This window comes from Salvelinus alpinus, chromosome 1, assembly GCF_045679555.1.
Source record: "Salvelinus alpinus chromosome 1, SLU_Salpinus.1, whole genome shotgun sequence".
In the NCBI taxonomy this organism is placed as follows: domain Eukaryota; kingdom Metazoa; phylum Chordata; class Actinopteri; order Salmoniformes; family Salmonidae; genus Salvelinus; species Salvelinus alpinus.
The window spans coordinates 46,871,644-46,943,732 of record NC_092086.1 but is presented as its reverse complement, the minus strand read 5'-3'; the positions used below and the strand labels follow the sequence as shown (position 1 = coordinate 46,943,732).

The 72,089-nt window shown below is 42.3% G+C and overlaps 3 protein-coding genes and 1 pseudogene across 4 annotated transcripts; 1 reads left to right on the top strand and 3 right to left on the bottom strand.

The window, feature by feature from the left end:
* Window positions 1-16,253: 16,253 nt before the first annotated feature.
* Window positions 16,254-21,588, bottom strand: LOC139578055 (UNC93-like protein MFSD11). Its single transcript, XM_071405228.1, has 6 exons — window positions 21,528-21,588; window positions 21,298-21,363; window positions 21,089-21,214; window positions 20,812-20,986; window positions 20,543-20,678; window positions 16,254-17,107 (listed from the first exon to the last, which is right to left on the bottom strand). Exons 2-6 carry the CDS (start codon window positions 21,308-21,310, stop codon window positions 16,952-16,954), a joined length of 606 nt encoding a protein of 201 aa, XP_071261329.1. The 5' UTR covers window positions 21,311-21,363; window positions 21,528-21,588; the 3' UTR covers window positions 16,254-16,951.
* A 3,563-nt stretch (window positions 21,589-25,151) lies between these two features.
* Window positions 25,152-32,058, bottom strand: LOC139578039 (uncharacterized). 2 transcript variants are annotated; one of them, XM_071405200.1, is made up of 11 exons: window positions 32,040-32,058; window positions 31,094-31,134; window positions 30,787-30,884; window positions 30,548-30,674; window positions 30,280-30,446; window positions 30,000-30,151; window positions 29,767-29,911; window positions 29,578-29,671; window positions 29,380-29,458; window positions 28,898-28,974; window positions 25,152-28,756 (listed from the first exon to the last, which is right to left on the bottom strand). In XM_071405200.1, the coding sequence occupies exons 3-11, from the start codon at window positions 30,839-30,841 to the stop codon at window positions 27,637-27,639; spliced, it is 2,016 nt and encodes a 671-aa protein (XP_071261301.1). In that variant the 5' UTR covers window positions 30,842-30,884; window positions 31,094-31,134; window positions 32,040-32,058; the 3' UTR covers window positions 25,152-27,636. The 2 variants fall into 2 exon arrangements, with proteins under 2 accessions (XP_071261301.1, XP_071261293.1); XM_071405192.1 differs by lacking the exon at window positions 32,040-32,058 and adding an exon at window positions 31,298-31,426.
* Window positions 32,059-37,454: 5,396 nt separating this feature from the next.
* Window positions 37,455-43,198, bottom strand: LOC139578059 (lysine-specific demethylase 8-like; annotated as a pseudogene).
* LOC139578050 (non-structural maintenance of chromosomes element 1 homolog) lies at window positions 37,710-39,831 on the top strand. The gene is made up of 7 exons (XM_071405214.1): window positions 37,710-37,836; window positions 38,070-38,191; window positions 38,290-38,367; window positions 38,485-38,631; window positions 38,739-38,855; window positions 39,225-39,351; window positions 39,547-39,831. The coding sequence occupies exons 1-7, from the start codon at window positions 37,719-37,721 to the stop codon at window positions 39,660-39,662; spliced, it is 825 nt and encodes a 274-aa protein (XP_071261315.1). The 5' UTR covers window positions 37,710-37,718; the 3' UTR covers window positions 39,663-39,831.
* Window positions 43,199-72,089: the final 28,891 nt, after the last annotated feature.

The window sequence follows — 72,089 nt, the reverse complement described above, 5'->3', positions numbered from 1 at the left end:
GATCCCTTGTTAAATCCATTTCAATCAGTGAGACATGGATTGTGTATATGTGCCATTCAGAGGGTGAATGGGTAAGACAAAAGATAAGGTGTTCCTAATATTATGTACAATCAGTGTGAGTACATGAGTCTGCGTGTGTATGAGGTTTGTGTGTGTGAGTTACTTTGTCTATTACTACCGGAGAGCTACACACGCACCCTGAGCGAGCTAGCTAACATTACTGTTTGACAGCTAGAGATAACTATACTGAACACAAATATAAATGCAACATACAACAAATTCAAAGATTTTACTGATTTACCCTTCATATAAGGAAATCAGTCAGTTGAAATATATTCATTAGGCCCTAATCTAATGGATTTCACATGACTGGGAATAGACGTGCATCTGTTGCCCCGTGGATCAGAAAACCGGTCAGTATCTGGTGTGACCACCATTTACCTCATGCAGTGTGACACATCTTCGCATAGAGTTGATCAGGCTGTTGATTGTGGCCTGTGGAATGTTGTCCCACTCTTCAATGGCTGTGCGAAGTTGTTTGATATTGGCGGAACTGGAACACACTGTTGTAGATGTCGATCCAGAGCATCCAAAACATGCTCAAAGGGTGACATGTCTGGTGAGTATGCAGCCCATGGATGAACTGGGACATTTCCAGCTTCCAGGAACTGTGTACAGATCCTTGCGACATGGGGCCGTGCATTATCATGCTGAAACATGAGGCAATGGATGAATGGCACGACAATGGGCTTCAGGATCTCATCACTGTATCTCTGTGCATTCAAATTGCCATCGATAAAATGCAATTGTGTTTATTGTCAGTAGCTTATGCCTGCGCATACCATAAGCCACCGTGGCCACTCTGTTCACAACGTTGACAGCTCGCCCACACGATGCCGTACACGTGGTCTGCAGTTGTCAGGCCGGTTGGACGTACTGCCAAGTTCTCTAAAACGACATTGGAAGTGGCTTATGGTACAGAAATTAACATTACATTCTCTGGCAAAAGCTCAGATGGACATTCTGGCAGTCAGGATGCCAATTGCATGCTCCCTCAGAACTTGAGACATCTGTGGCATTGTGTTGTGACAAAACTACATATTTTAGAATAGTATTTTATTGTCCCCAGCACAAGGTGCACCTGTGTAATGATCATGCTGTTTAATCCGCTTCTTGATATGTCACACTTGTCAGTTGGATTGTCTTGGCAAAGGAGGAATGCTCACTAACAGGGATGTAAACACATTGTGCACAAAAATGTTTTGTAAGTATGGACAATTTCGGATCTTTTATTTCAGCTCATGAAACATGCCACCATTACTTTACATGTTGAATTTATATGTTTGTTCAGTATAAATTACTTAATATAAAACAGTACCAGTCAAAAGTTTGGACACATTCAAGGGATTCTCATTCAAGGGGTTTTCTTTATTTTTATTTTTTACTATTTTCGACATTGAAGAATAATAGTGAAGACATCAAAACTATGAAACAACACATGTCTAGTAACCGAAAAAGTGTTAAACAAATCAAAATATATATTTTATTTGAGATTCTTCAAGTAGCCACCATTTGCCTTGATGACAGCTTTGCACACTCTTGGCATTCTCTCAACCAGCTACATGAGGTAGTCATCTGGAATGCTTTTCAATGAACAGGTTTGCCTTGTTAAACATTCATTTGTGGAATTTCTTTCCTTCTTAATGCGTTTGAGCCAATCAGTTGTGTTGTGACAAGGTTTTTTGGTTACTACATGATTCCATATGTGTTATTTCATAGTTTTGATGTCTTCTCTATTATTCCACAATGTAGAAAATAGTAAAAATAAAGAAAAACCCTTGAATGAGTAGGTGTGTCCAAAATGTTGACTGGAACTGTGTATATATTTATCCCCAGTGGTGGAAAAAGTAGTCAAATGTCATACTTGAGTAAAAGTAAAGATACCTTAATAGAAAATGACTCAAGTAAAAGTGAAAGTCATCCAGTAAAATACTAGAGGAAAAGTCTAAAAGTGTTTGGTTTTAAATATACTCTATTATCAAAAGTACATGGAATTGCAAAAATATACTTAAGTATCAAAAGTAAAAGTATGAATAATTTCAAATTCCTTATATTATGCAAACCAGATGGCACAATTTGTGAATATTTTTTTATTTACGGATAGCCAGGGGCACACTCCAACACTCAGACATTAATTTACAAATGAAGCATTAGTGTTTAGGTAGTCCGCCAGATCAGAGGCAGTAGGGATGACCAGGGATGTTCTCTTGAAAAGTGCGGGAATTGGACCATTTTCCTGTCAAAATGTAATGACTACTTTTGGGTGTAAGGGGAAATGTATGGAGTAAAAAGTACATTATTTTCATTGGGAATATAGTGAAGTAAAAGTAATGAATTGCAAAGTAAAGTACAGATACTGCAAAAAACTAAGTAAGTAGTACTTTAAAGTACTTTACACCACTGTTTACCCCACACACCCCCTTGTCAAAAAATCGTTCTAAAATCTCTGACTGTAAGCTACAGAGCATTTTTATATTTGCGGGTTTGGGTCGGGTGCAGGCTTCAGACTTTCTCTTTATCACATTTAGTCAGGCAGTTGCAGGTGGGTTATTAGCAATTGCGGGTGAACAAACAGCTGACCTGTACATCACTAATCGCTTAAACGCGGAAACATTAGATTTTTACGCCCAGCGGAGAGTGGCCATAGGTAAATGCCAAAAGACGCAAGGAATAATAGCACCTTCTGGCAGCAGCAGGACTAGTGACATGTCAGAAGGCATCTTGATTCTTTATCTTGTCACCCCAACCAACAGCATCAGCATCTCTGAGTATTTAATGAGTATTAAAACTCTGAATATTTAGGCAATTTCACTGATGACTATATGATGTACAGTTGAAGTCGGAAGTTTACACACACTCTTAGGTTGGAGTCATTAAAACTCGTTTTTCAACTGCTCCACAAATTTCTTGTTAACAAATTATAGTTTCGGCAAGTCGGTTAGGAGGTGTACCTGTGGATGTATTTCAAGGCCTCCCTCAGCGCCTCTTTGCTTGATATCATGGGAAAATCAAAAGAAATCAGCCAAGACCTCAGAATAGAAATTGTCGACCTCCACAGGTCTGGGTCATCCTTGGGAGCATTTTCGAAACGCCTGAAGGTACCATGTTCATCTGTACAAACAATAGTACGCAAGTATAAACACCATAGGACCACGCAGCCGTCATACCGCTCAGGAAGGAGACGTGTTCTGTCTCCTAGAGATGAACGTACTTTGGTGCCGAAAAGTGCAAATCAATCCCAGAACAACAGCAAAGGACCTTGTGTAGAGGGTGGAGGAAACGGGCACAAAAGTATCTATATCCACAGTAAAACGAGTCCTTTATCGACATAACCTGAAAGGTCACTCAGCAAGGAAGAAGCCACTGCACCAAAACCGCCATAAAAAAGCCAGACTACTGTTTGCAAATGCAGATGGGGACAAAGATCGTACTTTTTGGAGAAAGTCCTCTGGTCTGATGAAACGAAAATAGACCTGTTTGGCCATAATGACCATCCTTTTGTTTGGAGGAAAAAGGGGGAGGTTTGCAAGCAAAGAACACCATCCCAACCGTGAAGCACGGGGGTGGCAGCATCACGTTGTGGGGGTGCTTTGCTACAGGAGGGACTGGTGCAAAATAGATGGCATCATGAGGTTGGAAAATTATGTGGATATATTGAAGCAACATCTCAAGACATCATCAGGAAGTTAAAGCTTGGTTTCAAATGGGTCTTCCACATGGACAATGACCCCAAGCATACTTCCAAAGTTGTGGCAAAATGGCTTAAGGACAACAAAGTCAAGGAATTGGAGTGGCTGTTATGCAGGTGAATGAGGACCCAAAAGCGACTTAATAGAAACAGAGTCTTTATTCCAGTCTTAAACAAAAACCGATACTCCTGGATATTATCATAGGTAAATCCAAAACAGGAAAACTGAAATCCTCTCGTCAGTAGAGAGGAACGACTGGAGACGCGGCCACAGACTGCAGGTCGCTTCGGGAAGGCACAGGCCGTAGCTGACATAGACACCTGCTCACACGCAGCATCTGAAGAAGGCAAAAACACGACAGGGCGGAACAAGGACACAGAACAGCAAACATCAAACAAGGATCCGACAAGGACAGAAGCGGAAAACAGAGGGAGAAATAGGGACTCTAATCAGAGGGCAAAATAGGGGACAGGTGTGAAAGAGTAAATGAGGTAGTTAGGAGAATGAGGAACAGCTGGGAGCAGGAACGGAACGATAGAGAGAGAGAGCGAGAGAGGGAGAGAGAGGGATAGAAAGAGGGAAAGAACCTAATAAGACCAGCAGAGGGAAACGAATAGAAGGGAAGCACAGAGACAAGACATGATAATCAATGACAAAACATGACAGTACCCCCCCACTCACCGAGCGCCTCCTGGCGCACTCGAGGAGGAACCCTGGCGGCAACGGAGGAAATCATCAATCAACGAACGGTCCAGCACGTCCCGAGATGGAACCCAACTCCTCTCCTCAGGACCGTAACCCTCCCAATCCACTAAGTACTGGTGACCACGTCCCCGAGAACGCATGTCCATGATCTTCCGTACCTTGTAAATAGGTGCGCCCTCGACAAGGACGGGGGGGGGGAAGGAAGACGAACGGGGGCGCGAAGAAAAGGTTTGACACAGGAGACATGGAAGACAGGGTGGACGCGACGAAGATGTCGCGGAAGAAGCAGTCGCACAGCGACAGGATTGACGACCTGAGAGACACGGAACGGACCAATGAACCGCGGAGTCAACTTGCGAGAAGCTGTCGTAAGGGGAAGGTTACGAGTGGAAAGCCACACTCTCTGACCGCGACAATACCTAGGACTCTTAATCCTACGTTTATTGGCGGCTCTCACAGTCTGCGCCCTGTAACGGCAAAGTGCAGACCTGACCCTCCTCCAGGTGCGCTCACAACGTTGGACAAAAGCCTGAGCGGAGGGAACGCTGGACTCGGCGAGCTGGGACGAGAACAGAGGAGGCTGGTACCCAAGACTACTCTGAAACGGAGATAGCCCGGTAGCAGACGAAGGAAGCGAGTTGTGAGCGTATTCTGCCCAGGGGAGCTGTTCTGCCCAAGACGCAGGGTTTCGAAAAGAAAGGCTGCGTAATATGCGACCAATCGACTGATTGGCCCTTTCTGCTTGACCGTTAGACTGGGGATGAAACCCGGAAGAGAGACTGACGGAAGCACCAATCAAACGACAGAACTCCCTCCAAAACTGTGACGTGAATTGCGGGCCTCTGTCTGAAACGGCGTCTAACGGGAGGCCATGAATTCTGAACACATTCTCAATGATGATTTGTGCCGTCTCCTTAGCGGAAGGAAGCTTAGCGAGGGGAATGAAATGTGCCGCCTTAGAGAACCTATCGACAACCGTAAGAATCACAGTCTTCCCCGCAGACGAAGGCAGACCGGTAATAAAGTCTAAGGCGATGTGAGACCATGGTCGAGAAGGAATGGGAAGCGGTCTGAGACGACCGGCAGGAGGAGAGTTACCTGACTTAGTCTGCGCGCAGTCCGAACAAGCAGCCACGAAACGGCGCGTGTCACGCTCCTGAGTAGGCCACCAAAACCGCTGGCGAATAGAAGCAAGCGTACCCCGAACGCCGGGGTGGCCAGCTAACTTGGCAGAGTGAGCCCACTGAAGAACAGCCAGACGAGTAGAGACAGGAACGAACAGAAGGTTACTAGGACAAGCGCGCGGCGACGCAGTGTGAGTGAGTGCTTGCTTTACCTGTCTCTCAATTCCCCAGACAGTCAACCCGACAACACGCCCTTCAGGGAGAATCCCCTCGGGGTCGGTAGAAGCCACAGAAGAACTAAAGAGACGGGATAAGGCATCAGGCTTGGTGTTCTTATTTCCCGGGCGATAAGAAATCACGAACTCGAAACGAGCGAAAAACAACGCCCAACGAGCTTGACGTGCATTAAGTCGTTTGGCAGAACGGATGTACTCAAGGTTCTTATGGTCAGTCCAAACGACAAAAGGAACGGTCGCCCCCTCCAACCACTGTCGCCATTCGCCTATGGCTAAGCGGATGGCGAGCAGTTCGCGGTTACCCACATCATAGTTGCGTTCCGATGGCGACAGGTGATGAGAAAAATAAGCGCAAGGATGGACCTTATCGTCAGAATGGAAGCGCTGGGACAGAATGGCTCCCACGCCCACCTCTGAAGCGTCAACCTCGACAATGAATTGTTTAGTGACGTCAGGAGTAACAAGGATAGGAGCGGATGTAAAACGCTTCTTGAGGAGATCAAAAGCTCCCTGGGCGGAACCGGACCACTTAAAGCACGTCTTGACAGAAGTCAGAGCTGTGAGAGGGGCAGCCACTTGACCGAAATTACGAATGAAACGCCGATAGAAATTAGCGAAACCGAGAAAGCGCTGCAACTCGACACGTGACTTAGGAACGGGCCAATCGCTGACAGCCTGGACCTTAGCGGGATCCATCTGAATGCCCTCAGCGGAAATAACAGAACCGAGAAATGTGACAGAGGAGACATGAAAGGCGCACTTCTCAGCCTTCTCGTAGAGACAATTCTCTAAAAGGCGCTGGAGTACACGTCGAACGTGCTGAACATGAATCTCGAGTGACGGTGAAAAAATCAGGATATCGTCAAGGTAAACGAAAACAAAGATGTTCAGCATGTCTCTCAGTACATCATTAACTAATGCCTGAAAGACAGCTGGAGCATTAGCGAGACCGAACGGCAGAACCCGGTATTCAAAATGTCCTAACGGAGTGTTAAACGCCGTTTTCCACTCGTCCCCCTCTCTGATGCGCACGAGATGGTAAGCGTTACGAAGGTCCAACTTAGTAAAGAACCTGGCTCCCTGCAGAATCTCGAAGGCTGACGACATAAGGGGAAGCGGATAACGATTCTTAACCGTTATGTCATTCAGCCCTCGATAATCCACGCAGGGGCGCAGAGTACCGTCCTTCTTCTTAACAAAAAAAAACCCCGCTCCGGCGGGAGAGGAAGAAGGCACCACGGTACCGGTGTCGAGAGAAACAGACAGATAATCCTCGAGAGCCTTACGTTCGGGAGCCGACAGAGAGTATAGTCTACCCCGAGGGGGAGTGGTCCCCGGAAGGAGATCAATACAACAATCATACGACCGGTGAGGAGGAAGAGAGTTGGCTCTGGACCGACTGAAGACCGTGCGCAGATCATGATATTCCTCCGGCACTCCTGTCAAATCACCAGGTTCCTCCTGAGAAGAGGGGACAGAAGAAACAGGAGGGATAGCAGACATTAAACACTTCACATGACAAGAAACGTTCCAGGATAGGATAGAATTACTAGACCAATTAATAGAAGGATTATGACATACTAGCCAGGGATGACCCAAAACAACAGGTGTAAAAGGTGAACGAAAAATCAAAAAGGAAATGGTCTCACTGTGGTTACCAGATACTGTGAGGGTTAAAGGTAGTGTCTCACATCTGATACTGGGGAGAAGACTACCATCTAAGGCGAACATGGGCGTGGGCTTCCCTAACTGTCTGAGAGGAATGTCATGTTTCCGAGCCCATGCTTCGTCCATAAAACAACCCTCAGCCCCAGAGTCTATCAAGGCACTGCAGGAAGCAGCCGAACCGGTCCAGCGTAGATGGACCGACAAGGTAGTACAGGATCTTGATGGAGAGACCTGAGTAGTAGCGCTCACCAGTAGCCCTCCGCTTACTGATGAGCTCTGGCTTTTACTGGACATGACATGACAAAATGTCCAGCAGAACCGCAATAGAGGCAAAGGCGGTTGGTGATTCTCCGTTCCCTCTCCTTAGTCGAGATGCGAATACCTCCCAGCTGCATGGGCTCAGTCTCAGAGCCGGTGGGAGGAGATGGTTGAGATGCGGAGAGGGGGAACACCGTTAACGCGAGCTCTCTTCCACGAGCTCGGTGACGAAGATCTACCCGTCGTTCTATGCGGATGGCGAGTGCAATCAAAGAGTCCACGCTGGAAGGAACCTCCCGGGAGAGAATCTCATCCTTAACCTCAGCGTGGAGTCCCTCCAGAAAACGAGCGAGCAACGCCGGCTCGTTCCAGTCACTGGAGGCAGCAAGAGTGCGAAACTCTATAGAGTAATCCGTTATGGATCGATCACCTTGACATAGGGAAGCCAGGGCCCTGGAAGCCTCCTTCCCAAAAACTGAACGATCAAAAACCCGTATCATCTCCTCTTTAAAGTTCTGATAATCGTTAGAACACTCAGCCCTTGCCTCCCAGATAGCTGTGCCCCACTCCCGAGCCCGACCAGTAAGGAGTGATATGACGTAAGCGATCCGAGCTCTCTCTCTTGAGTATGTGTTGGGCTGGAGAGAGAACACAATATCACACTGGGTGAGAAAGGAGCGACACTCAGTGGGCTGCCCAGAGTAACATGGTGGGTTATTAACCCTAGGTTCCGGAGACTCGGAAGACCAGGAAGTAGCTGGTGGCACGAGACGAAGACTCTGAAACTGTCCTGAGAGGTCGGAGACCTGAGCGGCCAGGGTCTCAACGGCATGACGAGCAGCAGACAATTCCTGCTCGTGTCTGCCGAGCATTGCTCCCTGGAACTCGACGGCAGTGTTGCGAGAATCCGTAGTCGCTGGGTCCATTCTTGGTCGGATCCTTCTGTTATGCAGGTGAATGAGGACCCAAAAGCGACTTAATAGAAACAGAGTCTTTATTCCAGTCTTAAACAAAAACCGATACTCCTGGATATTATCATAGGTAAATCCAAAACAGGAAAACTGAAATCCTCTCGTCAGTAGAGAGGAACGACTGGAGACGCGGCCACAGACTGCAGGTCGCTTCGGGAAGGCACAGGCCGTAGCTGACATAGACACCTGCTCACACGCAGCATCTGAAGAAGGCAAAAACACGACAGGGCGGAACAAGGACACAGAACAGCAAACATCAAACAAGGATCCGACAAGGACAGAAGCGGAAAACAGAGGGAGAAATAGGGACTCTAATCAGAGGGCAAAATAGGGGACAGGTGTGAAAGAGTAAATGAGGTAGTTAGGAGAATGAGGAACAGCTGGGAGCAGGAACGGAACGATAGAGAGAGAGAGCGAGAGAGGGAGAGAGAGGGATAGAAAGAGGGAAAGAACCTAATAAGACCAGCAGAGGGAAACGAATAGAAGGGAAGCACAGAGACAAGACATGATAATCAATGACAAAACATGACAGTGGCCATCACGAAGCCCTGACCTCAATCCCATAGGAAATTTGTGGGCAGAACTGAAAAAGCGTGTGCGAGCAAGGAGGCCTACAAACCTGACTCGGTTACACCAGCTGTGTCAGGAGGAATGGGCCAAAAACGTATTGTGGGAAGCTTGTGGAAGGCTACCCGAAACGTTTGACCCAAGGCAATGCTACCAAATACTAATTGAATGTATGTAAACTTCTGACCCACTGGGAATGTGATGAAAGAAATAAAAGCTGAAATAAATAATTCTCTCTACTATTATTCTGACATTTCACATTCTTAAGATAAAATGGTGATCCTAACTGACCTAAGACAGGGAATTTTTACTAGGATTAAATGTCAGGAATTGTGAAAAACTGAGTTTAAACGTATTTGGCTAAGGTGTATGTAAACTTCTGACTTCAACTGTAGGTTGAAATCATATTCTTATTCTGAAGCAAAAGATACCTGACAATGACCTGTGGAGAAGGAAATCAAGGACTGTAGCATGTCATGGAAAACCATCCCCCAAAAAGGCAGATAGACTCTTGTGAAAGCCTTATATTCTACATAGGAACGAAAAGGATTACGTTTTTAAAAAGTAAGTAGGGTCGTTCAACAAAAAGAGTGCCTTTTGTGTCCCTTTGATATTTTAAGTAGAAATCGTGCACCAATATATAATTTTTAAAGCATGTTATATTACATTTTTTATATGAATAAAGGCTTGCTAAAGTGCCAAAATGCAGCATTCTGACACATCCCTCCTTCAGCCCATTACTTCTAGGAAGGTTTTAACGCACTTAATCACAAACTTTCTCCAAATTTCACCATCATTGTAAAGCCCTGGTTATTTGGTTGCTTTTTTGGCAGTCATTTCTGAAGACGAGGAGCATCCGTGCATGGGATTTCATTTGGGATTTTAAATTGAAATAGTTTAGCATTATTTTACATGCCATTTAGTTCGATGCTATAGTAATATAATTGTATATTAATCATCCTTAATTTCAAGTGTCATAGTTTGCAAATAAAAGCATGGATGACAGTGAAAAATGGAAGGTTTTCCCTTTACAAAAACTGAACTTCATGAAAGAAATGTCCTGTTGGTGACATCTTGTCACAGTACACCCACACTGTGTAAACCCAGCCAACCCATGGCTCTCTTACCCAGTCACATCTGCTCACGACCTCCCAGAGCTCTAGCCTCACAAGATCAATCTATCAATGTCGCATCGATTTTATTTGGACTGTTGCAGCCAGGCTTGATTTGGCTGGATAACCTGCACAAACTGTAGCATGCTCAGTGGACTGAAGCAAATTGAAAATAGTTTAACACTGTAAACACTTTTGTTAGATAATTGAATATACATTGTCTGGTTTTACCAGACTGTTTAGGAAATGAATAGCCCAACATTGCATGGGTGACTGATTTAGGGGAAACGCCAGTCATGGCATTAACCAAGTTCACAGGAGGCTGCTGAAGGGAAGACTGCACATAATAATGGCTGGAATGGAGCTAATGAAATGGCATCAAACACATGGAAACCATGTATTTCAAATCAAATCAAATTTTATTTGTCACATACACATGGTTAGCAGATGTTAATGCGAGTGTAGCGAAATGCTTGTGCTTCTAGTTCCGACAATGCAGTAATAACCAACGAGTAATCTAACCTAACAATTCCACAACTACTACCTTATACACACAAGTGTAAAGGGATAAAGAATATGTACATAAAGATATATGAATAAGTGATGGTACAGAACGGCATAGGCAAGATGCAGTAGATGGTATAGAGTACAGTATATACATATGAGATGAGTAATGTAGGGTATATAAACATAAAGTGGCATAGTTTAAAGTGGCTAGTGATACATGTATTACATAAAGATGGCAAGATGCAGTAGATGATATAGAGTACAGTATATACATATTCATATGAGATGAGTAATGTAGGGTATGTAAACATTATATTAAGTGGCATTGTTTAAAGTGGCTAGTGATACATTTTTACATACATTTCCATCAATTCCCATTACTAAAGTGGCTGGAGTTGAGTCAGTATGTTTGCAGCGGCCACTAAATGTTAGTGGTGGCTGTTTAACAGTCTGATGGCTTTGAGATAGAAGCTGTTTTTCAGTCTCTCGGTCCCTACTTTGATGCACCTGTACTGACCTCGCCTTCTGGATGATAGCGGGGTGAACAGGCAGTGGCTCGGGTGGTTGTTGTCCTTGATGATCTTTATGGCCTTCCTGTGACATCGGGTGGTGTAGGTGTCCTGGAGGGCAGGTAGTTTGCCCCCGGTGATGCGTTGTGCAGACCTCACTACCCTCTGGAGAGCCTTACGGTTGTGGGTGGAGCAGTTGCCATACCAGGCAGTGATACAGCCCGAGAGGATGCTCTCGATTGTGCATCTGTAGAAGTTTGTGAGTGCTTTTGGTGACAAGCCGAATTTCTTCAGCCTCCTGAGGTTGAAGAGGCGCTGCTGCGCCTTCTTCACAACGCTGTCTGTGTGGGTGGACCAATTCAGTTTGTCCGTGATGTGTACGCCGAGGAACCTAAAACTTACTACCCTCTCAACTACTGTCCCATCGATGTGGATTGGGGGGTGCTCCCTTTGCTGTTTCCTGAAGTCCACAATCATCTCCTTTGTTTTGTTGACGTTGAGTGTGAGGTTATTTTCCTGACACCACACTCCGAGGGCCCCCACCTCCTCCCTGTAGGCCGTCTCGTCGTTGTTGGTAATCAAGCCTACCACTGTAGTGTCGTCCGCAAACTTGATGATTGAGTTGGAGGCGTGCATGGCCACGCAGTCGTGGGTGAACAGGGAGTACAGGAGGGCTCAGAACGCACCCTTGTCGGGCCCCAGTGTTGAGGATCAGCGGGGTGGAGATGTTGTTACCTACCCTCACCACCTGGGGGCGGCCCGTCAGGGAGTCCAGTACCCAGTTGCACAGGGCGGGGTCGAGACCCAGGGTCTCGAGCTTGATGACGAGTTTGGAGGGTACTATGGTGTTAAATGCTGAGCTGTAGTCGATGAACAGCATTCTCACATAGGTATTCCTCTTGTCCAGATGGGTTAGGGCAGTGTGCAGTGTGGTTGCGATTGCGTCGTCTGTGGACCTATTGGGGTGGTAAGCAAATTGGAGTGGGTCTAGGGTGTCAGGTAGGGTGGAGGTGATATGGTCCTTGACTAGTCTCTCAAAGCACTTCATGATGACGGAAGTAAGTGCTACGGGGCGGTAGTCGTTTAGCTCAGTTACCTTAGCTTTCTTGGGAACAGGAACAATGGTGGCCCTCTTGAAGCATGTGGGAACAGCAGACTGGGATAAGGATTGATTGAATATGTCCGTAAACACACCAGCCAGCTGGTCTGCGCATGCTCTGAGGACACGGCTGGGAATGCCGTCTGGGCCTGCAGCCTTGCGAGGGTTAACACGTTTAAATGTTTTACTCACCTCGGCTGCAGTGAAGGAGAGCCCGCAGGTTTTGGTAGCGGGCCGTGTCAGTGGCACTGTATTGTCCTCAAAGCGAGCAAAAAAGTTATTTAGTCTGTCTGGGAGCAAGACATCCTGGTCCGCGACGGGGCTGGTTTTCTTTTTGTAATCCGTGATTGACTGTAGACCCTGCCACATACCTCTTGTGTCTGAGCTGTTGAATTGCGACTCTACTTTGTCTCTATACTGGCACTTAGCTTGTTTGATTGCCTTGCGGAGGGAATAGCTACACTGTTTGTATTCGGTCATGTTTCCGGTCATCTTGCCCTGGTTAAAAGCAGTGGTTCGCGCTTTCAGTTTCACGCGAATGCTGCCATCAATCCACGGTTTCTGGTTTGGGAATGTTTTAATCGTTGCTGTGGGTATTACGTTGCCGATGCACTTTCTAATGAACTCGCTCACCGAATCAGCGTATTCGTCAATGTTGTTGTTGGACGCAATGCGGAACATATCCCCATCCACGTGATCGAAGCAGTCTTGAAGCGTGGAATCAGATTGGTCGGACCAGCGTTGAACAGACCTGAGCGCTGGAGTATCTTGTTTTAGTTTCTGTTTGTAGGCTGAAAGCAACAAAATGGAGTCGTGGTCAGCTTTTCCGAAAGGAGGGCGGGGGAGGGCCTTATATGCGTCGCAGAAGTTAGAATAACAATGATCCAGGGTTTTACCAGCCCTGGTAGCACAATCGATATGCTGATAGAATTTGGGGAGTTTTGTTTTCAGATTAGCCTTGTTAAAATCCCCAGCTACGATGAATGCAGCATCAGGGTGTGTGGTTTCCAGTTTACATAGAGTCAGATAAAGTTCGTTCAGGGCCATCGATGTGTCTGCTTGGGGGGGAATATATACGGCTGTGATTATAATCGAAGAGAATTCCCTTGGTAGATAATGCGGTCGACATTTGATTGTGAGGAATTCTAAGTCAGGTGAACAGAATGACTTGAGTTCCTGTATGTTGTTATGATCACACCACGTCTCGTTAATCATAAGGCATACCCCCCCGCCCCTCTTCTTACCAGAAAGATGTTTGTTTCTGTCGGCGCGATGCGTGAAGAAACCAGCTGGCTGCACCGACTCCATTAGCGTCTCTCGAGTGAGCCATGTTTCCGTGAAGCAAAGAACGTTACAGTCTCCGATGTCTCTCTGGAATGCTACCCTTGCTCGGATTTCATCAACCTTGTTGTCAAGAGACTGGACATTGGCGAGTAGTATGCTAGGGAGTGGAGCGCGATGTGCCCGTCTCCGAAGCCTGACCAGAAGACCGCTTCGTTTGCCCCTTTTACGGCGTCGTTGTTTAGGGTCGCCGGCTGGGATCAGATCCATTGTACTGGGTGGAAGGCAAAACACAGGATTCGCTTCGGGAGAGGCCTGATATTCCTGGTCGTAATGATAGTGAGTTGACATTGCTCTTATATTCAGTAGTTCCTCCCGACTGTATGTAATGAAACCTAAGATTACCTGGGGTACCAATGTAAGAAATAACACGTAAAAAAACTAAATACTGCATAGTTTCCTAGGAACGCGAAGCGAGGCGGCCATCTCTGTCGGTGCCGGAAGTGGTATTTGATACCATTACACCTCTTCCGCTCCAGCCATTACCACGACCCTGTCCTCCCCAATTAAGGTGCCACCAACCTCCTGTGCCCAGGTTATATTGGGGTGGCAGGGTAGCCTAGTGGTTAGAGTGTTGGACTAGTAACTAAAAGGTTGCAAGTTCAAATCCCTGACCTGACTAGGTACAAATCTGTTGTTCTGCCCCCTAAAGGTAAAATAAATATGACTTGCTACTAAAATAGAACAATTGTCAGTGTTTATTTAATACATGCTTTACTTTACTGCACCCAGAAATTAATATACAATTTCCAAAAGTGAAATGAATATTGTTTGTGATGGCTAATGATCTGCAGATTAGATACATGTTGATGTCATACTCTATTCACAAGGGAAGTGTGAGACAAATACACAATATTGTTTTGATCTAATGATGTGCATAAATGCTTCAAGTACAAAGTACATGATAAGACAACACAGAAAAATATGATGCAGATTAGATCAATTCCTGTCACGATCGTCGTTACGTGAAAGAGAGGAGGACCAAGGCGCAGCGTGAAATGAACACATATTTAATCAAAGAAGACGAAGAACACTTACAAACTAAACAAAACAACAAACGTGAAGCTATATAATGACAAGTGCAGACACAGGCAACTTACACATAGACATAGACAATCACCCACAAACTACCTAATGACTATGGTTGCCTAAATATGGCTCCCAATCAGAGACAACGATAGACAGCTGTCTCTAATTGAGAACCAAACTAGGCAACCATAGACATACATACACCTAGACTAAACACTGCCCCATAAATATACAAAATCCCCTAGACAATACAAAACACAAACTTCCCCCATGTCACACCCTGACCTAACTAAAATAATAAAGAAAACAAAGATAACTAAGGCCAGGGCGTGACAATTCCCCTCTACCCCACTGCTATTATTTTTCAGTTAACATCAGAGACTGAGTCAACAGACCCATGCTTAAAGATGTCCTCCAGCGAATTTTGAACTTTTTCTGTTGAAAAGCGATGTCCCAAGTATACAGTAAAGTACACACACTGAAGGGTAAAAACAATGTTTGTTTTTTAGACACAACTGCAACCTTCAGGGAGTAGGGCATTCAAAGAGTTGGTTTGATGGTCAGATGTGATGTCCTCGGCCTCACCCCTTCCTTAAGGACCAGTAGGGAAGCAATAGAGAACAAAAGAGGAACCCCCCCCCCCCCCCCCCGCTGTGTTATGTCATACTTGGACAACCTTTTGTTAAGGAAATCAGGTTTTAAATGAGGTGAAAATTAGAATGGAGGACGACTTTAAGCACAGTGTATTTCCTCAGAATATGCTATTTCATCAAACTCCCTCAATCAATGCCCATAAAGTCTCATTTAAGTGGTATGGAGCAGCACAAAATTCAACAAATATTGACAACACAATAGGGAGGATAGCCTCAGCTTGGCTCATCCATTTACAGCCTTCAATAAACTAGAATATTTTGTGTAGTCCTTAATTTAGTGGTAATTCCTCCCTTGGCGATTAGTCTGACTATTAGATGGAAATTGGCCAGCTGCCTGAGACTGGCGATGGGAATGCAGTTAGATGATCTGTGAAGGATTGTGTGTTTATGAGGAGGCCAGGAGGATAGTTTCATAGCTCTATTGAATAGACATGCTAAATGAGAGTGGGGTCTCATTATGGTGGAAAGGGCACCAGATGACAAGAAAATCAAACAATCTAATATTAGTAGAGTAAAAGCTCTAATGTAGTGATGCACATTGTAGAAAATAAGTGTATCAGAGAGCTTCCCCCTCCCCCTGTATCCTCAAGCTTAACTTCAACACACCTGCTGAGACGACCTTGATCTATATACAGTATGTGCCAAAATCCTGTCGTTTCAAATGCATGACTGACAACATTATGAAGTGTAAAATGTAAAATAAAAAAATAAAAAATTGAAGTAAAAGGATACCATAAAATGTTAATGCATATAGATGTATTTTTTAACTACTCTAATACTACAAAGTAAGTTGTACAGTAATTGTATTATTACAAGGCAAAATAGTTTTTTTTAATCACTGGATAGCTCTTGTAAGCTTTGGCATGGTGGATGTTGAGAATTGTTATAGACTAAATTAGATTTTTTTTGTCTATCTATACACATTTCAACACAGCATTAAATTTGCCGGTATACATCAATATCGTTTCCCGTACATACTGTAGCTAGCGTGTTTTTGTCACTAATAACATATTTTCTGAAACTGTAAGATCAGTTTTATTAACATTTCTTCTGTTTAGTATGCATCTTAAATTCTAGCAAACATCTAAAAACAATTCCATCACGTTATGAAATGTATGATGCATTATAACACTACCACAGAATTTGTAACAATGAGACTATCTTAAATAACAACCCTGAGAGCAATGCATAAAGACAGCTAATACATCAGGTGAGTGGTTACGACTTATATTACACATACACAATCCTATTGGAAAAGGTTAAAAAAAATACATTTACTCATGTTATAATTAGTGTGTTGTGCAAGATAAGTGCAAGATAAGTTAAAGCTAAGACATTGAAGGTGCAAAGTATCTTTCCTGTTAAAAAACCTAGAAATGTAAGTCTGACATACATGACTGTGCCAGTATTGAAATGACAGGTCCTAATACTCTTGTTGTAGGTCTACAGAGAAGTTCTGTATTCTTTCCACCATGAAGAAGCAGAGTGTTCCAGTGAAACCCAGGATGACCATAATGAGCAGTTGCCATGTCAACAGCAAGTAGCCATTGTAGAAGAAGGCAACTGCTGCAAAAATGGACTGGCAAAGGAAAGAAGAAAACAAAAACTTGTTGAAAGTAATACAAAGAGTTGACTTTGTGTTACTACTCTGTCACAGTAATGTATGAATTGTGTCTTAGATTGTGAGTTCTTACAGAATACTAATGTAATAAAAGAATTGGTACATACAGCTATAAAATAACAATAATGCATGTTTGTGTGGCTAAATAGACCGACACAAGAAGGCCTTCAATCGTCCTTCACTCTAGTTATTCTTACAGTATAACCACACAAGGGATACACTACCAGTCAAAAGTTTTAGAACACCTACTCATTCAAGGGTTTTTCTTCATTTTTTAAACAATTTTCTACATTGTAGAATAATAGTGAAGACATCAAAACTATGAAATAACACATATGGAATCTTGTAGTAACCAAAAAAGTGTTAAACAAATCAAAATATATTTTATATTTGAGATTCTTCAAATAGCCACCCTTTTCCCTGGTGACAGCTTGACACTCTTGGCATTCTCTCAACCAGCTCACCTAGAATGCTTTTCCAACAGTCTTGAAGGAGTTCTCACATATGCTGAGCACTTGTTGGCTGCTTTTCCTTCACTCTGCGGGTTGACTCATCCCAAACCATCTCAATTGGGTTGAGGTCGGGGGATTGTGCAGGCCAGGTCATCTGATGTAGCACTTTATCACTCTCCTTCTTGGTAGAATAGCACTTACACAGCCTGAAGGTGTGTTGGGTCATTGTCCTGTTGAAAAAACAATGATAGTTGGACTAAGCGCAAACCAGATGGGATGGTGTACCGCTGCAGAATGCTGTGGTAGCCATGATGGTTAAGTGTGCCTTGAATTCTAAATAAATCACAGACAGTGTAACCAGCAAAGCACCCCCACACCATAACACCTCCACCTCCATGCTTTACGATGGGAAATACACACGCGGCAATCATCCATTCACCCACACCGCGTCTCACAAAGACACGGCTGTTGGAACCAAAAATCTCCAATTTGGACCAGACCAAAGGACAAATTCTCCCTGGTCTAATGTCCATTGTTCATGTTTCTTGGCCCAAGCAAGTCTCTTCTTATTATTGGTGTCCTTTAGTGTCCTTTCTTCGCAGCAATTCGACCATGAAGACCTGATTCACAGTCTCCTCCCGAACTGTTGATGTTGAGGTGTCTGTTACTTGAACTCTGAAGCATTTATTTGGGCTGCAATTTCTGAGGCTGGTAACTCTAATGAACTTATCCTCTGCAGCAGAGGTAACTCTGGATCTTAAGTTCCTGTGGCGGTCCTCATGAGAGCCAGTTTCATCATAGCGCTTGATGGTTTTTGCGACTGCAGTTGAAGCAACTTTCAAAGTTATTGAAATGTTCCGTATTGAATGACCTTCATGTCTTAAAGTAATGATGGACAGTAGTTTCTCTTTTGAGCTGTTCTTGCCATAATATGGACTTGGTCTTTTACCAAATAGGGCTATCTTCTGTATACCCCCCCTACCTTGCCACAACACAACTGATTGGCTCAAACACATTAAGAAGGAAAGAAATTCCACAAATTAACTTTTAACAAGGCAAACCTGTTAATTGAAATGCATTCCAGGTGACTACCTCATGAAGCTAGTTGAGAGAATGCCAAGTGTGTGCAAAGCTGTCATCAATGCAAAGAATGGCTATTTGAAGTATCTCAAATATAAAATATTTATGTTGATTTGTTTAACACTTTTTTGGTTACTAAACTCAGCAAAAAAGAAACGTCCTCTCACTGCCAACTGTGTTAATTTTCAGCAAACTTAACATGTGTAAACATGTGTATGAACATAACAAAATTCAACAACTGAGACATAAACTGAACAAGTTCCACAGACATGTGACTAACAGAAATGGAATCATGTGTCCCTGAACAAAGGTGGGGTCAAAATCAAAAGTAACAGTCAGTATATGGTGTGGCCACCAGCTGCATTAAGTACTGCAGTGCATCTCCTCCTCATGGACTGCACCAGATTTGCCAGTTCTTGCTGTGAAATGTTACCCCACTCTTCCACCAAGGCACCTGCAAGTTCCCGGACATTTCTGGGGGGAATGGCCCTAGCCCTCAACCTTCGATCCAACAGGTCCCAGACGTGCTCAATGGGATTGAGATCCGGGCTCTTCACTGGCCATGGCAGAAACTGACATTCCTGTCTTGCAGGAAATCACGCACAGAACGAGCAGTATGGCTGGTGGCATTGTCATGCTGGTGGGTCATGTCAAGATGAGCCTGCAGGAAGGGTACCACATGAGGGAGGAGGATGTCTTCCCTGTAACGCACAGCGTTGAGATTGCCTGCAATGATGACAAGCTCAGTCCGATGAATATACAATTCGAACTCGCTCCAGAGTACAGGCCTCGGTGTAACGCTCATTCCTTCGACGATAAACGCGAATTCAACCATCACCCTGGTGAGACAAGACCGCGACTCGTCAGTGAAGAGCACTTTTTGTCAGTCTTGTCTGGTCCAGCAATGGTGGGTTTGTGCCCATAGGCGACGTTGTTGCCGGTGATGTCTGGTGAGGACCTGCCTTACAACAGGCCTACAAGCCCTCAGTCCGGCCTCTCTCGGCCTATTGCGTACAGTCTGAGCACTGATGGAGGGATTATGCGTTCCTGGTGTAACTCGGGCAGTTGTTGTTGTCATCCTGTGCCTGTCCCGCAGGTGTGATGTTCGGATGTACCGATCCTGTGCAGGTGTTGTTACACGTGGTCTGCCACTGCGAGGATGATCAGCTGTCCGTCCTGTCTCCCGGTAGCGCTGTCTTAGGCATCTCACAGTACTGTTATTGCAATTGATTTCCCTGGCCACATCTGCAGTCCTCATGCCTCCTTGCAGCATCCCTAAAGCACGTTCACGCAGATGAGCAGGGACCATGGGCATCTTTCTTTTGGTGTTTTTCAGTCAGTAGAAAGGCCTCTTTAGTGTCCTAAGTTTTCATAACTGTGACCTTAATTGCCTACCGTCTGCAAGCTGTTAGTGTCTTAACAAACACTCCACAGGTGCATGTTCATTAATTGTCTATAGTTCATTGAACAAGCATGGGAAACAGTGTTTAAACACTTTACAATGAAGATCTGTGAAGTTATTTGCGTTTTTACAAATTATCTTTGAAAGATAGGGTCCTGAAAAAGGGATGTTTCTTTTTTTGCTGAGTTTACATGATTCCATATGTATTATTTCATAGTTGAGATGCCTTCTCTATTATTCTACAATGTAGAAAATAGTAAAAAAAAATGTAAAACCCTGAATGAGTAGGTGTTCTAAAACTTTTGACCGGTAGTGTACATCGGCCTACGCATACCTAAACAGCCATAAGTTATTAATCAACTATACTGCAATGAACTACACCCAGCGCAACACAGTATCAATTGCTGGTACATATAGTTGAGTAAACAATCAGCTGTATCAAGCTCTCTCAGGGGTTACCTGGATGAATTTGAAGATGGCAAAAGCAGGCGCGCTTTGCTCAGCATAAACACGCCCCAAGATGCTGTACAGTTGAATGTTGAAACAGCTGTCACCGAGTCCAAGCAGGAAACTACACAGCAATGCGATGGAGATACTAGGAAACAGATAGGAGACGCTCAACTGTGAGGGGGTTACAACAGGTCGTTTTCAACTGACATGATTTCTGATTAATATAAAAACAATATACAGCCCTGCTTTAATTGTTTTGTTTTATATTAAAACAATACCTTGGTGTCAGATATGGCTTGTTCAGTGTGCTAGTTTTTAAAACCACAGGGGCATCATCTGGGATGTTGAGGTAGATCAAGTAAAAGGCAACAAAATGGACGACCATCCCCAGGAAGACCACAGATGTCCGTCTGAAGCGGTTCTTCTTACATACTAGTCCAAAGACGCCTCCACCTGACAAATCACATCAGATTACTGTCAAACTAGTTCCTTGTTAGATTGTAACACCAACATAAGAGTGATGGGTAAAAGTTACACTGGGCAACACAAACCTACCAACTATCTCTCCAATCCCCACCACGATTCCAGAGATCCCAATCAAGCCTTTAGCTGCCGCTCCAAACTCTGTTGTTGCCCCGATACATGTCCCATACACACCACTGTAGAAAGATAGCTCCAGACCTACGATGACAACACACTGCTAAAAACACTATTCCTCTGAGGGAAATGTCTGGACTTTTGGTTGTGCAGTACAATCTACTTACCACTGTATGCCATGCAACAGCTCAGGAGCAATATGGTTTTGGTTTTGAGCAGTTGCAGGATTGTCTCTGAAGAGAAGGAAACACACAAGGAATTGCTTTGGATGACTAACATGATAGTAAAACAGTGAAACAACATAGACAAGGTAACAGAGGTGTCCTTTAACCTAAAGGAATAGATCAATGATTGATTGTATAATAACAAATGTGCCTGTGAAGCTACATTAACTTACTGAATTCTGACTTTGCATCTTGTACTGCAGAGTTGGCTCTTTTTGCTTATACCTGCCAAACATTAAGATGGAAAATGATCAAATTAGTAAGACAAACAATATTTATTTTCAATACTGTGATATTCAAATTCATAGCAGAATGAATAACCACCATTTAAAACAGAGACACCAACACAGTGCCATATTTTCCCATTGGATGATCTTCACATGCACATACCTGATATTTCTATCCTTCCATTCCAATCAAAATCAATGTAAAGATTGCCAAATAACATGCTGAAAAAGAAAACAATGTGTTACAATTACACCTTCTGCTCTAGGTCACCAAATAATGGAAATGACTGCCATTATTATGTAGCCTACCATTAATATATACTATTAATATACCTGCACTGTAAAAGGGCCCAAAACATCCCTGTGTTCCTATTGATGGTGGAAGCATCGGAGTTCTCCACAAGGAAGTGTCCTTGAGCTGTCCAAAGCACTGATGAAAGGGATACAAAGAGTAAGTGAGAGAGGCTGATTAGGAAGTGCAGATGTAATGAATAGAGATGGTTGCTATTTGATGACATTTGAATTGATCAAAATGCATTATCGGGGAACTATTCAGGGAAAATGTGTCTATTTTATTTGGCACAAACTAACATTATCAAACAATTCGGTTCATCTGCCCTAAGAATTCTCATTTAGCTCTCCCATTTGTAAAATGTTTGCTTTGCTTGCGATCAGAGATAATGAACATAACCCCGGCATTTCCCTTTTATGTAAATCATTAACAAGCTCCATTTCAGACATCATAACCATGGTAACCTTTGTCCAAAGCTCAGCAACTGACAAGACAGACTCAATACTCTTTAACATGCATCCAGGTCATGTGCTCCTTCTTGATACCCATATTGATAACTGTTTATAATACTGTGTAATTACTACGGCATTTGATCTACTTACAATTTACAAATCATTATTCCGAAAACAAAAAAATGGGTACATCTCAATTTACAAATGTTTTAGGAATTAATGGCATGTATAAGAGAATAGCAGACTCCAGAGGCATGTGGAGAATTATGGATTGGATTAGGCATATCCACAAAGAGGTGAAATATACACTACGTGACCAAAAGTATGTGGACACCTACTCGTCGAACATTTCATTCTAAAATCATGGGCATTAATATGGAGTTGATCCTTCCTTTGCTGCTATAACAGCCTCCACTCTTCTGGGAAGGCTTTCCACTAGATGTTGGTACATTGATGCTGGGACTTGCTTCCATTCAGCCACAAGAGTGAGTTTGGGAGCAGTTAGGCCTGGCTCACAGTCAGCATTCCAATTCATCCCAAAGGTGTTCATTGCGGTTGAGGTCAGGGCTCTGTGCAGGCCAGTCAAGTTCTTCCACACCGATCTCAACAAACCATTTCTGTATGGACCTCGCTTTGTGCACCGGGGCATTGTCATCCTGAAATGGGAAAGTGCCTTCCCCAAACTGCTGCCACAAAATTGGAAGCACATAATTGTCTAGAATGTCATTGTATGATGTAGCGTTAAGATTTCTCTTCAAGTAAAGGGTCTAGCCAGAAACATGAAAAACAGCCCCAGACCATTATTCCTCCTCCACCAAACTTTACACTATGCATTCGGGCAGGTAGTGTTCTCCCGGCATCCGCCAAACCCAGATTCGTCCATCAGACTGTCATATGGTGACGCGTGATTAATCACTCCAGAGAACTTATTTCCACTGCTCCAGAGTCCAATGGCAGCGAGCTTTACACCACTCTAGCCGACACTTGGCATTGCATATGGTGATCTTAGGCTTGTGTGCAGCTGCTCGGCCATGGAAACCCATTTCATGAAGCTCCCGAATCTCAGTTATTGTGCTGATGTTGCTACCAGAGTTTGGAACTCGATAGTGAGTGTTGCAAGCAAGGACAGATGATTTTTAATGACTACGTGCTTCAGCACTCGGCGGTCACGTTCTGTGAGCTTGTGTGTCCTACCACTTCACGGCTTAGCAGTTGTTTCTCCTAGACATTTCCACTTCACAATAACAGCACTTACAGTTGACCGGGGCAGCTCTAGCAGGGCAGAAATTTGACGAACTAACTTGTTGGAAAGGTGGCATCCTATGACAGTGCCACATTGAAAGTCAGTGAGCTCTTCAATAAGACCATTCTACTGCCAATGTTTCGCTATGGAGATTGCATGGCTGTGTGCTCAACTTTATACACCTGTCAGCAACGGGTGTGGCTGAACTAGCCAAATTTACTAATTTGAAGGGGTGTCCACTTACTTTGTATGTATAGTGTAGATTTAATGTTGGATCACCTGCTGGGATGATCCCCCATTTGGTATAATACCTTGTGTTGTTCTCTACCATGAATTATTTTATACATATTATAATAATCAGAGCATGAAAGAATCATCTCTGAAGAAAATGTATGCAAAAATATGCATTGCTATTGCATCCAAATAGGTATCGTTGTGTTTATCTTCAGCCCATGTTTAGCAAGCAATTGTAATGAAAGAGTGATAGAGGGAAGTGAAAACAAATTGTTCAGCATTTCACGTACTAATGACTTCACCATCAATTCCCATGTGTGAGACTTTCATCCAGCATGTCAAACCAATGAGATGATTCTGTGGATGAAATCACGCTGTGCAACACACACCCTGAAGCACAAGCTTTCTCTTTCAAAGACACACAGCGCCATGGAGAAGGACTTTTAACACACAGGTTGAAAGTGTTCTGTATCTCCACAAGGATTCTGCCTACAGCTACAGGTCCCATAGAATTACCAGGATAGAGCTTACAGCTACAGGCCCCATAGAGTTTCCAGGATAGAGCCTACAGCTACAGGCCCCATAGAGTTGCCCGGATAGAGCTAACAGCTACAGGCCCCATACAGTTGCCAGGATAGAGCCTACAGCTACAGGCCCCATAGAGTTGCCAGGATAGAGCTGTATGTTCTGTTTGTCAGTGTGTCCAAAATCCTTGATGGAGTATCTTGTCCTTTCAATATTGTTAACATGTTTATCATTATGATTGACTCAATCGCTTTATATGACGTACAGTACCAGAAAGAACTTGCAATAGAAAACAGCACACGCAATCTATTGCCATGGTGGGAAAAAAAGAGAAGTGCATTATCATGAGGATGCAAATGTCTCTGCTTGGACTGAGATAACATATCCGTTTCCTGCATATTAGAAAAGGAGAATCTCAACAGTATAGGTGCTACCTGACAGTCTTTAGAAAGGAATAGTTGAAATAGGAGTTTAATTAGAGTGCTTTATATTGTATGATCAACGTTACTGTTACCTTCATTCTGATCTAAATTGATGCCTACAGTTGTAATTTAGCACCATCTCCTGAGCATAATGTGTATTGCACGTTGTTGTCCCACACAATAACCTCTGATATTTATTGAATGTGCAATCTAGAACTTCAATTCCCAGTAAAAATGAAAGTGTTGCACTTGCCCAGTGACGTTTACCAACACTTTGGGAGACACAAACCGAAGAAGCACAAGCAAGCGCACCTGTTGGTTTAATTAAAAAAAAATCTGATTGTGTTTGTACGTTCTCGTTGCCACAGAGGACTCATAAAGTAGGTTACTTTAACCAAAAAGTTTACAATAGACATTTGCTTTATTTATAAACAGATACAAGCAACCAAAACATTAACAGGCACTTAGTATGCAATGTGTGATACATATATTGGTGGAAAAAGTACCGAATTGTCATACTTGAGTAAAAGTAAAGATTCCTTAATATAAAATGACTCAAGTGAAAGTCACCCAGTAAAATCCTACTTGAGTAAAAGTAGAAAAGTATTTTGGTTTTAAATATACTTAAGTATCAAAATTAAATGTAATTTCTAAAATATATTTAGCTATCAAAATAAAAGTATAACCATTTCAAATTCCTTGTATTAAGAAAGATTTTCTTGCTTTTTAAATGTACGGTTAGCCAGGGGCACACTCCAACACTCAGACATCATTTACAAACAAAGCATTTGTGTTTAGTGAGTCCGGCAGATCAGATGCAGTAGGGATGACCAGGGATTTTCTTTTTAAGCGCGTGAATTAGACAAATTTCCTGTCCTGCTCAGCATTCAAAATGTAATGAGTACTTTTGGGTGTCAGGGAAAATGTATGGAGTAGAAAATATATTATTTTCTTTAGGAATGTAGTGGAGTAAAAGTTGACAAAAATATAAATAGTAAACTACAGATACCTCAAAAAACTACTTAAGTAGTACTTTAAAGTATTTTTACTTAAGTACTTTACACCACTGGGTACATATTAAAGGTGATGCAGACTTTCAGCCTAAAATATTTTCCATTACAAATGCTCCCCTTAAAATGCATCTATGTCCAACATTTTATTACACTTGCAACAATTTAGATAGAAAGCTAAAAAGAACCGGATAAAAGTGATTTCATTGTTAGTACTCCATAAAAGTGATGTATATTTTCTCCCTCTTTAAAGGACATTTTAATGTTGATCACTGGCAGGAAGATGTGACATCACTGCAGTTCATTTGTTCTCCAAGCAAGGTTCAAGAGCAGGGCCCATAAATCATGGGTGGATGACGACCTTAGAGAAGCACTGGACCAGTGAGGGCACCAGAGGTCCCACAGTACTTCACAGGTAATTGAGTATTGATTGCATTATAATCAGAATCCTAAAGTGATCTTCCTTTGTGCTATTTTCTAGTCAATTGTGCAACTTGATCCTTTGCATACAAACATAAAGAAGAATGTGTGGTATACGTCCTGAAATGTACATTACCTATTGGAATCTACAAGCGCTCACCTGGTATTTCTAACACTAACTGGACCAAAGCTTAAAGTGCCTGCAACACAGAGAAGTACATAGGTATTTGAGCTATTAAATCGCAATGACAGAAAGTGGTGCCGATGACAGAATAACTCAATGAATTCACATTTTCAAGACAACCTTTGAGCTGCCTTATAATCCTCAACAAAATTCAATTTCGCAATGAAGTCCGTGAAAAGTCATTTCCATCACTTGCATTGCCAGTCCAAAGCATTCGAAGTATGACATAGCTGTGAATGCCACCATGCATTCCTGCATGCTTGCTCAATATAAGCATGACAAGTTGGCATAGCAGACCTGTGGCTCTGTGAAAATGGCATTTCACCATCCCCTCCGGTGTCTCCACACTTCTATCTTGGCCTTTGTTCAAAAACAGCCTGTCACAAAATCGCCACAATACCATGAAAGAAATCATGCTGAATGCCTCAGTCATTCCAATCGTATACTATTATTGATGGTTAAACTGTGGCAAACGCCTCACAATTGTCTGCATGATAAACCATCGCTATGTGTGTCACTAGTCAGGTAATCTTTATTCAAGCTTCACCAGTTAAGCGAAAGAGCTTTGAAGGGAAAAATGTGTTTATGTTTTCTACAAGAAACACTACAAACTTGAACTTCATCCTCAGAAAATAACCCTAAACAAAGATTTTTTTGTTGATTAACCTGATTCGCAACACATCTATGACATCAGAGGCTGGCTCTACTTTGAGGGCGTGTATATCCATGGAAGCTGCAATGTACTTGTTTCAAGGAACAGCGCAGAATAAGAAAGTAGGCCAACCACTTTTTTCATCAGATATTCAACCTCAATGTTTGCATGAGGCTTGTACTATTAACACTATTTAGCCTATCAAACATCAGATGCAATGAAACTGTCTGACTATTTTGGGAAGCCATTAGAAGAGAAGTCACTTTTAGAGGCTGGAGACTAGTTTGACGACCTTGATGTGTAACCTAGATGTTATTGCTCAGTATTTCAACTGAAGTACATCCCAGATGATGAACAACATGTTTCAGAAAGATGAGGCAAAGGCAAAGACATGTTATATCTCTTCAACAATTAACTGTTGCAGTTTCCCACACACAAATGTTTATTTACAGAAGCTGTACATCCAAAATGTGGAACATTTCTGGACTTGAAGCTACAGCATTTTCATGGCAGAATGGTATTCAAACTGTTTGTATAATATAGAAAAAAAAATATATATGAGCTCAAGTCCCCAAAATAAAAGAAATTGTAAAGTGAAGTGCAAAAGTGTCTACCATATAATCACACACAATGATAAGAGCTGTCATTGTCTATTTGCATGGCTTGGTCTGAACAGAAAGCAGTAAGAAAGGGACTTCCAGGTATCGGACATTGTCCTCCCTGTGAGTTGGGTATGACATTTAGAGGCATGTTCCCCATGGAGCTTTGAGGGATCTCAGTCTCCAAACACTTGTTCAGCAGTTTGTCTGAAACCCACTGATGTGGGCTATTTTGTCCCAGGCTCTGTAAAGTCTGATAATCGACATCACTCGGGGGGAGGCAGCATCCAGGGTCAGGCAGGCTGTGGTAACATGGATTCACATCGTAAATCAGTGGCTCGCTACTGTCCACATCCTGGAAACCCTTAAGTGGCAGTGGCACATCCATGAAGGCATCAGTTCCTCTCTCATTGTCCTTACCGACCGCCTCACTGAATCTCTGATATCCAGGAACGACACTGATAACATTGTGAGGTTCGGACACATTGCTGTCATTAGAGCCGTAGATCAGACTTGTGTCCTCTGCTGATGTGGTTGTCTCTGAATCATCACGGGCGCCATCACACGGGTGATATGAAAAGTCGGTTTGCAAGAGGGGTGCACAGTTAGTGGACAAGTTAAGATCTTGTTGACCAGTACCAAGAAACAGCTGTGGATGGGCATTTTTCAACACTTCAGCCTCACCAGAATGGTAGGAGGAGTTACAAAAGAGCAGAGGCTGCGTAGGAAATGAGGATGTCTTGCTTGTTGTTAACTCTTGAATGGAGTTGAGGGGCACTGAGGGGGAGTAGGTAATATTGTTGAAACAAGATGACCCACAAGAGCCTCCAGACTCACTCATGAAATGAAGAGGATTGTAGTCAGATGAACACACACCAATGTCTCTATTTGACTCAGGGCAGTTCATTTGTGTACCATCATCTGTCATAGGAGGGGCTAAAAGCAATGACTGAGGATTCCCGTCCAAAGGAACAAGGCTGGGAAAGACTTTGCTCAGGGCCTCTTGAAGATGGCTAATGATCTGCACATTACTAGGCTCCGGGCTCATGGAACATGTGTGGGCATAACTCAGGGAAGATGATGAGTCAAGCTCTGAGTCACTACCTCTTCCACTGCTCCCATCTACTATCGAGGGGTTTGTCCTGAAGAGAAAAGACAAGCGGGCAACTTACAGTGAATTAAAGCTTATTTTCATTGCAAGGACTTGACTGCCCATGCGAATAGGACTGAACCCGAAGACACCTTTTCATTTTGCTATGTTTATAGTGCATCTATACGCTCACCATGTTTTTCCTTCAGTGTCCATTTTTGAAGAATCAACACAGATGGAGGATAAAGGTATTTTGGGAGGAGACAATACCTGTGGTGGAGAACAAACATCACTAAATGCAAATACACAAATGGAAGGAATTACAGTATGAAAGTAATGAAGGTTTACAGTTTATTTAAACATAGAATATTTAAGCAATAATGCATGAGGAGGTTTGGTAAATGGCCAATATACCACGGCTAAGGGCTGTTCTTCTGCACAACGCAACGCAGAGTGCCTGGACAAAACCCTTAGCTGTGGTATATTGGCCATATAGCACAAACCACTGAGGTGCCTTATTGCTATTCTAAACTAGTTACGAATGTAACTATTCTAAAATAGTTTTAAATTTTGTTTTGTCATACCCATGGTATACGGTCTGATATACAACGGCTTTCAGACAATCAGCATTCAGGGCTCAAACCACCCAGTTTATAATTGGAGATAGAGCCTCACCTTAGGTACTCCTGGAACCATATACAAAAGGTCTGGGTTTGAACATTTAGGAATATTATCCCACAACTTGGTTTTGAGTCTGCAGAGGGGGGAAATAGGAGGATTTGAAAGCCTATAGGGCCAATATGAAGCTGTATGATAACAAATGTTTGTGGAAACAGACATACTGTCACCTACAGACATGTCAGGACAACTTACCTAACACTGCACCAAAACAAAGCACTTGTAATGATGATAACAGCAATGGAACTGAAAGCAATGACAATCTGGAGTACTTTCCGAGATGATGCAGCTGTGGAGCAGAGAAGAATATACAATGAGCTACAAGGTGAAAGTGAAATTAAGGTTTGAAAACCCATGGATGATAAATCTCATTTAATCACTTACGGTTGGTGAAGTCCAACTCTTCACTCCAGTCACTGAAACGGCCACTCATGTCAGTATAGGTTCTGACCTTCAGAGCATAAATGGTGTTTGGCTCCAAGTCTCTGCCAAGTAATTCATGGGAAGTTGTTGAGTCATTTTTGGACACCTGTAAGAAGAAAGGAAAGGGCTAGAAGAAATGTTGTCTTTGTGATGTGACAGCAAACGGGGGAATGCTGTATATCACCCTCCTTTACCTCATCTGTTTCTCCTTTCTTTCTGTAGCTCAATTCGGCAATCAAGGCCTTAGAAAACGGTGCATCATCAGGGTAGTTTGTCTTCCATTTGACCAGGAAATTCCCATTTTCTGTTGGTTTCACCATTTGAACGGTGGGGGTTTTGGGTTTTACTGTATAGGACAATGATAGGGATGGTTTGACATATCAATCAATTAAAGAATGGTTTAATTTCATGCAATATTCTTTATAACAGTAATTCATTTCCAAATAGTAATCTGCATATGTAGATGCAACTCACTGCTGCATTTGATACAGAGGACTTTGGAATTTAGGCGCTTCCCAGAATTCCAAAGTGTTGCATTAAACTCCTCCCCAATAATAAGGACCATTGGATCAATAGAGCATCCACATTTGGAAACATCATTGGACCTCTCCTTTTCCTTGAAAGTACAATCATTCTGGCCTCTGGGAAACAAGTTGAATAATAATGCAGTTTTGAAATGAAATATGACTTCTTGGTGAGATTAACATCGACAATAGAAAAACTTAAACAATCATATACTTACATATTTTGTGAGCCCAATAATTTCAATGTCATGTTGTATTCAGCACACTTAGACTTGTCAGTTGTAAAATGACAAACCATACTTTTGTCATAATCGTTGAAGCATTGAAGATTTCTGTCACTCATTGCTACAAGTAATTAACAAACAAAAAGCTTGTCAAATGTTAATCATGATCAGGCAAAAATACTGTGGTTAAATCTACTTACATGTTTATAGGCTATATACAAAAGACTGCTTACCATCATCAGCTATCAAAGTCCCAAAGTTTGTGACTATAATAATCAATAGAAACATTGTTGCTGAATACTTTAGAGTAAACCACACAGTATAATTCAATCTGAAATCAGAAAGAGAAAATGTTTCATGTTAGTGTTTAAATTCCTGCACATTAAAATAAGCTACATGTAGGCTAAATGTGAAGAAGTGACTATTAATACAGTAATACGGTTTTTGTGGGTCTGCAGTTGTTGCTTTTGTTAATAGACCTAACTTTCCCACTACATTCCCTTGATTACATAGAGATATAGGAAATCGAAAGTCACTCACCCACACAATGATAAATTATAATTTTGAGGAAGTACTCATTCCTTTAAAAGAACAAACAAAAAACAATGAATCTATAATACAGTATATAGTCTTCATACGATCTAGAGTGGTAACAATCATTTGTCACTTTACACAAATAGAAAGAGCTGCTGTTTTGACAACTACGAATTGCTTACTGGAAATTACAGATCCAATAGGACACACCTTTCATGGGAAGTTTGGCCTCTTCCTTGTATGACCATATCGCACGCACGTACGCTTTGTTTTTGATTACCAACTTCGAATTCCATCAATGACGTCTTAATAATATTGCAATGTTTTTGCAACTTGATCTATTGGAAGTCCAGTTTCAGATAAATACATGGAACACCGAGCCACATAGTTTCCAATCTAAACAATAGCTACTGCACTATGTTTGCCTTTTTGCTTGAGACACTTTTGGTCTACCAGTCCGCCTGGGGGCGGTAGCACCTTGGCTTCAAGATAGTATTCCAGAAACACAGTAAACGTAACTACAGAGGAAGAGGTAGGCCCGTGCAAGTCTCACGTTCAACCCGCGTAAACAAAGCTAGCTAGCTAACTTTTGACAGAAGTAAAAGGTACCAGCATTAACAAAACAGAGCAACGACTGACTTGCCTGGTGAGTGGGGATGCTGTTGTTTGAAATTTAATATATGTGTTGTATATTATATATATATTGTTTTTGCTATACGCTGTGCTGGTCTATTTTGTTCGGAACATTTGCTGACATGTTGTTACTGCTGGTTGGCTAACAATAACTGACTAGCCCAATCAAAGTTTATTGGTCGCGTTGCCTTACACAGTAGCAGATGTTATTGTGGATGCAGCGAAATGCTTGTGTTACTAGCGCATAATCGTCAAGCAAAAATGTCAAACCGCTACACAAATAATAAAAAACAAGAAATCACTAATTTCAGAAACTCACCCCATTCCGTACAAAAGTCCGCAACATTCAAACGAGGCTACAAAGAAAACTAATGGGACTGTGTTGACTTCAAAATCGAGGGTGTGAACTAGTTTTCTATTCAAGCGTTGATCGACATGGTAATGGCTCTATAGTATTGGAGAAAAGTTGAAAAAACGGACCATCAGTTACCTATTTCTGTCTTACAATCTCTCTCCACCAGGTGTAGCACTTTTCTCATCGTTTAAAAACAAGAAATGGACAGTGACGGAGTAAGGGGGATACCTAGTATTTTTTTGCATCATCATTGCATGCGATCATCATTCTCAAAGCCGCTGTTTACTTCTAAGATCACTTTAGCACCGCCCTAAAACCCGATTTCAAATTCGACACAAACATTCAAATAGGTATGTAATGACACATTATATGAACTCTTTATAGTGTTTTATTTACATGTTAGAGGCGATAAGTTGGACAGATTGAGTGAAAAAAAGCAATTCTCCCACACATCTCTCCTTCTCACCATCACGCATTAGTTTCGCTTCCCCACCCGCCATTTTTAAAAAGACCCGACGGGGCTCATTGCCTGCTTCAATTATGCAGAAATGGGCTGCGTTTAGGTCATGTAATTGATAATGTTGGAAAGGGGAGAAATTGTGCTTTACAATGGTATTGACATTACAGTTGATCTGGAAGTATTACGTTTTTGGGGCGCTAAAATAAGGGCAATTGTACGGACCAAGGCGATGTACGAGTTTACGTTAATGACCAATATCAAGTCAAATTTATTTGTCACATACACATGGTTAGCAGATGTTAATGCGAGTGGAGTGAAATTCTTGTGCTTCTAGTTTACGACCATGCAGTAATATCTAACAAGTAATATAACCTAACAATTTCACAACAACTACCTTATACACACAAGTGTAAAGGAATGAATACGAATATGTACATAAAAATATATGAATAAGTGATGCCCGAACGGCATAGGCAAGATGCAGTAGATGGTATAGAGTACAGTATATACATATGAGATGAGTAATGTAGGGTATGAAAACATTATACACTGCTCAAAAAAATAAAGGGAACACTTAAACAACACAATGTAACTCCAAGTCAATCACACTTCTGTGAAATCAAACTGTCTACTTAGGAAGCAACACTGATTGACAATAAATTTCACATGCTGTTGTGCAAATGGAATAGACAAAAGGTGGAAATTATAGGCAATTAGCAAGACACCCCCAAAAAAGGAGTGATTCTGCAGGTGGTGACCACAGACCACTTCTCAGTTCCTATGCTTCCTGGCTGATGTTTTGGTCACTTTTGAATGCTGGCGGTGCTCTCACTCTAGTGGTAGCATGAGACGGAGTCTACAACCCACACAAGTGGCTCAGGTAGTGCAGTTCATCCAGGATGGCACATCAATGCGAGCTGTGGCAAAAAGGTTTGCTGTGTCTGTCAGCGTAGTGTCCAGAGCATGGAGGCGCTACCAGGAGACAGGCCAGTACATCAGGAGACGTGGAGGAGGCCGTAGGAGGGCAACAACCCAGCAGCAGGACCGCTACCTCCACCTTTGTGCAAGGAGGTGCACTGCCAGAGCCCTGCAAAATGACCTCCAGCAGGCCACAAATGTGCATGTGTCTGCTCAAACGGTCAGAAACAGACTCCATGAGGGTGGTATGAGGGCCCGACGTCCACAGGTGGGGGTTGTGCTTACAGCCCAGCACCGTGCAGGACGTTTGGCATTTGCCAGAGAACACCAAGATTGGCAAATCCGCCACTAGCGCCCTGTGCTCTTCACAGATGAAAGCAGGTTCACACTGAGCACATGAGCACATGTGACAGACGTGACAGAGTCTGGAGACGCCGTGGAGAATGTTCTGCTGCCTGCAACATCCTCCAGCATGACCGGTTTGGCGGTGGGTCAGTCATGGTGTGGGGTGGCATTTCTTTGTGGGGCCGCACAGCCCTCCATGTGCTCGCCAGAGGTAGCCTGACTACCATTAGGTACCGAGATGAGATCCTCAGACCCCTTGTGAGACCATATGCTGACACATGCACATTTGTGGCCTGCTGGAGGTCATTTTGCAGGGCTCTGGCAGTGCACCTCCTTGCACAAAGGCGGAGGTAGCGGTCCTGCTGCTGGGTTGTTGCCCTCCTACGGCCTCCTCCACGTCTCCTGATGTACTGGCCTGTCTCCTGGTAGCGTCTCCATGCTCTGGACACTACGCTGACAGACACAGCAAACCTTTTTGCCACAGCTCGCATTGATGTGCCATCCTGGATGAACTGCACTACCTGAGCCACTTGTGTGGGTTGTAGACTCCGTCTCATGCTACCACTAGAGTGAAAGCACCGCCAGCATTCAAAAGTGACCAAAACATCAGCCAGGAAGCATAGGAACTGAGAAGTGGTCTGTGGTCACCACCTGCAGAATCACTCCTTTTTTGGGGGTGTCTTGCTAATTGCCTATAATTTCCACCTTTTGTCTATTCCATTTGCACAACAGCATGTGAAATTTATTGTCAATCAGTGTTGCTTCCTAAGTGGACAGTTTAATTTCATAGAAGTGTGATTGACTTGGAGTTACATTGTGTTGTTTAAGTGTTCCCTTTATTTTTTTGAGCAGTGTATAAAGTGGCTAGTGATACATTACATCAAGATGGCAAGATGCAGTAATGGTATAGAGTACAGTATATACATATGAGATGAGTAATGTAGGGTATGAAAACATATGTTTGCACCGATATGACATTTTTGGACGATACCGATATCTTCCTTGCCAAAAAAAAAACGATACCGATAACCGATATTTAAAATTTTAGCGGCCTTTTAAGCATTCTATTACAGTTAAATAGTTAACACACACATATGGATGCAGCGGTCTAAGGCACTGCATCTCAGTGTAAATAAGAATTTGTTCTTAACTGACTTGCCTTTTTAAATAAAGGTTACACACACACACCACACTGACCAAAAGGTTATTTTGTTGGCATTTATGTATGTCCCCATTACCAGTAAAACATAATCAAAACCTATTTCTTTCACTTACTTGCTGTGCTGTTTCTTTGTTCATTTGTTCAGTCGTTTCATTCTCAAACAGGATTTCTATGGAACGCCATTTGGGTCTTTTGACGTGTCAAATAAGCTTGTTGACCAATCAGTTTAGGAGTGCATGGTCGAATTGAGTTTGTGCACAAAGACACTTCCCAGAGGATGCATTCCCGAACAGAAATATGCAAATACATGCTACAACGCGCCAATAGGATCTCACTAGCTTGTACTTGGCTTTGCCCACCTCCTTACTTGTTCTGCCCACTATTCTTAATTTCCTCCCACTCTAAACGACACAGATGAAGTATCTTGTGTTAGTTATACATGTATTTGATAGCAGCCTACACAAGAAATAACTAATATTGATAGCCATCTAGATGTCACCTTGATACATACATAGTCTACTACTCAATAGGAAGGGCATGAATGGCAACGACACCGGGACACAGTGCCCTTCGCTCCTGCTTGACAAGCACTACTGTCCGGCAACGGCGTGGGAAGTAGCTACCTAGTAGCCAATATCAGGGTGATAGTCACAGTAAGCATACGCATACAACCCATAAAGCAACAGTACACCCATCATCAATCATTATTTTTTATTAAAAACTGTCTTCAGTTTATTAACTGAATGTAAAAGTATTTGTTTAAAACAGTGAAATCCGACTCAAGACTCATCCTCTGGCTTCAAAACAAAAGTCCAAACTCTCACGGTACTGTAGCTCAAATGTACGGTAGCGGCGTGGTAAGAAACAAAAAATAAACAACACTGCTCAATTAAAACCGTCTGACAGAGTTTCTAAACCCTACTCTTCTGTCTTTGGTGTAACCTATAGCAGAGTGCTTTCCACACACCCACTCCTTTCCTTTTGACACACCCACTCGCCCATACTCCGGTCACCATATTGGGTTCCGGCTACCTCCTTCTCACAACGTTGGATGTGTTTGTGAGTATCGGCGTGTGTGTGTGTGTGTGTGTGAGAGATCTATATACACAAAAACTGAGTGTACAAAACATTAGGAACACCTGCTCTTTCCATGACATAGACTGACCAGGTGAATCCAGGTGAAAGCTATGATCCCATGTTAAATCCACTTCAATCAGTGTAGATGAAGGGGAGGATTTTTAAGCCCTGAGACAATTGAGACATGGATTGTGTATGTGTGCCATTCAGAGGGTGAATGGGTAAGACAGTCAGTACAGTCAGTGTGAGTACAGGAGTCTGCGTGTGTATGAGGTCTTTGTGTGTGAGTTGCGTTGTCTATTACTACCGGAGAGCTACACACGAACCCTGAGCGAGCTAGCTAACATTACTGTTTGACAGCTAGAGATAACTATACTAAACACAAATATAAATGCAACACACAACAATTTCAAAGATTTTACTGAATTACACTTCATATAAGGAAATCAGTCAATTGAAATATATTCATTAGGCCCTAATCTAATGGATTTCACATGACTGGGATTAGACGTGCATCTGTTGGCGCATGGATCAGAAAACCGGTCAGTATCTGGTGTGACCACCATTTGCCTCATGCAGTGTGACACATCTTCTTTGCATAGAGTTGATCAGGCTGTTGATTGTGGCCTGTGGAATGTTGTCCCACTCTTCAATGGCTGTGCGAAGTTGTTGGATATTGGCGGGAACTGGAACACACTGTTGTAGATGTTGATCCAGAGCATCCAAAACATGCTCAACAGGTGACATGTCTGGTGAGTATGCAGGCCATGGATGAACTGAGACATTTTCAGCTTCCAGGAACTGTGTACAGATCCTTGCGACATGGGGCCGTGCGTTATCATGCTGAAACATGAGGCAATGGCTGAATGGCACAACAATGGGCCTCGGGATCTCATCACTGTATCTCTGTGCATTCAAATTGCCATCGATAAAAATGCAATTGTGTGTGTCAGTAGCTTATGCCTGCACATACCATAACCCACCATGGAGCACTCTGTTCACAACGTTGACAGCTCGCCCACACGATGCCGTACACGTGGTCTGCAGTTGTCAGGCCGGTTGGACGTAATGCCAAATTCTCTAAAACGACGTTGGAAGTGGCTTATGGTACAGAAATTAACATTACATTCTCTGGCAAAAGCTCAGATGGACATTCCGGCAGTCAGGATGCCAATTGCATGCTCCCTCAGAACTTGAGACATCTGTGGCATTGTGTTGTGACAAAGTACATATTTTAGAACGGTATTTTATTGTCACAAGCACAAGGTGCACCTGTGTAATGAGCATGCTGTTTAATCCGCTTCTTGATACGTCACACTTGTCAGTTGGATTGTCTTGGCAAAGGAGGAATGCTCACTAACAGGGATGTAAACAAGTTTCGGTACAACATTTGAGAGAAATAAGCTTTGTGCGTATGGAACATTTCTGGGATCTTTTATTTCAGCTCATGAAACATGGGACCAACACTTTGCATGTTGCGTTTATATTTTTGTTCAGTGTAGCTAACCACTTTCATCTGTGAGCTAACGTCAGCCATAATGCAAAGAGGCAAATTGGCTTATCGAAGCACTAGCAATTATTGGTCAACCACATTGTGTGGGGTCCAATGGAATCTCACACCCTCAAATTCTGCTTATTCAAAATCGTTGTTGAATTTTTTTTCTAGGGCTTTCCTTGCACCATGGCTCGACCACTGGGAGAAAGCCATAAAAGGTTCCTGCAAACCATGATGGTCAATGGGATCATTGATGGTGCCAAGGCAAGGGCTCTCCACCGGCATTGCTGTGAGGCTCACGGTGGTAAGAACAGCATAGCTGCATACTATTTTGCCCCTGGTTCTCTACTGTTTATTTTTTGTCAGCAAAGTGTCTGTATGGTAAACCCTTAAACTCAAAGGTCCAGTTTTCTAGACACAATAGAGATTCTCTATTGAAAGTGCCTTTAGGTCCAGGAATAGGCTTAATCTAGGTCTGAGAAACTGTCCAAAAATGTTTTTGTTGAGGGCCACTCGCATGTACCCCTTTTTATACAGCACACTATGCTCATGATAAACTCGATGAATTCATCGAGGTTATCAATGCCCAGCTGCAGCCCATGTTCATGCAGATCAGAAAAGGGATGTCTGAGGAGGATGGTCTTCAGTATCATGCTTTGGTCAGTGACACTAATCAAATTCATTCACAAAGCTATTTTACTACTACTACCATCATGAACTGCTCTTATTTTTCCTGCTGACATCTTCTTCTGTTCAGGTGAACATGGCTGAAACTGATGTGACCAGGATGTCAACTGATTATGCAGACAATGAGTTGGAATTATTCCGAAAAACAGTGAGTATGCTGTTTTTAGTAAATGGTAAATGACTGACAATAAGACTTAAGAATTAAATAACATTTGAATATCTCTGTAACAACTGGCATGTTCTTATTTTTGTATTTGTTTTTTAGATGGACCTAATTGTGGACTCTGACAATGGAACCGCCTCTTCCACAGACATTCTTAACTGTGCCGACAGCCTCCAGACAAAAAAGCTAAAGAAAAGAGAAACGGAACATGTACTGAACAGGCTTGTTCAGGATAAGTGGCTGAATGAGGTGCTGTCTCTGAAGACACATTCTATGCATGCAGTTATTGCTTCTTGTGCACACTCACTATCTTGTGCCACTGATTGACTTGCAATCTGTGTTTGTCTTTCCTTCAGAAAAATGGTGACTACTCTCTCTCCACTCGATGTATAATGGAGCTGGAGCCATATATTCGGATGTTGTATCAAGACCAGGTCAAGGTCTGCCATATCTGTCACAATGTGGCCTTGCAGGTAATGTGATACAACTTCAATTTAAATTACAGTAAATAAGTTGCATCTAATGGATTCCTCCTGCTAGCTAAATTGGACCCCATGTCAAATCCAAGTTGGTGTAACATCTGCTTTTTGTCAGATTCCCAAACTCACTTTTCTCAGTCCTCTACTCTCTGTTCAAACTTGCTAGAAGGTAGACATGAATGTTTAATGTTGCATGTCTAATGTTTTGTTGGATATGCTTCTCATGAATGGTGTAGTTGCTACTCAAAATATGTTGCCTGAATTTAAAATGGGATTGACACCACTGATATAGCCTGGCTTTCTAAGCAATGCATTTGGTTTCATGCTTCATTTTTGTAATAATCTGGTCTTTTTACCTCTCAGTGCCAGACGTGTGAAAATCCTACATGTGGCATCAAAATCCACACCCCTTGTGTCGCCAGATACTTCAAAGGAAGGACTGATCCACGATGCCCTGCCTGTGAGGACTTCTGGCCACATGAGATCCCAGGTAATAATGTTGCGCTGATCAAAGAAATGCAACACAAGTGGTACCATGATAGTCTATACAATCTATCATAGTTTGTATAAAGGTCTGTGTATACATATCACTTTCATCTGTTTTCGACCCAGACGAAGAAAAAATATATTTACCTATCTTATCTAGTCATTCATATCATTTAATTTTCCCTTCTCTTCCCTATAGATGTGTATAGACCTCCGTCCTCTCAGAGCGAGACTCAGTCAGCAGCCAAAGAGAACACGGCCCCCGCCCCCACTCCTCGGTCTACAGCTCAGACCCGGAGGACCAGGAGGTCATAACCTCACGGATGCATGTATAGCTGTCAGAACCTTCAGTACAATGTTTTGCCTTCATTCAAATGTAAAGATAAATTGAGTTAAGTTTGAATGTTGAAAAAAACGTTTTTATAATTATATATTAAATGTTAGATTCTTTCAGGAGAACATCTAACTTTCCTTGAATCGTCAATGGTCTCCTGTGAGCTCCACTTTTAACTTGATTATCTTAATTTTATTAAGTTACTTTCTAGGGGAGCAATTCTGGGAAGTGTGGCAACTACTTCAATCATTCTTTCAGGCAGTTTAAATGGAAAGCGGTGTTTACATAATTTGTGCCTGTGGTTCATTAGGTTGTTAAATTAGAATAGTGCTGCCTTATTTGAATAAATTATGGACATCACCTCATCTTTGAGTATCTGCAGGAATAATTTGGCAACAATTAAATATGCTAATTTGAAAAAGCATACCCTATCAAACTAAATGGGTAACAACTCCATATTTTATATGCAGTAGGAAATGAGCATACACTAACTGCTCCTTCATTTAATTTAGTAATGAGTGGAAGCAAGCACCAATCATGCAGGTAGCTTGGCATTCAATGTGTGCCATAATCACATTCAAGTGTTGATAGATTGAACACAACTGGCTTTCCTTTGTCATGGATATGAGGTGGGATACTTTTAATTATGTGATAGGCTATTTTCCTCTACTCAAGTTAATTGAGTTGAGCAAATTTCCCATAATTCTTCAATATGAATCGCCGTTGTGAACTATGTAAATTGAGACTTGTTTCCAACCTTAATCCTTTTTAAATCACCATTGACACTTAACCATGAACTTGTTTATAGAATCAGGTGTTTTTAAAGCCATTTGGTGGGCGAGGCTTAGAGGGCTGAAGCAATGAAAGGACAGACATGTTAATGATTAAGAAAATAACATTCAGACCTAAGTCACAACATACGTGAGCACAAGACTTGCATTTTACAAGACCACTGCAATAACCAAAATTCTGACTAAAAACAACCTGAATCTGGATCCCTCATCATGGGTCATGACCACCAGAAGCTAACAGAAAAGGTGAGCTCCAAAGAATGAACGTAATGCCAGTGCTTGACTGGGATGAACAAGACCTCCCCAGGCTGCAACACACACTCTAGGTAGGGAGCCTTCACAAACTCTGGGAATCGCTCCACGTCTGGACTCTCCACCTCCACCTGCATTAAAGAAAGCTTTGTGTTTAAATGGCAAACACTTTACTAATTTCTCCCATTCAAAGTATGCAGCACTAACAGTTTAGGTAGATCACTTAAATGCTAGATTGTTTTTAAGATCATAGATCTGGTACATGAAGAGATTTAAAGTTGAATTTTAACCTGACTAGTGTTGTGTAGGAGCTGCAATTGGTGAGGGTAGAGTTTCTCGGTGTCCTCAGGGGAATACAGATGAATGTACTTTCTCCCAACCACCTGTTACATAATAGGGAAACCATGCAGTCACCAAATTATGATTGCCAAAATACAGTATCACACACATCTCTGGCAGGGTCCAAATTAGTGTGAGTCTGATCCTACTCGCTGGATGTGTTGGACTCACCTGAGCCAGGAAGTTCTGTTGAGGATCATGATGAAGGGGGGACACTACCTCCTGGCCCAAACCAAGCATTTATCGTGATGTCATCTTCCTCTCCAAGACAACAGTAGTCAGGGATACGGATGTCGTCTTTCAGCTCGGGGACCTTGGAGAAGAGTACATTGAACAAAATACTGTTTTTGTAACTGAAAAACTTGTATGCTTTAAATGTAATTTGTACAATACCAAAATGGAGGCAAGGATTATAGAAGCCTGTATCCTACATTTCCAGTAAAATATACATTTATGTTGTATTTTAGTCTTATAGTGAACAAAAATAACCACAATATGCAACAATTTCAACGATTTTACCAAGTTACATATCATATAAGGAAATCAGTCAATTGAAAAATTAATTAGGCCCTAATCTATGGATTTCACAACTGGCAGGGGCGCAGCCATGGGTGGGCATATGCCCACCCACTGGGGAGCAAGGCCCAGCTAATCAGAATGAGTTTTTCCCACTAAAGGGCTTTATTACAGACAGAAATACTCCTCAGTTTCATCAGCTGTCCTGGTGGCCGGTATCACAATGCCTGAAACAACGTTGAGCCCACTTCAACAGGTACAGTCCGACAACCAGCAACAGTTTGCAGGTATTCTATGCTTTGCAAAGGGAGAAAACAAAATCAACACAGGTGTCTAGGGGACTATGAGAAGGTAAGGGCAAGGGACTAGAGAAGGACACAAAATATAGAAATAGGTACCTCCAAGGGTGGTTTTTGAAGGCTGGCCAGTGATCTATGATACCCTCTAATATGACTGGCTTTTGGGGATCCAAGTAATCTTTCTTGAAGCTCTCCAATGATGGACAGTGTCTTCTTGATACTGCCAGAACCTGCTTGACCACAGGCACAAACACACAGTCAACCTTCATTTTCTGTTGAGAAGAAAAGAGAATTTAACATAGCATAAACAAACACAGTTTGACTGAAGAACAAGCAATATGCAAAGCAAAATAAAATAGCCTTTAAGAAAATTATGAGAAAGAACAAAAGGGATATGACACAGGCTCACAGACTGGTTAGTGGAACCGCCACCTGGCGGTTATGGAACCGCCACCTGTCCCAGACCTGTTGTTTTTCAACTCTTGATGATCGGCTATGAAAAGCCAACTGAAAATTATTCATGATTATTATTTGACCATGCTTGTCACTTATGAACATTTTTGAACATCTTGGCATAGTTCTGTTATAATCTCCACCCGGCACAGCCAGAAGAGGACTGGCCACCCCTCATAGCCTGGTTCCTCTCTAGGTTTCTTCCTAGGTTTTGGCCTTTCTAGGGAGTTTTTCCTAGCCACCGTGCTTCTACACCTGCATTACTAGCTGTTTGGGGTTTTAGGCTGGGTTTCTGTACAGCACTTCGAGATATTAGCTGATGTACGAAGGGCTATATAAAATAAAATTGATTGATTGATTGGTTAGAAAGCAACAGGCCACAACATACACAGTATAAGATATGAAATCCACCTTGGCACTAACTACTTCACTAGGATTCTCCTCATTGGAGTGCCTCTTCCCGATTTCATTTTACAGGATCCTTACAAAGGTTTATAAAATATTGTCCATGATGGCTGCCCCCATGAGCAGGCCCTAGTCACATGTCCGTATGGCCTCCTGCACTGTAGCTGGTGAGGCATCATCACGGCATAGGGCAGCTACTTTGAACAGGCAGCCATATGAATAAAAACACCTCCACTCCTTGTCCACATCACCCCTGTTCCTGTGTTGAGCTTCTCCCAGGAAAAGTCCAAGATGATCTGAGCGTTTTGCCTCCATCGACCGCTCCCGGTGTACAGCTGCTGCCTGCAACGTTTCAGCACATCCACCACACTGGGCTCAACTTTTTCACTGAAGTCAAGCGGAAATTCTGCTTCCGTCACAGGCAAAGCAGCAGAGATAGCTGACCACAGTTCTGCCATAGACTAGTGCTGTGGAATAGAGAGAATTGTTAGACCCAATCAAAAGGTACAGTGCACAATCAATCTGGTCTGAAAACCACAAATGTTATAACCATACACTTAGCTAGCTGGGGGCTGCCTACCTGCAAAACCTTTGCTACCTTGTTAACTCTAATGAATACACAAGACTTGTATTAAAACCACCATTTTCCATATACTTCCTCACGTGTGACATGTCACTGAATTAAATTTGAAGAGACAGAGATTTTCAGGGAGCGAGACCCCTGAACCTCGAGTCTGATAAGAGCAAGAAAGAAAAAAAACTATCCCCAAATATTGTTAGAATGGATCAGATATCTAATGAAATACTGTATGGCTCTTCCACAAGCAAACGTATCATCACTGGGCACATGTTATCTTTAATACCCCGACAATGACATTATAACACAAATAAATAGTAAACACTCGAATAATTTGGATAATGCCCAAAACACTTCCAGTTACCGTTATTGACATATATAGACTCTAGTGTTGAAATACTGGAGCTCCGTGTAGAAAACGAATACATTATTTATGTTCCTTGTCGACGTGATGATAGGGTTCGATCATGCAAACAGTAATATCACATTATTTTGCACGAAGTACATTTTTCGTAAAAAAACAACAACGTTATTAAGCAAAATACATCTATCCTGCTAGCTCCCCTTGCTCCAGTCTGAGGAGTGGACAGTTTGATCTAGCCTCCAGCTGTGCTAACGTCTAGCTCCAGTAGCGGCTAGTGACATAGAGCCCTGCAGCCGCCACATAGCGCTATTATTCTTTATGTATTTTGTAATTTGCTATTGGCTAACCTAATTTAGCAGGTTTAGAAAATATCTAAAAAGACGCCTGAGCTGGGTGTCCCCACATTCGTTTTTACGGGGAAACTAAATTTAGGTTGAAAATACTGTACTGTAATTTACCCCAGATTCTCCATCACGATAGAACAATGTTTAGTTATAATTATAAATTGGGTGGTTCGAGCCCTGAATGCTGATTGGCTGACAACTGTGGTATATCAGACCGTATACCACGGGTGTGACAAAACATTTATTTTTACTGCTCTAATTACGTTGGTAACCAGTTTATAATAGCAATAAGGCACCTCTGGGTTTTGACTGTATCCCTGGTGGTGATGCACATGCGGGTTGAATAAAGAGAAAACAATGCATAAAAAAATCCATAAATGTATCATTCTTGTGCAATTCAGGTGTAGGGCCTTCATTTTCTTCTCCTTTATTTTTTATCTGGCATTAGTGCTTAAGCTCAAGCTTTAGGGCGTAGCTGTAGGCAATCGCCAAATACACAGCAATTGCCAAATGCTTTTGGGAACTTGGGAACAAATAGTTAACGTCCATCCAATGAGACAAAAAGGACAATGTCGGAGTTTAATTCAATAAGAGAAATGCTACAAAATGAAGAGTTGAAAATAAAGAGACGGGCGTGTGTGAGGCACTATACAAATTCAACAGTCACAAGCAACCATGTCTCAGATTATTTCGTATCATTCTGTACGTAAATCTGACATACTCCAAATAGTATGACATGTTACGTTTCGTATTGTATGTATTCATTTGTGGATGTCCATCATCCAATTCATATGATACGTTATCCTCTTAAGAATTACAATTTGTATTATATGTTACAAATTTGCAAAGCAGCTAAAAAGTAGTAAGTAGTTGCAAAGTTGCTAAAATGCTCAAGTTGTCAGTGATGAGATTGGAACTCACAACCTTTGAGTTTCTAGATGTTCGCATTAGGGGAAGGGTTAGCTTACCATGCTAAGTAGTTGCAAAGTAGCTAAAAAGTTTTAAGTAGTTGCAAAGTTGCTAATTAGCTAAAGTTGTCTGTGATGAGATTGGAACTTGAAACCATTGGGTTCGCGTTGACGAGATTCGAACTCGAAACCTTTGGGTTGCTAGACGTTCGTATTATATGCCCCCTTTTTCATTCTATCGATGTGGGCTAGGATATAACATAGTATCTGATGAGCAAGGGTTTATTTAGTCTTCTAGGGCAATAAGTAATGACAGAAGAGAAGCTGCATTTAATTAGAGACAAGTTTATTAACAAATAGCCTACCAAAATGATGTGGTCTGCGGTTGTGAGGCCAATTGGACATATTTCCAAAATCTAAAACAACGTATCTCATATGACGTTGGAGGTGTTTTATGGTAGAGAAATTAACATTAAATTCTCTGGCAACAGCTCCGGTGGACATTCCTGCAGTAAGCATGCCAATTGCATGCTCCCTCAAAACTTCAGACATTTGTGGCATTGTGTTGTGTGACAAAACTACACATTTTAGAATAGCATTTTACTGTCCCCAGCACAAAGTGCACCTGTGTAATGATCATGCCGTTTAATCAGCTTCTTGATATGCCACACCTGTCAGGTGGATGGATTATCTTGGCAAAGGAGAATTGCTCACTAATAGGGATGTAAACACAATTGTGCACTAAACCTTTTTGTACATATGGACCATTTCTGGGATCTTTTATTTCAGCTCATGAAACATGCCACCATTACTTTACATGTTGCATTTATATGTTTGTTCAGTATAGGGTTAGGGTTACTTAATAAAAATACAGTACCAGTCAAAAGTTTGGACACATTCAAGGGGTTCTCATTCAAGGGGTTTTCTTTATTTTTGACTATTTTCTACATTGAAGAATAATAGTGAAGACATCAAAACTATGAAACAACACATATCTAGTAATCGAAAAAGTGTTAAAAAAATCAAAATATATATTTTATTTGAGATTCTTCAAAGTAGCCACCCTTGATGACAGCTTTGCACACTCTTGGCATTCTCTCAACCAGCTACATGAAGTAGTCATCTGGAATGCATTTCAATTAACAGGTGTGCCTTGTTAAACATTAATTTGCATTTGAGCCAATCAGTTGTGTTGTGACAAGGTTTTGTGGTTACTACATGATTCCATATGTGTTATTTCATAGTTTTGATATCTTCACTATTGTTCTACAATGTAGAAAATAGTAAAAATAAAGAAAAACCCTTGAATGAGTAGGTGTGTCCAAAATGTTGACTGGAACTGTGTATATATTTATCCCCAGTGGTGGAAAAAGTAGTCAAATGTCATACTTGAGTAAAAGTAAAGATACCTTAATAGAAAATGACTCAAGTAAAAGTGAAAGTCATCCAGTAAAATACTAGAGTAAAAGTATTAAAGTGTTCGGTTTTAAATATACTCTATTATCAAAAGTACATGGAATTGCAAAAATATACTTAAGTATCAAAAGTTAAAGTATGAATAATTTCAAATTCCTTATATTATGCAAACCAGATGGCACAATTTGTGAATATTTTTTTATTTACGGATAGCCAGGGGCACACTCCAACACTCAGACATGAATTTACAAATGAAGCATTTGTGTTTAGGTAGTCCACCAGATCAGAGGCAGTAGGGATAACCAGAGATGATCTCTTGATAAGTGCGTGAATTGGACCATTTTCCTGTCAAAATGTAACAAGTACTTTTGGGCGTCAGGGAAAACGTATGGAGTAAAAAGTAAATAATTTTTTTAGGAATATAGTGAAGTAAAAGTAATAAATCGCAAAGTAAAGTACAGATACTGCAAAAAGTAAGTAGTACTTTAAAGTACTTTACACCACTGTTTACCCCACACACCCCCTTGTCAAAAAATCGTTCTAAAATCTCTGACTGTAAGGTACAGGGTTTGGGTCGGGTGCGGGCTTCAGACTTTCACTTTATCACATATAGTCAGGCAGTTGCAGGTGGGTTATTAGCAATTGCGGGTGAACAAACAGCTGACCTGTACATCACTAATCACTTAAACCCAGAAACATTAGATTTTTACACCCAGCGGAGAGTGGCCATAGGTAAATGCCAAAAGACGCAAGGAATAATAGCACCTTCTGGCAGCAGCAGGACTAGTGACATGTCAGAAGGCATCTTGATTCTTTATCTTGTCACCCCAACCAACAGCATCAGCATCTCTGAGTATTTAATGAGTATTAAAACTCTGAATATTTAGGCAATTTCACTGATGACTATATGATGTACAGTTGAAGTCAGAAGTTTACATACACTTAGGTTGGAGTCATTAAAACTCGTTTTTCAACCACTCCACAAATTTCTTGTTAACAAACTATAGTTTTGGCAAGTCGGTTAGGACATATACTTTGTGCATGACACAAGTAATTTTTCCAACAATTGTTTACAGACAGATAATTTAACTTAAAATTCACTGTATCACGATTCCAGTGGGTCAGAAGTTTACATACACTAAGTTGACTGTGCCTTTAAACAGCTTGGAAAATTCCAGAAAATGATGTCATGGCTTTAGAAGCTTCTGAAAGGCTAATTGACATCATTGGAGTCAATTGGAGGTGTACCTGTGGATGAATTTCAAGGCATACCTTCAAACTCAGTGCCTCTTTGCTTGACATCATGGGAAAATCAAAAGAAATCAGCCAAGACCTCAGAAGAAGAATTGTAGACATCCAAAGGTCTGGTTCATCCTTGGGAGCAATTTCCAAAATCCTGAAGGTACCACTTTCATCTGTACAAACAATAGTACGCAAGTATGAACACCATGGGACCACGCAGCCGTCACACCGCTCAGGAAGGAGACGCGTTCTGTCTCCTAGAGATGAACGTACTTTGGTGCGAAAAGTGCAAACCAATCCCAGAACAACAGCAAAGAACAGTTTGTAGATGCTGGATGCTGGAAGAAATGGGTACAAAAGTATCTATATCCACAGTAAAACAAGTCCTTTATCGACATAACCTGAAAGGCCACTCAGCAAGGAAGAAGCCACTGCTCCAAAACCGCCATAAAAAAAGCCAGACTTCGGTTTGCATCTGCACATGGGGACAAAGATCGTATTTTTTGGAGAAATGTCCTCTGGTCTGATTAAACAACAATAGAACTGTTCTGCCTGTGGCTATGGAACCCTGACCTGTTCACCGGACGTGCTACCTGTCCCAGACCTGCTGTTTTCAACTCTCTAGAGACAGCAGGAGCGGTAGAGATACTCTTAATGATCGGCTATGAAAAGCCAACTGACATTTACTCCTGAGGTGCTGACTTGCTCCACCTTCGACAACTACTGTGATTATTATTATTTGACCATGCTGGTCATTTATGAACATTTGAACATCTTGGCCATGTTCTGTTATAATCTCCACCCGGCACAGCCAGAAGAGGACTGGCCACCCCTCATAGCCTGGTTCCTCTCTAGGTTTCTTCCTAGGTTTTGGCCTTTCTAGGGAGTTTTTCCTAGCCACCGTGCTGCTACACCTGCATTGCTTGCTGTTTGGGGTTTTAGGCTGAGTTTCTGTACAGCACTTTGAGATATCAGCTGATGTAAGAAGGGCTATATAAATACATTTGATTTGATTTGATTTGGCCATAATGACCATCATTTTTCTTGGAGAAAAAAGGAGGTCGCTTGCAAGCCGAGGAACACCATCCCAACCATGAAGCACGGGGTGGCAGCATCATGTTGTGGGGGTGCTTTGCTACAGGAGGGACTCGTGCACTTCACAAAATAGATGGCATCATGAGGTAGGAAAGTTATGTGGATATATTGAAGCAACATCTCAAGACATCATCAGGAAGTTAATGCTTGGTTTCAATTGGGTCTTCCAAATGGACAATGACCCCAAGCATACTTCCAAAGTTGTGGCAAAATGGCTTAAGAACAACAAAGTCAAGGTAATGGATTGGCCATCGCAAAGCCCTGACCTCAATCCCATAGAAAATTTGTGAGCAGAAGTGAAAAAGTGTGTGTGAGCAAGGAGGCCTACAAACCTGACTCAGTTACACCAGCTGTGTCAGGAGGAATGTGCCAAAAACGTATTGTGGGAAGCTTGTGGAAGGCTACCCGAAACGTTTGACCCAAGGCAATGCTACCAAATACTAATTGAATGTATGTAAACTTCTGACCCACTGGGAATGCGATGAAAGAAGTAAAATCTGAAATACATCATTCTCTCTTCTATTATTCTGACATTTCACATTCTTAAGATAAAGTGGTGATCCTAACTGACCTAAGACAGGGATTTTTTACTTAGGATTAAATGAAAAACTGAGTTTAAACGTATTTGGCTAAGGTGTATGTAAACTTCTGACTTCAACTGTAGGTTGAAATCATATTATTATTCTGAAGCAAAGGAATTCTGGCAATGACCTGTGGAGAAGGAAATCAAGGACTGTAGCATGTCATGGAAAACCATCCCCCAAAAAGGCAGATAGGCTCTTGTGAAAGCCTTATATTCTACATAGGAACGAAAAGGATTACGTTTTTCAAAAGTAAGTAGGGTCGTTCCACAAAAAGAGTGCCTTTTGTGTCCCTTTGATATTTTAAGTAGAAATTGTGCACCAATATATCATTTTAAAAGCATGTTATATTAAATTTTTAAATGAATAAAGGCTTGCAAAAGTGCCAAAATGCAGCATTCTGACACGTCAGAATTACTTCTAGGAAGGTTTTAACGCACTTAATCACAAGCTTTTTCCAAATTTCACCATCATTGTATAGTTATTTGTTTGCTATTTTGACGGTCATTTCTGAAGACGAGGAGCAGCCGTGCATGGGATTTCATTTGGGATTTTAATTTGAATTAGTTTAACATTATTTTACATGCCATTTAATTCCATGCTATAGTAATATAATTGTATATTAATAATCCTTAATTCTAAGTGTCATAGTTTGCAAATAAAAGCATGGATGACAGTGAAAAATGGAAGGTTTTCCCTTTACAAAAACTGAACTTCATGAAAGAAATGTCCTGTTGGTGACATCTTGTCACAGTACACCCACACTGTGTAAACCCAGTCAACCCATGGCTCTCTTACCCAGTCACATCTGCTCACGACCTCCCAGAGCTCTAGCCTCACAAGATCAATCTATCAATGTCGCATCGATTTTATTTGGACTGTTGCAGCCAGGCTTGATTTGGCTGGATAACCTGCACAAACTGTAGCATGCTCAGTGGACTGAAGCAAATTGAAAATAGTTTAACACCGTAAACACTTTTGTTAGATAATTGATTATACATTGTCTGGTTTTACCAGACTGTTTAGGAAATGAATAGCCCAACATTGCATGGGTGACTGATTTAGGGGAAACGCCAGTCATGGCATTGCCCAAGTTCACAGGAGGCTGCTGAAGGGAAGACTGAACATAATAATGGCTGGAATGGAGCTAATGAAATGGTATCAAACACATGGAAACCATGTATTTGATACCATTACACCTCTTCCGCTCCAGCCATTACCACAACCCTGTCCTCCCCAATTAAGGTGCCACCAACCTCCTGTGCCCAGGTTATATGACCTGCTACTAAAATAGAACCATTGTCAGTGTTTATTTAATACATGCTTTACTTTACTGCACCCGGAAATTACTATACAATTTCCAAAAGTGAAATGAATAGAACTTTGTGTGGTTCATGTCTTCATTGTTTGTGATGGCTAATGATCTGCAGATTAGATACATTTTGATGTCATACTCTATTCACAAGGGAAGTGTGAGACAAATACACAATATTGTTTTGATCTAATGATGTGCATAAATGCTTCAAGTACAAAGTACATGATAAGACAACACAGAAAAATATGATGCAGATTAGATCAATTCCCCTCTACCCCACTGCTATTATTTTTCAATTAACATCAGAGACTGAGTCAACAGATCCATGCTTAAAGATGTCATCCAGTGAATTCTGAACTTTTTCTGTTGAAAAGCGATGTCCCAAGTATACAGTAAAGTACACACACTGAAGGGTAAAAACAATGTTTTTTTTAGACACAACTGCAACCTTCAGGGAGTAGGGCATTCAAAGAGTTGGTTTGATGGTCAGATGTGATGTTGTCAGCCTCACCCCTTCCTTAAGGACCAGTAGGGAAGCGATAGAGAACAAAAGAGGACCCCCCCCCCGCTGTGTTATGTCATACTTGGACAACCTTTTGTTAAGGAAATCAGGTTTTAAATGAGGTGAAAATTAGAATGAAGGACAACTTTAAGCACAGTGTATTTCCTCAGAATATGCTATTTCATCAAACTCCCTCGATCAATGCCCATAAAGTCTAATTTAAGTGGTATGGAGCAGCACAAAATTCAACAAATATTGACAACACAATAGGGAGGATAGCCTCAGCTTGGCTCATCCATTTACAGCCTTCAATAAACTAGAACATTTGTTTAGTCCTTAATTTAGTGGTAATTCCTCCCTTGGCGATTAGTCTGACTATTAGATGGAAATGGGCCAGCTGCCTGAGACTGGCGATGGGAATGCAGTTAGATGATCTGTGAAGGATTGTATGTGTGTGAGGAGGCCAGGAGGATAGTTTCATAGCTCTATTGAATAGACATGCTAAATGAGAGTGGGGTCTCATTAATATGGAAAGGGCACCAGATGACAAGAAAATCAAACAATCTAATATTAGTAGAGTAAAAGCTCTAATGTAGTGATGCACATTGTAGAAAATAAGTGTGTCAGAGAGCTTCCCCCTCCCCCTGTATCCTCAAGCTTAACTTCAACACACCTGCTGAGACGACCTTGATCCATATATGTGCCAAAGTCCTGTCGTTTCAAAAGCGCAGCGATTGAGTCAATCATAATGATAAACATGTTAACAATATTGAAAGGACAAGACACTCCATCAAGAATTTTGGACACACTGACAAACAGAACATACAGCTCTATTCCGGCAAGTCTATGGGGCCTGTAGCCGTAGGCTCTATCCTGGCAACTGTATGGGGCCTTTAGCTGTAGGCTCTATCCTGGCAACTCTATGGGGCCTGTAGCTGTAAGCTCTATTATGGCAACTCTATGGGGCCTGTAGCTGTAAGCTCTATCCTGGCAACTCTATGGGGCCTGTAGCTGTAGGCTCTATCCTGGCAACTGTATGGGGCCTTTAGCTGTAGGCTCTATTCTGGCAACTCTATGGGTCCTGTAGCTATAAGCTCTATCCTGGCAACTCTATGGGGCCTGTAGCTGTGAGCTCTATCCTGGAAACTCTATGGGGCCTGTAGCTGTGAGCTCTATCCTGGAAACTCTATGGGGCCTGTAGCTGTAAGCTCTATCCTGGCAACTCTATGTGGCCTGTAGCTGTGAGCTCTATCTTGGCAACTCTATGGGGCCTGTAGCTGTAGGCTACAGCAGCACTCACCCATAGCACGCGCTCCAGCAGGTATATCTCACTTGTCACCCCCAAAGCCAATTCCTCCTTTGGCCGCCTTTCCTTCCAGTTCTCTGCTGCCAATGACTGGAACGAACTGCAATAATCACTGAAGCTGGAGACTCATATCTCCCTCACCAGATTTAAGCACCAGCTGTCAGAGCAGCTCACAGATCACTGCACCTGTACAAAGCCCATCTGTAATATAGCCCATCCAACTACCTCATCCCCATACTGTATTTATTTATTTATTTATCTTGCTCCTTTGCACCCCAGTATCTCTACTTGCACATTCATCTTCTGCACATCAATCACTCCAGTGTTTAATTGGTATATTGTAATTACTTCTTCACCATGGCCTATTTATTGCCTTACCTCCCTTATCTTACCTCATTTGCATATTTGTTTATTCCATGTGTAACTCTGTGTTGTTGAATGTGTCGAACTGCTTTGCTTTATTCTTGGCCAGGTCGCAGTTGTAAATGAGAACTTGTTCTCAACTAGCCTACCTGGTTAAATAAAGGTGAAATAAAAAATAAAAAATAAAAACACTATTGGGCCTGTAGCTGTAAGCTCTATCCTGGTAACTCTATGGGACCTGTAGCTGTAGGCTCTATCCTGGAAACTCTATGGGGCCTGTAGCTGTAAGCTCTATCCTGGTAATTCTATGGGACCTGTAACTGTAGGCAGAATCCTTGTGGAGATACAGAACACTTTCAACCTGTGTGTTAAAAGTCCTTCTCCATGGCGCTGTGTGTCTTTGAAAGAGAAAGCTTGTGCTTCAGGGTGTGTGTTGCACAGCGTGATTTCATCCACAGAATCATCTCATTGGTTTGACATGCTGGATGAAAGTCTCACACATGGGAATTGATGGTGAAGTCATTAGTACGTGAAATGCTGAACAATTTGTTTTCACTTCCCTCTATCACTCTTTCATCACAATTGCTTGCTAAACATGGGGTGAAGATAAACACAACAATACCTATTTGGATGCAATAGCAATGCATATTTTTGCATACATTTTCTTCAGACATGATTTCTTTCATGCTCTGATTATTATAATATGTATAAAATAATTCATGGTAGAGAACAACACAAGGTATTATACCAAATGGGGGATCATCCCAGCAGGTGCTCCAACATTAAATGTACACTATATATACAAAAGTATGTGCACCCCTTCAAATTAGTGAATTTGGCTATTTCAGCCACACCTGTTACTGACAGGTTTATAATATCGAGCACACAGCCATGCAATCTCCATAGACAAACATTGGCAGTAGAATGGCCTTACTGAAGAGCTCACTGACTTTCAATGTGGCGCCGTCATAGGATGCCACCTTTCCAACAATTCAGTTCATCAAATTTCTGCTCTGCTAGAGATGCCCCGGTCAACTGTAAGGGCTGTTATTGTGAAGGGGCAACTTCTAAGAGCAACAACGGCTCAGCCTCAAAGTGGTAGGCTACACAAGTTCACAGAACAGGACCACCGAGTGCTGAGGCACGTAGCGAGTAAAAATCATCTGTCCTCGGTTTCAACACTCACTACTGAGTTCCAAACTGCCTCTGGAAGCAACGTCAGCACAGTAACTGTTTGTCCGGAGCTTCATGAAATGGGTTTCCATGGAGGAGCAGCCGCACACAAGCCTAAGATCACCATGCGCAATGCCAAGCGTCGGCTGGAGTGGTGTATAGCTCGCAGCCATTGGACTCTGGAGCAGTGGAAATGGGTTCTCTGGAGTGATGAATCACGCCTCACCATCTGGCAGTCTGACGAACTAATCTGGGTTTGGCGGATGCCAGGAGAAAACCAGCAGCCCTAATGCATAGTGCCAACTATAAAGTTTGGTGGAGAAGGAATAATGGTCTGGGGCTGTTTTTCATGGTTTGGGCTAGGCCCCTTAGTTCCAGTGAAGGTACATTTTAACGCTACAGCATACAATGACATTCTAGGCGATTCTGTGCAGTTTGGGGAGGGTGCTTTCCTGTTTCAGCATGACATTGCCCCTGTGTACAAAACGAGATCCATACAGATGTCGGTATGGAAGAACTTGACTGTCCTGCACAGCGCCCTGATCTCAACCCCATCGAACACCTTTGGGATGAATTGGAATGCCAAATGTGAGCCAGGCCTAATCGCCCAACATCGGTGCCCGACCTCACTAATGCTGATGGAAAGCCTTCCATGAAGAGGGGAGGCTGTTATAGCAGCAAAGGGGTGACCAACTCCATAATTATACCCTGATTTTAGAATGAGATGTTCGACAAGCAGGCGTCCACATACATTTGGTCATGTAGTGTACAGTAGCTGAGTCAGATTGATATTTGATTGGTATCTTTGTATGTGTTCGGCATGTCTTTGTAATTATAGTAATAATATAATAATATATTTATTATAATATATATAATACAATAATTATAGGCATGTCTCTTTGATCTGATCTGAGGATATTTGAGTTCTCAGATCCCATTATAATATGGTTTTGGGGAAACCTGCACAAACACAAGAGGAAATCTCCTGTCACAGACCTCAAAATAATCTATAGACACAGTGCTATTGTTACCTGTCAGACACCCCGTGAAATTCAAATAATCTCAGAGCAAACCGTGGAGCTGTTCCCGTATGTAAAGCAGATGGAAAACAAGGCAGCCAGTTCTTCTAAGAATCACAAGGGACTGTAAAATGTTTCACGCATTTCTATTCACTAGCTCGCTATGTAAACAGCCTGAATTCTGGGAGCTCACTCCATTGTTCACCTACTGGAGTGGAAGCAAGATTTTAGTACCCCATAAATGCTTTCTGCTCTCTGTGTTTCCCCACCCTCCAGGTTTTGTGGGGGCATTCCAATGCACCACAGGTTTGTTTGGAAATGATTCCATAAAATAATGACTTCTTCTGAGTTATAGGCTACATTTTATTCTCAACAAATCAAGGATAGCATATTTCCCATACCCTATTCCACATTTCCCACCTTTTATTTCCAAAGATGTGAAAGTCTGATCTCAAATATTATCTGCTATCAGCTGCTGGGTAGCCAACATAATATCATAGGAAAATGTCCTACTGGCACGTAAAAAAAAAAAAGGTAATACGTCACAGTAGGTGACGTTTTTCTCAGTACATTGCAGTCAATGGGAAAAGATGAGTGTCACAGGGTTGACGCTTTTCTTTTTTTATCTAGCCTCCCTCCCTCCCTCCCTCCCTCCCTCCCTCCCTCCCTCCCTCCCTCCCTCCCTCCCTCCATCTCGTCCTTCCCCCTCCATTCTCTCTCCCTTCTTATTTCCCTCCCTCCCGCTCTTCTCTTCTTCCTCCTCTCTCCCACCTCTGTCTGTCTGTTGACTTTCTTCCCTTCCTCCTCTCTCTCTCTCCCCTCTTCACCCTCTCCCTCTGTCTGTCCCCTCTCTCGCCCTCCCTTACGACCCCCTTTCTCTCGCTCTCACCCCCCCATTCTCTCTCCCTCCTTCTTTCCCTCCCTCCACTTACAACCTCTCTCTCTCTCCTTCCCCTCCCTTCTCTCACTCTCCCTTTTCTTTCTCCCCTCCCCCTCCATTTTCTGTCCCTCCTTCTTTCCCTGCCTCCCCCCTTCTCTTCTCTTCTCGTCTCTTCTCATCTCTCTCTCTCCCTCTCCCTCCTCTCTCCTACAAACAGGCCGACAGACAGACAGGCAGACACAGACAGACAGACACAGACAGACAGGCAGGCAGTGAGGCAAGCAGACAGGAAGACAGACAGGCAGGCAGACACAGACAGTTTCAACATTTCAAGTAAATCAAAAATAAAATGTGACAAATATCCTCTTTAGAATTCATTCAATAATTCATAACAAGGCTCTTAGTTTCTCTAACTGCTTTAAAAAAAAAGCTTTTGGGTCGATTGACTTCAAATTTTATATGTCGGATCATGACAGTCCCCCGGTCACAAATATGTAAAATGTTGGAAGATTAAACCTTTTTTACTCTCCGAAACCACCCCTATGACCCCCAATTAAGTAATTTCCTGTAAACAGACAGACATACAGGCAGACACAGACAGGCATGCAATTAGGCAGGCATACAGGCAGACAGGCAGTTTCAAGTTTCAAGTCAATACATTTTTGGGGGACCAACATCCTCTTCAAAATTCATTCAAGAATTCATAACAAGGCTCTTATTTTCTGTGAAGGAGGGATGGAGGTGAAGGAGGGGGAGGAAGAGAGAGGAGGGAGGGAGTGAGGGAGGGAGGGAGGGAGAAAAAGAGAGAGGAGGGTGTCATCTCTGATGCATTTCTTTATGCGTCCATATTGTGATACTAATCTTGCCCCATTGAATGCAATGTATTAAATTAGTCATCAACACTGTGACAATCATCTTTTCTTATTGACATAAGCGTCAACACTGTGACACTCCTCTTTTCCCATTGACTGCAATTTATTGACATACGATTCAATTGGTTGACACTCATCTTTTCCCATTGAACCCAATGTATTGAGATAAACGTCAACCCTCTGACACTCGTTTTTTCCCAATTGACTGCAATTTATTGAGAAAAACGTCAGCTACGGTGACATTTCACTTTTTTGCAAAAACGTGCCATGATGTTTTCAGGCTGATAATGGGCTGGGGTAGCACGGTCAAAGTCCCTGTGTGAGTCCTGCATCATTGGAACATGATGAGGAAACATGCACTTGGCCTCAGCTGAGCATGCAGTGAGAGTGTGTGTGTGTATTCTTGCATGAGGTGCTGTGGGAGAGACATGGCTCACACTGTGATGTAGATGCCATGTTTGTTTATCTCTGGGTCTGTCCGAGGTGGGGGTGTCCCTGCAGGAGAGAGCGATGTATTATTCAGATGTGTCTCACTCTGTGGGGGTGAGGGGTGTGTACTGTATGTGTGGGAAGGGGGGGGGGGGGGGGGGGGGGGCGTGAGTGCAGTGAATGCCAGAGGCCCAGCAACGCTATTTCTCCCTGGGCTGTCAATGCTGACATCACCTGCTGGCCGTTTTGCCACGTCCTTTTCGGCAGGGGTCTCTGACCTTTTCCTGGTTCATGCAGTAGAGAGAGGGCTGAGCGATCTCAACGTGTCTGTTATGCCCAGGGACTCGTTAGCTGGTGTCACTCAACAACATACACTGCTTATCTATTCTGGATCAACACTTTTTGATAAACAACCTCCGAGCTCCAATGCAATATTTGTTTGAACCCTGACCAATAGCACTGACACTGACAGTATATGAAAGTTGCAATGCGTTTCAGGGTGTCCTTTTGTTGTGGTGATTTTCCTTTGAATCTATTGGTGGGATTGACTATTGGCTCTCTTGGACTAACTTGGGTTGGACAGAATATTTCTCAAACATTTAGTGGCAGTTAGGACACTCCGAAGTAGTGTAAAACCATAATTTATAGTTTCCTCTAGTGTCTCTCTACCAGCTGTGGAAAACAACTTGGGGTAGAAAAAGACCCCCCAGAAAAACCCAACTGTAATTACATTTACATAATCTTGTCATAGATTATTATCATCATAATCCTCAAGATTACAGTCAACCAAGTGACCTTGCTACTAGCACTATAGCACCCCATTTCAAATCCCATACATTGACTTTGTAATGAACAGTCCCTTTAGCGTGTTAGCTGCCCCCATAGAGCCGGGAAAGTATTACGGACAATTGCTGGACTCACTGTAGGTTAATCCCTGCAACACTAGGCTTGTCTCTCCATTGCAGCAGCAGCATTAGCAGCATAAGCGCTGCTGGTGACATTATGAGGGATGCCAGGACCCCAGCCAGCCAGGGCATCAGGGCAGCGTGGAGCGTGACTGTCAACAGAACATTCCCAGAGGCCTGCAACACTAAACCACCAAGGCCCCATCGCAGGGATGAAATCACCCCCCCATTACACTGCTGGTTCTCTGAAAAAAAATAAGGGAATGAATAAACCCTGCGGTGGTGTTGCCGTGGATCAGAATCCAATTAAACACTGTTTAGCTCTAAACAAGCTGCCAGTCTTAGCCTGTTGACTCATGAAATGAATGTATTGTTTTGCTAAAAAAAAATGGGCACAACAGAAAGCACAGTGTTACCTCAGGCAGCAGCCAATCAAACTGACATGGGAGCATACCTGGATGATGTAAATGTCAAATTGTATGTTGCCGATTGGGCTGTCAAACAGACAACACAATATAGCGTTGATAAGTCTGTTCCTGGCAAAATTGAAAACTGTGGGCTAGTTTGTAGTTTATATTTCTTTAGGCACAGTGCAGATGCAGTACAAAAATGTATTGGCTCAGGGAAGCAACTCCCCAGGGGGCTGTGTTCTACTCCCTAGCTGCCATGTCAACATAACTACTGACCACTGCAGTATCTCTAAGCATCACAAAGACAATTTATGCATGCATCAAGCCGTTTGAGGTTAAGGGTTCCTCCTACGCTTCATGGATACCTTTAATGGACATTTGTAAATGCCTTGAACATGTAACAAATGAGAGGTATAAAGTTAAATGTCCTGTGAAATCATAAGAAGGCCTACAACAAGCAGGTATTTCAGCCTCAGTCGCTTTCCGAACACGAGGAAATTATCTTGCGTACAGTCAGCCCTTATCTCAAAGTGACCACAGGACTGCATCAAACGCTTGTTCATTTACAGATGCTGCCACTTCTCAGCTGCGGTGGCAGAAATGACTGAACCGTCCCTGGGGTCATTGAGAAGACACACTTCCACCAGTTTGGCATGCCTCCACACTGTAGAGCAGAGCTGTAGTGGTGTTGCTCAGCTCAATCCAAGCAGGTGCTCAGTTCCCGTGGCCTAATGTGAGACGCCACAGTGCAGGCAGTCCGTCTAAACCACTTTGGATCAACTTAATGCAACCAGGTGTGGCCCCACAGTAGGGGCTCAGGTGACACCTGCTACTTCCCTTTAATTAGACCTAAAACAGCTGTTTCAGGGTAGACAGAGGGGGCAATCGTCCCATGTCTCACTATAGCCTGAATCAGTGGTTTGAATGATCAAATATAGGTGGCATCTGTATGTCGCTGATGGTGTTAGAGAAGCAAAAAGCCAATGAGCCAATGACACGAAAGCCAATCGGGCAGTATTGCAGGTTAGTCCTTGTCAATAGGATTATTCAGTGTATTCAATATTTTTGCCAAAGAGAAATGTATTTCTCTTTCTAACAAGGACGTATAGAGAGATAGAACATGATGTTTTTGTGGCTGCTTGTCTTACTGGATATGATGAATGTTTTTTAGACAGCTGTCTGTGTGGGGGAAAAGTGGGCATGGCCCTCCTGGCAATTGGCTAGCGAGGCCTGAAGGGAGGGAAATGGAAGTAGTGGCAGGATTCACCTACTCATTCTGACAGCAGGACATATCCACAAGGGACAGTTAGTGGTGAGTGGTAGGGAAAGTTTAAGCTGGCTTCGATGTTACTCATATAATAGGCATAGTATATATGAAGAGTGGGCTCCATCTAGCATTCTGATTTTCTTTGGTTTATCAGACAGAGATAAAAAAGAGAATGTGACATACAGTGGGGAGAACAAGTATTTGATACACTGCCGATTTTGCAGGTTTTCCTACTTACAAAGCATGTAGAGGTCTGTAATTTTTATCATAGGTACACTTCAACTGTGAGAGACGGAATCTAAAACAAAAATCCAGAAAATCACATTGTATGATTTTTAAGTAATTCATTTGCATTTTATTGCATGACATAAGTATTTGATCAGTAAGAATTCCGGCTCTCACAGACCTGTTAGTTTTTCTTTAAGAAGCCCTCCTGCTCTCCACTCATTACCTGTATTAACTGCACCTGTTTGAACTCGTTACCTGTATAAAAGACACCTGTCCACACACTCAATCAAACAGACTCCAACCTCTCCACAATGGCCAAGACCAGAGAGCTGTGTAAGGACATCAAGGATAAAATTGTAGACCTGCACAAGGCTGGGATGGGCTACAGGACAATAGGCAAGCAGCTTGGTGAGAAGGCAACAACTGTTGGCGCAATTATTAGAAAATAGAAGAAAATAGAAGAAGTTCAAGATGATGGTCAATCACCCTCGGTCTGGGGCTCCATGCAAGATCTCACCTCGTGGGGCATCAATGATCATGAGGAAGGTGAGGGATCAGCCCAGAACTACACGGCAGGACCTGGTCAATGACCTGAAGAGAGCTGGGACCACAGTCTCAAAGAAAACCATTAGTAACACACTACGCCGTCATGGATTAAAATCCTGCAGCGCACACAAGATCCCCCTGCTCAAGCAGGCGCATGTCCAGGCCCGTCTGAAGTTTGCCAATGACCATCTGGATGATCCAGAGGAGGAATGGGAGAAGGTCATGTGGTCTGATGATTCAAAAATAGAGCTTTTTGGTCTAAACTCCACTCGCCGTGTTTGGAGGAAGAAGAAGGATGAGTACAACCCCAAGAACACCATCCCAACCGTGAAGCATGGAGGTGGAAACATCATTCTTTGGGGATGCTTTTCTGCAAAGGGGACAGGACGACTGCACCGTATTGAGGGGAGGATGGATGGGGCCATGTATTGCGAGATCTTAGCCAACAACCTCCTTCCCTCAGTAAGAGCATTGATGATGGGTCGTGGCTGGGTCTTCCAGCATGACAACGACCCAAAACACACAGCCAGGGCAACTAAGGAGTGGCTCCGTAAGAAGTATCTCAAGGTCCTGGAGTGGCCTAGCCAGTCTCCAGACCTGAACCCAATAGAAAATCTTTGGAGGGAGCTGAAAGTCTGTATTGCCCAGCGACAGCCCCGAAACCTGAAGGATCTGGAGAAGGTCTGTATGGAGGAGTGGGCCAAAATCCCTGCTGCAGTGTGTGCAAACCTGGTCAAGAACTACAGGAAACGTATGATCTCTGTAATTGCAAACAAAGGATTCAGTACCAAATATTAAGTTCTGCTTTTCTGATGTATCAAATACTTATGTCTTGCAATAAAATGCTAATTAATTACTTAAAAATCATACAATGTGATTTTCGGGATTTTTGTTTTAGATTCCGTCTCTCACAGTTGAAGTGTACCTATGATAAAAATTACAGACCTCTACATGCTTTGTAAGTAGGAAAACCTGCAAAATCGGCAGTGTATCAAATACTTGTTCTCCCCACTGTATGTGTGCAAACAAATTTTTTTATCATGTGGAATGTATTTAGTTCTGTTTTTGTAAATACAAAGTGGTTCACCAGTGCACTCTTTAGCCATCGTTCCTCTGGAAAGAGACAACCAAAAACCCTAAAATAAAAACAAAAGGACAATGAAATCGAGACCTAGATCCAGCCGACAGTAAAATTCGAATAAAGTTGATGACATTGATGAGATGGTCTCTCTCTCATCATATATCAGAATAATGGACTGTGGATAGCAGTTACAATTAGATATTCTTTATTATATCTTAATTAATTAAGTAATGATTCGATTATGGAACGTGCACTCAACCAGGGATACAAATTGACTCCCGTTCGTGGAGACACTTTCATTGAAATGAGGAGCCTCTTGTTTTATAGACCTCAGAATGGTGGAGACCTCCTGTGTGAGGATTATGTTGACACATGTTCAGATTCCCTCCCCACCGTTGTGTTGGTGTGTTGGGATGATAAGGCATTTGTATAGTTGATCATCTGGATATAGAATACCCCATACACAAGATGGAATAAGGCACACTGTGCATTAAATCTTGAGTGTTATTCTGTCAGTTTGTTTCAAAGGAACCTCAAGGTTTTATCTCAAAATTCTCAGTACCAGCATTTTTTTAAACAAATTCTTTCAAGTAATTGCCCACCATTTCCAAATGGTATTTCACACTGTATGAAGCTTATTTTCCAGTAGAGGGCAGTAGTGTGGCAGCAAACTGCTAGTCATCCCATGTGTGTCTACTGTACTATTACTGCTAAGCGCATTAGTAAGGAAAAATAACGTTTTTAAAATCATGTTTAGATCGCTTTTTTTTGTGTTTATTGACTATGTCACATGCTATATGGAGAAACATATTCTTTATATAAGTTCCTAGCACATTGTTGTGACAATATTTGGCATCAAAAGGATACTGATCTTGGTTCCTTGAAGGACTCTGAGCAGCTGGAAACAGCTGTTTTGAAAGCAACACAAAGTGAATGTTCACATTGATAAGAGGATTTATTCAATTTTGAATACGAGGTCGGAAAGCTAATTGTCCTGGGGTCCATTCAGAATTTAACTGATTATTTGAGGTGATAAGATATCAATCAGCACAGACAAATAGAAGCTCCCTTTTAAATTCTGGGAGCTTCTTTTGACTGCAGTACATTCTTCTCAAGATGACTACCGCAACAGAAATCCAAAGTAGTCTGTAGGTGTTGCTTTTATCTATATAGAATGATCCTAGTGTGTATAGAAAAACACACTTCCTTGTGTTCACCTGAGTATAAGAATGGCTTTGGGCAGCTTCTGTACAAACAAAACCTTCAGGATGTGTGGGAGGAAGTGTGACCTTGAGACTTGGGCCTAGTCTCAAACTAGGTCAGCAGTCACCTTTGCTTGTGAAGAGGAGTCTTCGCTCCAGTACCAGTACAATCTAATGCCCTGGGTGGATGCATCCGCACAGTCCTCTCTGCACTCGTGGGAGGGTAAACGTTCACACTTGTTTTCTGTGGGAGCAGGAGATTGATAATTTCTCTGGCACCTGTGACCTGCCTCTGTTTCTGCCACCACCAACTGCCACGTCATTTCAGAGGGGAAAGAGGAGGACACATAGTGGCAGAAGAGAGTCTAGCTTTCAGTTGGAACCGTGTGCGTTACTGTAGGTGCTGGACTTCAATCGTTCAAGGCTGTGCAGAACCCCGACAAGTGTATGCCATCGCTTGCTATTGATTTAGGAGATGATTTCTACTCTATCCTCGCTTAGCAATGAGCCTCCCCCTCATTGCCACTCTGCTCACTTTTAAGCCTGTTTGACAGTGACGCTTCCCGACTTTAAGAACATAATTTGCATCCATTTTATTGCCATTACAATAAATCATTACCATACACTTGTCATGCCACTAGATCATTATTAAAATAATTTGCATAAAAGCACCTTTTGTTATTTTTCTTTGGCAGAGAGAGGTGCTTTAACGTGCATTGGACAAAACAGAGTAGTCATTTATTTCACATTTCTTTAATCTCTCTCCCCCATACTTCCTTGATCAGTGAGTGCTCATATGGGACTGAGATGGCATTGAACATAAAAGATTTTGCTTAGGCCCTCTGACTTCATGAGACCTTTGATCTTCACATTACAGTCAGATGTTGGCATGAGGATCCTTTGATTATCCTCTGTTTTCACTTGTTCTTTGAATATTGCGTTCTGGACGACTCCATCTTAACACGATACAAACAAATGACGAAGCAAATAACGTTTTTAAAGTAAAGACCAACATGTAAAAATGCACAAATTCTCTTACACCATATGTGTGGATTGTCCTCTGTAACACAAATGGTGTCCCCACAGGACTCTAAATAATAGAGCTGCCTCTGTGGTAACCTTGGAAACTGAAGGTGTTATGAAAATTGTTTTAAATCTAGTCTTCCATATTGTAGATTATGATCATTTCCTGTTATGAAAAATGGCATTTGGACAGTAATAATGAATCAGTCAGACTAAGAACTTCCTGCTTTTGCTTTCTTTCCCCCTACTTTTTACCAAAAACGACAAAACATTGGATGTTCCTCTCCCTCCTAGATCTATCTGCAAGACCATATGTTTACCAGTCCATATAAACAACCAGTCCATTATAAAAAAGTGGAGATTAAAGAACATGCTTTGTCATATTAGCATACATTGCTAATTCTGCAACAAATATTGTGCAAATCTTAGACAGTCTCTGGAAAAAGAGGCAAAGTCATAAGTTATGGTGAAGACATAATTGAACTGGCTGAATAACTGCAGTTGCCCAAAAGCTTCTTACACTTCCTCTGAAATCAAAACCCAAACCATTTAATTATTTTCTTCTGTCTACTTTAATGGAGAGTAGCCTCGGGCAGTCACACGGCAAGGCTGTCTGTCCATTGAAACAGTTAGTTGAGATTGTATTTTGACATTGGGGATGTAACTGGTTCACCAATGGAGACAGCTTCATTCTCACACAAAGGGTTCTATAAAGCAGTAGGAGTTATTATGTAACACTGTACTGATTACAAAACAGTTTAATGTCATTCATTAAACCTTACTTGTATCCTAAGTGTATCTATTTTTTTTTTTAACCTTTGTTTGTATCCCCCAGGGCAATTGAACTGATTCCAGAGCCTGACCCAAAACAGAGCTGGTGGAGGAGAGGTACTTGGAGTGGACTTCTAGTCCGACTCAGGAGAAGCGCACACCACCCACCGCTTCCGAGTACATTACTCGCTAATATTCAGTCTCTGGATAATAAAGTTGACGAGCTCAGGGCGAGGATTTCCTTCCAGAGAGACATCATGGATTGTAACATACTCTGTTTCACGGAAATATGGCTCTCTCAGGATATACTGTCTGGGTCCGTACAGTCAGTTGGGTTCTCAGTTCACCGTGCAGACAGAAATAAATATCTCTCCGGGAAGAAGAAGGGTGGGGGTATATGTTTTATGATTAACTACTCATGGTGTGATTGTGATAACATACAGGAACTCAAGTCCTTTTGTTCACCCGACCTAGAATACCTCACAATCAAATACTAGTCAAGGATCATATCACCTCTACCTTACCTGACACCCTAGACAATTTGCTTACCGCCCCAATAGATCCACAGATGATGCAATCGCCATCGCACTACACACTGCCCTATCCCATCTGGACAAGAGGAATACCTATGTAAGAATGTTGTTCATTGACTATAGCTCAGCATTCAACACCATAGTACCCTCCAAGCTTATCATTAAGCAGACGACACAACAGTAGTAGGCCTGATTACCAACAATGACGAGACAGCCTACAGGAAGGAGGTGAGGGCCCTGGGATTGTGGTGCCAGTAAAATAACCTCTCACCCAACAAAACAAATGAGCTGATTGTGGACTTCAGGAAACAGCAGAGGGAGAACCCCCTATCCACATCGAAGGGACAGCAGTGGAGAAGGTGGAAAGCTTCAAGTTCCTTGGCGTACACATCACTGACAAACTGAAATGGTCCAGTCACACAGACAGTGTGGTGAAGAATGAGCAACAGTGCCTCTTCAACCTCAGGAGGCTGAATAAATTTGTCTTGGCACCTAAAACCCTACAGACTTTTACAGATGCACAATTGAGAGCATCCTGTCGGGCTGTATCACAGACTGGTCCGGCAACTTCACCAGCACAGACAAATAGAAAAATCTGGAGAGCCCGCAACCGCACAGCTTCTATCTCAAGGCCATCAGATTGTTAAATAGCCATCACTAGGACATTAGAGGCTACTGCCATATATACAGTTGAAGTCAGAAGTTTACATACACCTCAGCCAAATACATTTAAACTCAGTTTTTCACAATTCCTGACATTTAATCCTAGTAAAAATCCTCTGTCTTAGGTCAGTTAGGCTCACCACTTTATTTTAAGAATATGAAATGTCAGAATAATAGTAGAGAGAATGATTTATTTCAGCTTTTATTTCTTTCATCACATTCCCAGTGGGTCAGAAATTTACATACACTCAATTAGTATTTGGTAGCATTGCCTTTAAATTGTTTAACTTGGGTCAAATGTTTCGGGTAGCCTTCCACAAGCTTCCCACAATAAGTTAGGTGAATTTTGGCCCATTCCTCCTGACAGAGCTGGTGTAACTGAGTCAGGTTTGTAGACCTCCTTGCTCGCACATGCTTTTTCAGTTCTGCCCACACATTTTCTATAGGATTGAGGTCAGGGCTTTGTGATGGCCACTCCAATACCTTGACTTTGTTGTCCTTAAGCCATTTTGCCACAACTTTGTAAGTAAGCTTGGGGTCATTGTCCATTTGGAAGAACCATTTGCGACCAAGCTTTAACTTCCTGACTGACGTCTTGAGATATTGCTTCAATATATCCACATAAATTCCCTTCCTCATGAAGCCATCTATTTTGTGAAGTCACCCTGTCACGCCCTGACCATAGAGAGCTTTTATTCTCTATGTTGGTTAGGTCGGGGTATGATTAAGGGTGGGTTATCTTGGTGAATTATATTTCTATGTTGGCCTAGTATGGTTCCCAATCAGAGGCAGCTGTTTATCGTTGTCTCTGATTGGGGATCATATTTAGGTAGCCATTTCCCTCTTGTGCTTTGTGGGATCTTGTCTATGTATAGTTGCCTGTGAGCACATTTATAGCTTCACATTTCGTTTGTTCGCTTTGTTGTTTTGTTCTTTAGGTCTTCTATTCCAAAATAAAGGATGGAAACATACCACGCTGCATCTTGGTCCGCTCATTTCAACGAACGTGACACCCCCAGTCCCTCCTGCAGCAAAGCACCCTCACAACATGATGCTGCCACCCCCGTGCTTAACGATTGGGATGGTGTTCTTCGGCTTGCAAGCCTCCCCCTTTTCCCTCCAAACATAACGATGGTTATTATGGCCAAACAGTTCTATTCTTGTTTCATCAGACCAGAGGACATTTCTCCAAAAAGTACGATGTTCGTCCCCATCTGCAGTTGCAAACCGTAGTCTGGCTTTTTTATGGCGGTTTTGTAGCAGTGGCTTCTTAATTGCTGAGCGGCCTTTCAGGTTATGTCGATATAGGACCTGTTTTACTGTAGATATAGATACTTTTGTACCTGTTTCCTCCAGCATCTTCACAAGGTCTTTTGCTGTTGTTCTGTGATTAATTTGCACTTTTCGCACCAAAGTACGTTCATCTCTAGGAGACAGAACGCGTCTCCTTCCTGAGCGGTATGACGGCTGCGTGGTCCAATGGTGTTTATACTTGCGTACTATTGTTTGTACAGATGAACGTGGTACCTTCAGGACTTTGGAAATTGCTCCCAAGGATGAACCAGACTTGTGGAGGTCTACAATATTTCTTCTGAGGTCTTGGCTGATTTCTTTTGATTTTCCCATGATGTCAAGCAAAGAGGCACTGAGTTTGAAGGTCGGCCTTGAAATACATCCACAGATACACCTCCAATTTACTCAAAGGATGTCAATTAGCCTATCAGAATCTTCTAAAGCCATGACATCCTTTTCTGGAATTTTCCAAGCTGTTTAAAGGCACAATCAACTTAGTGTATGTAAAGTTCTGAACCAAGGGAATTGTGATACAGTGAGTTATAAGTGAAATAATCTGTCTGTAAACAATTGTTGGAAGAATTACTTGTGTCATGCACAATGTAGAGGTCCTAACCGACTTGTCACAACTATAGTTTGTTAACAAGAAATGTGTGGAGTGGTTGAAAAACGAGTTTTAATGATTCCAACCTAAGTGTATGTAAACTTCCGACTTCAACTGTACATACGCTTGAAATCACTGGCCACATTAATAATGGAACGCTAGTCACTTTAATAATGTTTACATATTTTGCATTACTCATTTCATATGTATATACTGTATTCTATCCTACTCTACTGTATCTTAGTCTATGCTGCTCTGACACTGCTCACCGAAATATTTATATATTCTTAATTCCATTCCTTTACTTTAAATTTGTGTGTATTGTGTGTATTGTTGTGAAATTGTTAGACATTTCTTGTTAGATATTACTGCACTGTTGGAGAAACACAAGCATTTAGGTACACCAGCAATAACATCTGCTAAACACGTGTATGTGACAAATAACATTTGATTTGATTTGATGTCACCCTGTCACCAGTAGAACCAGATGAACACCATGGGTGTAAACAAAATGCCCATGCTTTTTGTCCTACCAGATCCGTGATGAGAGTGTTCTAGCTACTGTATCCCTCTGTCCTTAGACTCTTGTTGGATATATCTGTCCAGTTTATCAGGTGCCAGGCTTCCATGACTGTTATGATTGAGCACCTACGTTAATTACAATTAGCCATTTGCTTTAGCGCCATCTGTACCTGATAGAGCAGATCTAGTCTCACGTGGAAGTTAGCCGTCTGATGTGATCGAGAGACTCATTGGGAGAGGGAGACTAAAGCAGACCCAGAAATTTGGACCGGACGCACATTTGAGTGCCCCCGGACTGTCCATTTACTTTGTGCTGTTATAATTTATGCTGCAGTTCCCACTCATATAAAATAGCTGGCAAAACAGTCCAAGCATTGTTCACATGGCCTATGCTTCCATGGCAGTCACTAGGGGGCAAAGAAGTAAGTAACTGATCAGCATGTTTTGAACAATATATTTTTGAAACAGGAACATGTACACATTTCCTGCACTTTTATGAGCATTTAAAACATAATCCATGAATTACATAATATTTAGATTTCGTTTTTTTTTTAACAATCACAAGTCAGGCGCCGCCCCTAATGCCCGAATGGGCGTGTCGCCGCTGGCAGAAAGGAGCCTGTGTGAAATTACAAAAATAGTCATACCCCTCAAGCTATTTTTCAATGCAGTCAATGTCTTTTCTTCCAGACACAGGCAAGAGGGGAAAAACAACACTTTGATTTACAGTGCATGACTTGAACAGTTCCCTATCTGAAGAATCTGCAGTGCCCATCTCAGTATGTGCCACAGACCACTGTCTTTAAACCACAGTGACAGCACATCTCAACAAGAAACAAGTCTCTATTCTGTCTCCAACATGTCAAATCATCTTATCAAAGGCAAAGTCACTCTTTGAAAGGCTGTGAAAATTACGGAGCAGGCATTGAGACTAGTAGGATTAAAATAATGAATGTTGGACAAAATTGAAAGATAAAAGACTCCATCTCCAAGCCTACCAGTAAAAACTACTACTAAACATTACCATTACCACTGCTACTTACACAGTTAATGACACGTAATAGGACTGTTCAACTGCTCAACCTTTACGTAACACAGTCTTAATCATAACTCACAGTCTTCTTCACCTTATTCTAATACAACTAATAAAGAGATCCCTGGAGCCAAATGTTCCCGTTCAGTAGTCCCATTGCGACAGTGCTACCAGTGGAGTTGGTTGCTGTAGCTCACAGCACCACGCAGCAGCAATAGCAGTCTCCCTCAGCCTCTCCTCCCTATCCTCCACAACCTCCTCAGGCCTCACAATGTTGTCAAACTTTTCATTCGCTACCACGTACACGAGGGCATGATTACTGTGCTACCTATGTGATAGAGACATTTCCTCCGTGGTGTAGGTTCCCTTCATTAAAGCACAGCCATACATCTTCCCTGTGTCGTGCTGGTGTACAGGGAGTGCAGCCAGCCTCCATCCAGGGGAGCACACAGACATACACACTGTATCATTTGTGGCAACCTATTAACACTGGGCTCACCTTTTTAATTCTGATTTAGAGGGAGAAGTGAGGAGTTGGGCGGAGGTGCTGATGATACAACCCTTCACACCAAGCCCGCTGAACAAAAGAGCCAACGGAGACCGGCTCTCCTCCAAGAGACACATGAATCATCAATGACAAGGCTCCTCCCTCCTGGTGTTGCCGTCATGAATTATCTACCTTTGTAAAGGCCTTGATCAATTAGTCAATTGTTCAACTGTGGCCCACAATTAACACATACGATTCCCAATGCTGCTAGGTCCTAACATGTTGTGCATTACTTGATGCTGCCAATGAAAGGATCAGGTAGCCACTAGGACTCGGATCCGATATGGGGTTGCTTTGTCAAGGGATTCATCTGAAATCATGCAGTGCCTGCGAAGGTGGTGGTTGGGAAAGCATCTCTCTCTGATGTGCTCAGGAATGCTGTTGGAGAATTGATTTTTTTTATAAATTCAGAGAGTGGGTGCCAATCACTTGAATTGGCAACTATAGATACCAGGTTTCTGAACAGAATTTGAAACGGAAGCGGAGGGGGCTAAAAGGAGATGTCTCTCCTTCGTTCAAGCTGAATACTGATTGGTATGAGGATGTGTGTTTGGCCCCAGTGCTCCGCAGCAGCGTGCAGCTTTCCGGAGCCCACTCCAAGAACACCAATGCATGCGTCAGGGGGGACTCTAGTGCGTGAGGCTTGCTGTAATTGGAGCAATCTGTTCCCTCATCCTGGAACTGCTGGGGCTTCCAGGGCTGTTTATGTGTTTGGAGTCCTAACCCCATGCAAGATGTCCTCTGTTTCCCCCAGATCCATTAGCGGACAGTGTGGTGTCAGACCTGTTGTCCGAGGAGGCTCGAACCGCTGCTCCGGCACCACATGCTCCCTGCTGTACCTGGTTGGTCGCACGTTGACATCTTCACTTACCAACACTTCCAGAAGATTGTCTGCTTCTCTTATTGAGAGATATTTGAGCTGACACCATCTCTGTGCTCTCTCCCCCTCCTAGTTTTACTGTAATTTACAGTGAGCACCTAGCATTTAAATGTACCTGTGTATTAGTGTTACTGACTGCCTCACATTACTTTCAGATATGCTTTTGTAATATGGACTTGATATTGGTCAATGATTTGTGATGTTGTTGATAGCCTTTTCTCGTAGACAACAAGTGCAGTGTAGAAGGTGTTAATCATTCCGCAAATAAGACTTACAGTATATGACAATACCATCTATCATCTCGACTCAGGAGGACAGCGTGTGTGAAACATCTAACTTGACACGATTTCAAATAAACAGTAGATTTGCATTTTTGCTTTGCTACAATTACATCAGTCTTTTTATGAAAAGCCCAGTAAGGTTAAATTACAACCATATTGTGCTGACATGTTAAAATATTTAATATCCTGGATTTACTGACCATAGAACTCACTGATCTCACTTTTGAATAGCTGTCACATTATTACGCTATGTTGAAAGATTTCCCCCAAATGCTATTGCACATTTAATCTAATAGCTAAGAGAAATATAGTCCAAACTGTTGGTCTGGTCTTTATTATCTAGAGTAAAGTCTTAAAGCAGGAGATGTCCTAAGAGTATAATGAGTCATAACCTACATCAGCCATTTCCAAGCCTGGGTGATTTACATTAGTCGTATATGTTTGATTTTACTGTCACAGGCTTGACAGGCACTCAGTCCAGCAGTAGAGTGACAACGTGTGAGAGAGAAAGAGGAGGGGGGAGTCTGAAACAGGTCTCAGGTGATCTCTAAAGGAGTCTTAACCCATGTAATAGAGCAGGGCCATGCTCTCTCAACTGGAAATCAGCATACATAAATAGCCACTTAAATCCTCACATTAATATCAAAGTGGATGGTTTCCCATCAAAGTGTCTAGGGCAGATGCATGACATTTTCTGGCTCATTTAAACCCTTTTTTCTTCCTTTTTCTTCTCCAAATTAGACATGCTTTGTTGGAGGAGTCACGTCCTCAGAGGGAGGGATTAGTGTTGTGGGTCTCATTTGAAGTGGACCGCTGAAAAGAGGTGTGCTCATGTTGTGAAAAAATCCATCTGTCTATTTAAGGTCTTCGATTGTTATTTGTCTCTCTGAAGGGACTTCACTGCAATTTGTGGTAAATAATATTTACCCAGACTTTACTACCTCAAAGACAAGGCCATCATAATATTCACCCAGAATTACCATGAGCAACAAATGAACAGAAATCTATGCCCTATATCCCACCATCAATGACAGCGGGAGGACAGCGCCTCATCAAATCCATTTAATTGGATCAAATGACATAGTCAGTAATTATTTAGATATTTCCCATATCTTGTAATAGGACCTCCAGAGCTACTGAGGAGTTGTGATGCAGTGGTACAGTGCGTCAGTATAGAT

Coding starts and splice junctions, on each gene's coding strand:
- LOC139578050 (XM_071405214.1), top strand. CDS start 37,719: ATGGCTCGACCACTGGGAGAAAGCCATAAAAGGTTCCTGCAAACCATG. Junction 38,368..38,484: donor TGGAATTATTCCGAAAAACA/GTGAGTATGCTG, acceptor TTTGTTTTTTAG/ATGGACCTAATTGTGGACTC. Junction 39,352..39,546: donor CTGGCCACATGAGATCCCAG/GTAATAATGTTG, acceptor TCTTCCCTATAG/ATGTGTATAGACCTCCGTCC.
- LOC139578055 (XM_071405228.1), bottom strand. Junction 20,679..20,811: donor AAGCCATATCTGACACCAAG/GTATTGTTTTAA, acceptor TCTGTTTCCTAG/TATCTCCATCGCATTGCTGT. Junction 17,108..20,542: donor CCATCTTCAAATTCATCCAG/GTAACCCCTGAG, acceptor TTCCTTTGCCAG/TCCATTTTTGCAGCAGTTGC.
- LOC139578039 (XM_071405200.1), bottom strand. CDS start 30,841: ATGTTTCTATTGATTATTATAGTCACAAACTTTGGGACTTTGATAGCT. Junction 29,912..29,999: donor AGAAAGGAGAAACAGATGAG/GTAAAGGAGGGT, acceptor TTCTTCTTACAG/GTGTCCAAAAATGACTCAAC. Junction 28,757..28,897: donor GACACTGAAGGAAAAACATG/GTGAGCGTATAG, acceptor TTTTCTCTTCAG/GACAAACCCCTCGATAGTAG.